Consider the following 72,089-nt stretch of genomic DNA (forward strand, 5'->3'; position numbering starts at 1 on the left):
GAGTGAGAGTATGTTTCTGAGAACTTAACGTGCCCAGAAATGTCTTGATTCTACCCCTACGCTGAGGTGTCGCTTGGGTACAGAATCTGCTGTGGACACCGCTTCCTTCAGGACTCCGAATGCATCCTCCACTCTTTAGAGCCCATATGTTGCTTTGGCAAAATGCGATGTTTTCCAATTGCCACGGCTTTGTTTCTTCTTTCTCTTTGAAAACCTTCAGAATCTTTAATGTTCTGTGATTTCAAGATTACTGCTCTGCTATGGCCCTTTCTTTTTGGTTCATTGAATCTGGAAATTCATGTTGTTTGGTTCTAGGAATTTTTCTTGCATTAATAAGATTTTCTTGGAGTTCCCATTGTGGCTCAGCAGGTTAAGAACCTGGCTAGTATCCTTGAGAATGCATGTTCGATCTCTGGCCTTGCTCAGTGGGTTAAGGATCCAGCATTTGCTGTGAGCTGTGGTGCACAGGTCACAGATTCAGCTCAGGTCTGGTGTTTCTCTGGCTGCGGCCTAGCCTGGCTGCTGCAGCTTAGATTCGACCTGGGAACTTCCCTGTGCTGCAGGTGTGGTCCTAAGAAGAAAAAAAAAATCAGATTTTCTTCCCTCTGATTTCTTCATTTTCTTTATCTGAAACCCCTGTGATTCACATGTTGGATTTCTTAGACTGTTTTTTCTCGCTCCCTTTTTGCTCTGCTTTCTGAGAGACTATCTCAACTTTATATTACAATGGTTCTTTTTTTTTGGCCACATCACAGCATGTAGAAGTTCCCAGGCCAGGGATCAAACTTTGTCACAGTAGTGACAACACTGGATCTCTAACCTGCTAGGCCAGCAGGGAACTCCCACAATGATTCTATTTAGTTAAAAATTTTTACTATTTTAATTTTTTTAAAAAATGGGAGTGCACCCTTATTTTATTTATTTTATATTTTGCTTTATAGGGCCACACCTGTGGCATATGGAGGTTGCCATGCTAGGGGTCTAATCAGAGATGCAGCTTCTGGCCTACACCACAGCCACAGCAACATGGGATCCATGACTTGTCTGTGACCTACACCACAGCTCATGGCAATAACGGATCCCTGACTCACTGAGTGAGGCCAGGGATTGAACCTGCATCCTCAAGGATACTAGTTGGATTCATTTCTGCTTTGCCATAACGGAAACTCTGCTATTTTAATTTCCGAAGATCTTTTTGTTCTATGAATAGCTTTTGTATAGTTTCCATTCTTATCTCAGGGCTGTATTATCTTCTATTATATCTCCCAAGACATTAGAGAGGGTTTGTTTTTTTTTTTTAATGAAGCCTTCTTTTGCTTGTTTTGTCTACTTTTTTTCCAGTTTATCTTGATATTTTTTATTATAGAGATTTTTCTCAAATAGCTCATGATCTGTGGGATTTTTTTTTTGTTCTTTTTGTTTTCTTCTACACCAGCATGGACGTTCCTGGGTCTGGGTTTGAATCCAACCCAGAGCTGTGGCCTATGCCACAGCTGCAGCCACACTCGGTCCTTAACTCACTGCACTGGGGTGGGTATCAAACTGGCGCCTCCACAGAGACGAGCTGACCATTAACCCACTGTGCCGCAGTGGGAACTCCTCATGATCTGTGTTGTTTATTAAAAGGATGACCGGAAACTCAGTATGCGTGAGTGAGGGCTATCACTGGGTGGGCTTCTCTGTAGGGTAATCCGGTGTAACGCTGGCCATTTCACTGGGGGATGCCCCACGATCTGCACGTCAGTATCTGCAGTTCTCGTTTCCTTGACCTGGTCGGTTTTCTTAGAGAGGAATCTAATCCCTGCCTGGGTGAGGCTGACCTTGGGTCGGCTCCTTACGCAGGATGCAGATTTTCACTTGGTCCATCTACTTTTTTTTTGCTTTTGTTGCTTTTTAAGACTGCACCTGCGGCATATGGAAATTCTCGGGCTAGGGCTTGAATCAGAGCTACAGCTGCTGGCCTACACCACAGCCCCAGCAACACAGGATCCGAGCCGCATCTGTGACCTACACCACAGCTCACGGCAACGCCGGATCCTTAACCCACTTGAGCAAGGCCAGGGATCAAACCCGCATCCTCATGGCTACTAGTCGGGTTCGTAACCCACTGGGCCACAACAGTGCCTGGTGTCTGAGTTTAGAATCTCTCAGGTCTATTGTCTTTAGATAATACAATGTATTATCCTTTGTCAGGGCTGAGGAGAGGACACAGTGTGGCTGTAAAAAGTGGGGAAGGGGTTCTACAGGTTACCTGTTCTTTTTAAAGACTTTACACCCAGTCTCTTCTTTCAGATCTGAACTGCTTTTAGAAGCACCACGTGCTCCATTTCAGATCCTTTCCAAGCTTCTGTGGCCTGGTCAGCTTGCATCTGAATGTCTTCTGCTACAAGCTTATGTTTTCAGGTTTTACTGCTCTATGGAGGCTGTTAAGTACTCACAACCCATTTTTCTAACTTCCAAAATTGTTGAAATTTCTTACCTGTTGTCTTTTTTTTAAAAAAAATCCTAGTGATTTATACATTAAAATCTCTAATTATTGTTTTACCTATCATTTTATTAGAATTTTGAGAGGATACTAAAATAAATATATATGTTTAATCTGCCGAGTTAAGATCCATGACCCATGCTTATCTCTACGCAGACTGACAGGTAGCTTACTGGCCTACTCTTTGTTAAATAAAAAAAAAAAAAAATCTGCTTTTTAACATTCAGTGGAGCCTTTTACAAAAAGACTGGAAGAGAGAAAATTATTTTAGTTATAGACAAAAACAGAGGGTTTAGTGAGAACAATTATGTGCTGTGTGAAAATAACCGGAGAAAAGTTGTAAAATACTTCAAATTTCATCTTTTCTTGAACTGTTCCTACTCAACTGGGTTCAAAGAGGAGGTCATTTTTCTCTATGTAATCATAAAATATAATTTATACATGCAAGTGAGATTTGTTTGGAAGAAAATGCAGTAAAGTACTTATTCTGTAACTTTCTAAAATTTAGATGCCTTAGATGTTTTAGATTTAGATGCCTCTTTTCCCATAAGAAAGACACATAGTCTAATAAAAAAGTTATAGGCCCAGTGATGCAGTGGATTATGTAACCCTATAACTCTGCCACTATTACTATTCAGAAATGCTAGATAAGATATAAGAAGCAAACTTATTATTAATACTTATTTATTTATTTTTTCTTTTTAGCCTGGAGGTTCCCAGGCTGGTGATTGAATTGGAGCTGCAGCCACCTACACCACAGCCACAGCAACTTGGGATCTGAGCCTTGTCTGCGACCTACACCACAGCTCCTGGCAACGCCCGATCCTTAACCCACTGAGTGAGGCCAGGGATCGAACCCACAGCCTCATGGATCTGGCTGGGTTTGTTACCACTGAGCCATAATGGGAACTCCAGGAAGCAACCTTTTAAATGCATAACTGAGCTTGGAAGAGAGTAAGAAAGAGGAAGGCCTAGTGCGGGAACCTAGGAAAGCAGAGAGAAACTGCAGGGATGGCGCAGCTCCCCCGGATTGAGGAAGGTGGCAGTGTTGGCCTCTGTCAGGCAGAGTTTCGGATTTAAGTGCTTCCAGGGACCTCGGGCTAAGACGGGCTCACGAGAGGAAAGCAGCGAAACGACTGAATTTCCATCCTCCTCGTAAACTAGGCTCAAAGCTTTGGAACCTCCCTGCCTCTCTCTCAGCCCCATCCGATCTGTCAGCAGCTCTTATTCGTCCCACCTTCCAAATCGGGCCAGAATCCAGCTCTCGCCACCTCTATTGCCGTCCACACGCGTGTAGTGTCGCTACACCTTCACCGCCTCCTATTCCTTTAGAATTTCCTTTGGTGAGAAGCGTGCAGATGTGATGAAGACAGCTGTCCACTGAAGGCTCTGGGCTCCCCCTGCCGTCATGGAGACGTTGCTGGCCAGAGGCTTTCCAATCAGGGGCCCCTTTTCCCGGGCCTCTCGCCCCCCCTGCCGTGCCCCCTCTCTCCTCCTTGCTACAAGACTAATTTCTTAAGATAGGTTGACTAGAAATGCTAGGTGGCACCTGGGGGCTGAAGCGGCAAAAGCAAATGCGTCTTTCCCTCCCTGTGTAAGCAGCTGCCAACCGAAACGGAAAGACTCGGGGGTCGAGGCGATGACAGGGTCACAAAACGCAGAGCTAAGTGGAGGTCTGTCTGTGCAAAAACCTGCCGTAGACGGTGGGGCAACCAAGAAACAGACCGGTGTTGTGTTAAAACACTGAAACTGGGCTCAACGTTGGTGTAGGTAGCTCGTGTTTCTCCAGTATTGAAACTGGTAGTAGGACAGGATGTTGTTCGGAAACTGAAAGCTGTGACATGGGCTCAACCATCAGGTGGTAGGCAGAGAAGCAGCTGATGTTAGGGGCGTGAAAGATAAAGACCGATGCTCGGCGGGGAAAGATAATTGCTAAATCCGTCACCCGCGATAATCTGGACGGCAGACAAAGCACGACTGGGTCGGTCATTGCAGAAGAAAGTGTTGGAAAATAGAAGGGTAGGGGTGTGAGCTCTTGTTACTGGTACAGTTAGCAGAGCAAAAAACTGGCTGGTTGGCAAGAAGAAACGGGAAGGAATAGACAGACTGCAGACATGTGGAACATTGGAAGCCTGGATGAGCTCACGGTTTGGGGGCCGAAACAGTAGGACACGATTGAAAAGGCAAGTATGCGTGATCAGAAAACTCTGCAGACCGTGGCCTTAGAAACATGTTTTGCAAATGTGCACCAAAAGACAGGTACCGGTATGGTATGGTTCATAAGAAGGAAGAAACTGGAATCTACATTAATGTTCATTAAAAGGGGGACGGATAAGTACACTCTGTTTCTTGGAACAGTAACGATACGCTGTAGGAAGCTAAGTGGATAAATTAGAGCTCGTTGTATCAAAACGAATACATTTCGCAAATATAGTGTTGAACTACAAACTCAGGTTGCAGAAGGATATGTTCATTATAATGTCATAAATACAAAGTTTCAAAAGTGCAAACCAATATTATACATCGATAGCTAAACATATATAGCGGAGGAATCAAAATACGCACACGGGTGATTCATAGCAAATTCACAACAGTGGTTCTTAGGGCGAGGGAGTGAGATGGGCTTGGAAGGTACACGGGGGACTTCAAGTGTGCGTGATTTTATTTCTTTAAAAAACAAGACCGGAATCAAATGCGGCAAAATACTAAGGCGAGAAAAGCTGGCTGATGATTGCAAGGGTATTAGATATATTATTTTCAAAACTTTCTCAGTACTTGAAATGAAAGTCAAACGAGGTCGTCTTGATTATGGAATTTTATGGCTGTAATTCCAAATCACACTGTAAGAACGTAGAAGTATCAGGTCCCCACTGTCGGGCCCTTGTGCTTTATCCGTCTGTTAAGACACTAACACGCACTCTGTGTTGCAGTTAGGTTTGTACAAATCTCTCCTGCGGTGGATAAAGCTGTGGCAGATATCTTATCGCATTCTTTTATCCCTGCAGATGACAAGCATAATATCCTGTGCATAAAGCCCCCGAAGAATGCTTATAAATTAACAATGAATGGATCTAAGTGGCTTGGACAGTTTTGTCTGAACTCTTGTGTTGGACCCCTCACAAAGTACAGCAGCAATCCTGGACAATGATTTCCTTTGTTACTTCTTTGTAGATTACATAACCAATGGGACCTCATCTCTTTCCTGCTATAAAAATAATGTAGAGGATTGCTTTAGGTTAGGTGGTATTTAATTTAACTAACATTGTGTGCCTGTTTATTGGGGTTGTAGCTGTCATGTTCATTCTGATTATTCTTGGTGCCTAGCATAGAGCCTGGTAGACAGTAGGTCTTCAAGAGATGTTTGTTGAACTGATCAGTAAGTGAAAGGGGCAGGGATGAGAGAGGCATAAACTCGGTCTGGGCAATAGATGAGGAGATACTTCTTGAGTTGGGTTTTGATGGATGAGTAGAAGTTTTTCCAGGGCAAGGAAACAGAGGAAATGGCACGTGGAAAGGTATGGAAAAAAATGCGGCATGTATTTTGGAGGAACTACAGGAATCTGATGTTTTGAGATTTGTAAACTACACGACTATGACCTCTGGTAACGGGATTGGCAGCACAGTCAGAAGAAAGTTCATTAAGTTAAGGAGGGTGGGCTCTACCCCGTGTGGACAAAGGTGCTTCACCGGAGGGGTTTTAAGAAGGTGCTAGAGAATGCTCGTAGCTGCATTTAAAGTAATGCTCTAGTGTCAGTGTGGAGGATGATGGGAGTGGAGCAGACCGGAAAGTAGGAAGAACGATTAAATCTGGGAATTACTGTAGTCAGACAAGAGATAACTGATCTTGGAGTGAGACAGGGAGGGACACCGTGATGGGCAGAAGGTGGGTTTCAAAGAGATTTAGCCGGGAGTTCCTGTTGTGGAGCAGTGGAAACGAATCTGGCTAGTGTCCGTGAGGATGCAGGTTTGATCCCTGGCCTCGCTCAGTGGGTCGGGGATCCAGCACTGCCGTGAGCTGTGGTGTATGTCACAGACGTGGCTCGAATCCCATGTTGCTTTGGCTGTGGCGTAGGAAGGCAGTTTCAGCTCCAGTGTGACCCCTAGCCTGGGAACTTCCATATGCTGCGGGTGCGGCCCTAAAAAGAAACAAAAACAAAAACAAAAAACATGAGACATTTAGCCATTCTGTGGAATACTACTTAGCTAGCAAGGATAAGGAGTAAAATAGTAGCACACAACAACATGAATATCAAAAACTCTCTTGAGAAATAAAACACAAAAAGTACGTGTTATATGTTTCTGTTTGTATGACGTTCCAGAAAAGACAACAGCATCGTGATAGCAGGTTAGTGGTTGGCCGGGGTCGGGGGTGGCAGGAGCGGCAGCTGCCAAGGCAGGCAAGAGGAGGATCCCAGGATGGGAGAGCCAGTCTGAGCTTCATTGTGGCCGCACAATTGTACACATCCACCAACTTATCAAACGCCACACTTAAAGTGGGCGCATACAGCACGTAAACCACACCTTGGTACAGTGTTTTGAAAGGTGTAAAAATGAGGCTTAGAATAAAAAAGACTGTGGAGGTTGAATCAATAGAACTTGGTGAGTAAAAAGTATGTGTATACTTTGCTTTACATGGCAGCTGTGTTTCTCTAGAAAAGACCTCTAAAAATAAAATATTAAAGGGGAGTTCTCTGGTGGCTTAGTGGATTAAGGGTCTGTTTTGTCACTGCTGTGGCTCAGGTTACTGCTGCAGTGTGCGCTAGATCTCTGGCTCCAGAATTTCTGCATGCCATGAGCATGGCCAATAAAATAATCAAATCAAATCAAATCAAATCCTCAAAGGGAACTACACCCTTGGTGATTGTTTTTAAACTGTTTTCTAACAGAGAATTTCAGACATATCCAAAGGTGACAGGATGGTATAATGAACCCCTAATATGCTGAACATCCAGATTTAAGCATTGCCAGTTTACGGGCAATTTTGTTTATATCCCATTCTTGGAGTTCCCATTGTGACACAGCGGAAACGAATCTGACTAGTATCCATGAGGATGCAGGTTCAATCCCTGGCCTTGCTAAGTGGGTTGGGAACCCGGTGTTGCTATGAGCTGTGGTGTAGGTCGCAGACGCAGCTTAGATCCCGAGTTGCTGGAGCTGTGGCAGAGGCTGGCTGGCAGCTGTAGCTCTGATTAGACCCCTTGCCTGGGAACTTCCATATGCCGCAGGTGCAGCCCTAAAACGCAAAAAAAAAAAAAAAAAAAATTAATACCCTTCTACTCCCCCACTTCTGAACTATTCTGAAGCAAGTATCAGCTGTTATGTGATTTCATTCGTATAGCCAGAGTTCAATAATTGTCTCATGAAGCTGTACATTTTCACTTTTAGAGTTTGTTTGAGTGAAAATCCACATGAGGACCACACGTTGCCAATGACACACCTTCCAACTCCTTTCTCCCCGGGTTTCCCTCCTTCTCATCCCTTGCAATTTATTTGTTGACTATGATTTTCTTAATGCAAGAAATCCTTCTTTTACACAAATAACCACCTCCTGCTCGAATGGGCTTCACAATTTGGATTGTCTTATAATTATTCTTTTAATATTTTAGTTGCATTCCAGTAATTTTCGATAAAGCCATATTTTGGAGAGAGAGGTTTATCTCACTGAGTATCCCTGGTATGTTTTTGCTTTTGGCAATTTGTCTCAAGGCAATGATCCCGTGGCTCAGAGCACTGTTTGGGGTTCAGGCGGCTGTGTGACACTCACAGTTATTTGCAGACTGTCTGTTCTAGCAGTGAAGATGTTCAGTCTTTCTTCGCTTTCCAAAATTTTATCGATATTTTGAGTCATGACATTTTTAACATCGGTTACTTGACTTCTCAGCGTGGATATCGAGCTGTCATCTTGACTTTTATTGTATTTCATCTACATAGAAGGGAAACATAATATACATTTTATGTTCTATAAATGAAATCTATTATATTGTACAAATCAGAACAAAGGTGTTGAAAACACATCTCATCTGTATTTCAGCATAAGGAGTCAACCAAGCCTCAAACTGTCCCACCTTAATCTTGTAGGAAAAATGGGGAGTGGTGGGAGAGGGAATATATCAATGTATTTATTCAATCCATTGGAAATATTTTTTAGCAATTTAAATTGTTTGTTATTTATTTGTGTAGACCTTTTAAAAGAGCAGTTTTAGGTTCACAGTAAAATTGAATGGAAAGTACAGAGTTCCTGCATGCTTCCGACGTCCCACATGTGCAACAGGCTGCCTCCCTGTCACCATCCTGCACCTGAGTGGTCCGTGTGTCCCAGGGGACCTACACTGATGTGTCATGATCACCCAAAGTCCGTGGTTTGCATTAGGCCTTGCTGTAAATATCGTCCGCTCAATGGATTTGGACCAATGTCAGATGACACGGACGTGTCTTTACAGTATTACGCAGAGCAGTTTCATGCTCCCTTCTCCTCAAGCCCCGGCAACAACTGGTCTTTTTATTGCCTCCATAGTTTTGCCAGAGTAACATATAGTTAGAATTATTTAGTATGCAATGTTTCAGATTGGCTTCTTCTTTTTTTTTTTTTCTTTTTAGAGCTGCGCCTGTGGAGGTTCCCAGGCTAGGGGTACAATCAGAGCTGCAGCCGCCGGCCTACCCCACAGCCACAGCAACGTGGGATCAGAGCCATGTCTTCGACCTACACCACAGCTCAGGGCAATGCCGGATCCTTAACCCATTGAGTGAGGCCAGGGATCAAACGTGCATCCTGTGGGTACTAGTCGTGTTCATTTCCGCTGTGCCATGACGGAAACTCCCTGGCCCATTTTTTAATCAGGTTTTTTGTTTTTTTTTTTAATGTTGAGTTTTAAGACTTTTTTGGTATATTTTATTTATTTATTTGTTTATTTATTTATTTATTTTTAGGGCCGCACCTGCAGCATATGAAGTTCCCAGGCTAGGGGTTGAATTGGAGCTGCAGCTGCCAGCCTCAGCTGCAGCCACAGCCATGTGGGATTCTTAACCCACTGAGCAAGGCCAGGGATTGGACCTGGATCCTCATGGATTCTAGTCGGGTTTGTATCCCAACGGGAGCTCCCATCGTACATTTTAGATTACAGTCCTCTATTAAATGTGTCTTTTGCAAATATTTTCTTCCAGCTGTGTCTTGTCTTCTCATTCTTGTGACAGTTTTTGGATTCAGTTTGACAATCTCTGTCTTTTAATTACAGTTAACTTTTAAAGTAATTATTGAATAACTGGATGAGTATCTTCCATATTTGTTAGCTGTCTTCTCACTGCTCTTGTTCTTTGCTCCTTTTTTGTCTTCCACTCTAAGGTACAGTGTTATATTTCAACAGTAAGCTGCAGAACTATATTAAATAATAACTTACTAAGCACTTAGAACGTGCCAGGTACTGTTTTAAGCACTTCACACATTTAAATTAGTTCATTTAATTACCAAACCACTATATAAAGTAGTACTCTTACTAACTTTTATTTTCTAAATAAGAAAACTCAGGCTGAGAGAAGCTCAGACTCAAGAAGCTGCAGATATTGAGCCTTTACCCATTGTATTAATAATCCTAAAATTATATATATATATATACACACACAGATACACACACACACATACATATACACATTGTGTGTGTGTGTGTGTATATATATATAAAATTCTGGACAGTTATGCACCAAACTGTTGATTGTGCTCACCTCAGCGGTGTTTGATGGAGATTACAGGAGATATGCATATTTTATATAATTTGTTTATCTCACTTTATTAATGAGCATTACTTTTTAAATTAAAAAGTAATATGGGAGTTCCCATGGTGGCGCAGCGGAAATGAATCCAGCTAGGAACCATGAGGTTGCAGGTACGATCCCTGGCCTTGCTCAGTGGGTTAAGGATCTGGCGTTGCCGTGTTTATTGGATGCCCCTATGGCTTGTGTGTTAAAGCTTTATTAAGATATGATCAAGTTAAGATGAGTAGTGAATGTTTGATTTTCATTTTCCTTTCCTCCTAAGAATGTTTAATCTTTCTTTTTGCTTTTTTTTAGGGCTGTACCCAAGGCATATGGAAGTTCCCAGGCTAGTGGTGGAGCTGGAGCTACAGCTGCCAGCCTGCACCACAGCCACAGCAATGCCAGATCCAAGCCTTGTCTTTGACCTACACCATAGCTCACAGCAATGCCGGTTCCCTGACCCATTGAGCAAGGCCAGGGATCGAACCTGCATCCTCATGGATACTAGTTGGATTTGTTTCCATTGCACCACAATGGGAACTCCTGCAAAATCTTTTTTAATCTAAGAGACTCATGTAAGTTTTCAGATAATGTGTTCATAATCCATTCAGTGGCATTTGGTACATTTATATATGGGTGTAAAACTCTCTAAAAACTATTCCCCCCCCACCCTCCCGTGTGCCTTTTGTTAATTATAGTATAAAAAAATTCAACAACTTTTGTAAAATTTTCTACGGATTGAAAGCTCACCAGGCTAGTTTATAAAATTTTTTTGCTTCTTAATTGTTTTTTGTCTTTTTGCCTTTTTTTTTCTAAGGCTGCTTCCGCGGCACACGGAGGTTCCCAGGCCAGGGGTCTGACGATATCCTATGGAGGCAACCACTGCGATGCGTTTGGTTTATTCTTCCCTTGTCCCCCATGTACCCCCTCTTTTTTTTTTTACTATAAGCAAACATATATTTGTATTTATTCCCTCTTTCTTAAATGGTAGCATATAAGGATGGTAAGTAAATAGCCGTATACCGTATATATATATATTTTTTTTTCTCTATCTTGCTTTATTTACTTACAAATATGTTATGGGTATCATTCCTTATTATATAGAAACAGAAGTTCCTAGTTCTTATTCATTTTAGCGGCTCTTACCTCAACACTCCCAACTGGCCTGGCGGATGGAATACTGATAATGTTTAAGAATACATTTGGAGCTTACGTACCATGTATTTTCCTAATACTTGTTGAAAATCTGCAGCAGCTGCATTTGAAGGAGAAAAATGTTCTTGTGACATCAAAGGATTTCTCAGAAGACTCTCACTAACCTGAGAAAATTAATGGAAATATTTATTTATTTATTTATGTCTTTTTTTTGCCTTTTCTAGGGCCGCTTCTGTGGCATGTGGAGGTTCCCAGGCTAGGGGTCCAATCGGAGCTGTAGCCGCAGCCTACACCACAGCCACAGCAACGCAGGATTCGAGCCGCGTCTGCGACCTACACCGCAGCTCATGGCAATGCTGGTTCCTTAACCCACTGAGCAAGGCCAGGGATGGAACCCGCAACCTCATGGTTCCTAGTCGGATTCGCTAACCACTGCGCCATGGCGGGAACGCCTAGAAATGTTTAAACTATATAGCTAATTTCAACTGAAGAATTAAAGAGCAAGTGTTTATTTGAAGAAAAGTCTGGCAGAAACGTGCAATGAAGCCAGAACAATTCTAGATTATTTATTTATTTATTTATTTACTTTTTCTTTTTAGGGCCTCACCTGTGGTATGTGGAAGTCCCCTGGCCAAGGGTTGAATCAGAGCTGCACCTGCCGGGCCCATGCCACAGCCACAGCCACAGCAATGCAGGATCTGAGCCGTGTCTGCGACCTACACCGCAGCTCATGGCAACGCCGGATCCTTTACCCACTGAGCAAGGGCAGAGATGGAACCTGCGACCTCATGGTTCCCAGTTGGGTTTGTTACTACCAAGCCACAAGGGGAACTCCTAATGTGTCTGTTTTTGAAGAATAAAATAAATAGAGATTCTAAGAGAGCTGGGTGGGTTGTCTTTGGAGATCTTGCTGTAGAGTCAGTGTGGAAGCAGGAGACGGGGATAATGTCGAGAAAGCGCTGAAGGTCACTGAGGACTCTGCCTGTTAGACTGAAGACGGAGCTGCTTTGTGCTAATGACATTCTTACTAATAAACTATAAAACAGACCTCAAAACTTAAGTAACTGAAAAAAACCTCTTAAAATAGTATAAGAAATTACTCACATTTTTAAGAAACGCAGCTGGTGTTACAGTATCTAAGGCATTGTCTGAGGCACATAGGTAAGTGATTCCATCAACAGAGAGAGTATGGTAGACAAAGCTTTGAAAAGAATATACTCATTTACATGATAATATTAAAGACATTAAGTACTGATGCAGAGGATTTAATTTTGTTTTCAAGCTCTCATGAATCGTATAAAAATTATGTAGACAATTTTTTACAATCAGAATTAGAAAATCTTTCATACATGTGAGAAGTTAAATTATGTTAAAAAACACTCTAAATGTGAATACACATTTGAAATTGCATCAATAAAAATAAATTACAATAAAGAGAAAACTTTAATAATCTAATTATATATAATGTGTATGACATGCCTTTGGTAGAAGTCACTCACATTCCAAAACTGAATCTAGATTCTGATCAAAGAGAACATGCTATGGAGTTCCCGGTGTGGCGCAGTGGTTAATGAATCCGACTAGGAACCATGAGGTTGCAGGTTTGATCCCTGGCCTCGCTCAGTGGGTTAAGGATCTGCCGTTGCCATGAGTTGTGGTGTGGGTTGCAGACGCGGCTCGGATCCCGCGTTGCTGTGGCTGTGGTGTAGGCCAGCAGCTACAGCTCCGATTGGACCCCTAGCATGGGAACCTCCATATGCCGCGGGAGCGGCCCAAGAAATGGCAAAAAGACAAAAAAAAAAAAAAAAGTTATGTTCACCGATTTTTACTATCCTTATATTTCTAGGTAGATGTATTTAATTTTGGTGCTTCTTGGCTTTCTATTATGATCTATTAGAATTTAAAACTAAATGCTGGCTTGTAAACTGCCAAGATCAAATATTCCGGAGAATAGGATGAGTTTGAGAGGGAAACTAAAGACCACTCCAACTGGTAGACCTTTTGTGTCTTCTCAGACCCACGTAGTAGGAGGCTAGAAGACTCTTGAAAAGTGCCTGCATCTTCACTGCCCTGCAGTCCAGAAAATTTAGGCCCATAGCAAACCAAAATAGTCGCTTGGTATCTAGGCTTTAATCTAGTCATTTTTGAACATGCTGTACCCAAATGGTTGACAGGCGACAGTTCTGCTCAAATGCTAAAGTGGATATATATGAGGATAAGGACTCTCAGAAACAGGGAGGAAATATAATCCCAGCGTCAGAAAATTTAAAATATGTGCCCTTTCAATATATATCTTTCATGTCATATCATGAATATAATGTGCTACAAAGATTTTTAGCAAGATTTTTAGATTTTTAGTGTTGACGTGCATAATCTCCATTAGGAAACTTTTTTATTTTTAAATTGGGAGGAGTCTTTACAGAAAAAGAGTTGCTGGTTCTATCATCTCTCCAAAAGTTAAACATGTGATTTGAAGTATATTGATACTGGATGTGATTTTAAATTTATGCTGAGTGTGTTATTGGTGAATAACATTCAGAAAGCATGCTTAAAAGTTAAAAAAAACCTGAATCCCTGATGTCTAGGCTATAGTTAACTGACAAATGCAGGGTGGAGAAACATGTGTATTATGTACTATCATCTATCTGTCATTCTCAGGTGCTACCATACGGGAAGTATGAACATACGTATATGTTTCTTATAGAAAAAAAAATGATAAGCTAAAACTTATTCAGAAAGATTACCTACATGGGGGAGAGAGTGTGGAGGAAGGAATGAGAATTAGACTCTTGAAGGAAACTCATTTGGTAGATTTGATTTTGGAGCCATATAAATGTTTTACATAGTTATGTTATTAAATCAGACTTAGAGAGTGCAATCCTTAAAAATAAAAAACGAACAAAAAAGAACCTAACTTTTTATCAAATAACCCAAGCAAGAGCTGATAGTGGTGTGCTTCCTATGATACCAGTGGAGGTGATCAGATTCTGGATATATCTGGAAGGTGAAGACAACGGGATTTGCTGACGTGTTGGATTTGAAAGTAAAAGAGACAAAAGTCAAGGACTGTCGAGATCTTGGCCCTGGAAAGGTGGTAACGTGGCAGACTGCGGGAGGGGCTTGGTGGTGGGCATCAGTTGGAGATGCCCAGCAGACATCCAACGGAGATGTGGAGTGAGCAGTTGGATGTACAGGTCTGGAGTTCAGAGACACATCCTCAAAAGATTCAAAATTTAGGGCTCAATATAAGTAAGAAAATAGTAGAGGAGGAAGTATCTCTTTTTGAAATCGTGCTAGCTAATAAGTGACAACAAAACTAGAATGTCATCCTTCTGCAAGCCCCCAATAAATTAATATCTCTAGGGCGCAGACAGTGAATATCAGTGACTATTATTGTGCTAAAAGGAGATAGAAGCAGATTATCATGTAGCATCTGATGAAAAAACACCTACAGTCTTGCCAAAGGGATCCAGCTGCTTGGGACATGGTGACCTGCATGCTGAGTATTCAGTCAGGAAAAACAGACTGTGGGAAACACTCTAGCTTCTTTAAGCATAAATTGTTAGGAAAGGGAAGGATGGAGGGGGAATATGTGGATTAAAGAGACTTAAAGGTACCAGATTCAAAACCAGACAGGATTGGGCTCTTGTGTCTGAGCATGCACACTAGGTGCTGAGGCAGTGAAGAAATAGGCTAAGTGACTGCTGCCGAGGAGGCTGGAATGGTGGCTGATTTGAGGGGAGGGAGGAAGCTGGATGGGATGGGATACAAGGTGGGGGAGTTTTGGGGGTACCTGGTGGCGTTCTACTTTTTGGCTTAAGTGGTAGTTGCGGTTGGTTGGGGGGGGGTCCTCTGAGAAACGTCATAAAACTATACATTTGCTTGACGTGGTGTTTGCATTTTATTTTACAACACAAAGGTTAAAACAAACCTCTTAAAAAAACAATGGTAAACCTAATGGTGAATAAAAGTTTTCCCATCCCCCACCGTTCTTTTGCCAGCAAATGTGTTCAAGGCTCGTTTAGGCCGTACCATGTCATGTCCCAAGTGAAGCAGAGTGATCTTAAAGCTATTTTCAGGGGGAAGTTTCCTTTTTTATTAGTGAAAATTTATTGTGGGTATACCCAAAAAGTATGGTAATTAAGACAACAAGAACCCTTGTAGGCCTACGGTCCAGGCAAACTGTGACAGATACAAGTAATGTCCCTTTATACTGTTCCTCAATTCTTCTCCCTTCTCTTCTCAGAGGTAACCACTCCCTCGATTTTAATGTTTGTCACCTGCAGTCACGATTTTATACTTTTCCATACAGAAGTTCTCCTCTCTGAGGATTCAATGAAGAGGCTGTGCAATAAATATTTGCCCCATGTCATCATTATTGGAATCATCAGCTGGTAATTATTAAAAAGCAGAGTTTTATTAGGATATATCTTACCTTCCCATTTGAATCATGGTCTTCGGTTCTGCTCTAAGAAGCACCAGTTTAAGCACTGTTGCTGCTGCTTCCTAGAAACAAATCATCTGTATTTACTTTGGAGAAGATGGTAGTGTCTTTCATAATTCATCTCCTAAATTTGCCAATGTCCTGTTTAGCTTATTAAGGAACAACTGTTCACTAGGAGCACTAATGGGTGGTTATTCACAACGCATGGTAAGAGGCAAGTTATGAAATATTCATGTGAATCTGAAGGAAAATATTAAAATCACATAAATATACTTTGTGTATATACATATAAACGCATAGATATAAGTTGTACTAATTAGTCCTTTTTTTTTTTTGTCTTTTTAAGGCTGCATCCTCGGCATATGGAGGTTCCCAGGTGAGGGGTCGAACTGGAGCTGTAGCCACCGGCCTATGCCACAGCCACAGCAACGCAGGATCCTTAACCTACTGAGCGAGGCTAGGGATTGAACCCAAGTCCTCGTGGATACTAGTGGGATTCGTTTCCACTGCGCCATGATGGGACCTACAGGAGTGTGAACTTTATTCTGAGAGTAATCAGGTCCCAGCCAGTGGCTTTGGGCATATCTGCTTTTAGGAACACTCTCCTGGGCAGCAGGGTGGAGGCAGGCTCTGAGAGGGACAAGGATGACGTCTGGGAGATCAGTTGGGAGGCATTCTCAGTCATCCTGGTGAGAAGTAACGAGGGCCTTGATGAAGATGTGGTTCAGACACAAGGAGATGGATTCAAGACACACTCAGGAGATGGGAGTTGATAGAGCCTGGTGGCAAAGGACAAATGTGAGGGTGAAGAAAAGGGAAAGATGGGAGGTGCCCCGTTTCCAGCTTGCATGGCTCGGCAGAACTATGCAGCAGGATTAGACACACACGGGGAGGCATCTGCTGGGAAAGAATTAAGTTAGTGCTGGACACGACATGCTTGAACGTCTATCAGGCAACCTAACCGTAGAGGGAGACTACTTTGGAAGGGGAGTGGGCAGTCATCAAAGTAAAGGGGTCCGTGGGTGTGAATGAATGTGTCAAGTTAAAAGAGGGCTGAAGACAGAACACTGAGAAACACAGCATTTAAGGGCCGGGCACAGAGGAGAGCCCCAGAGACCAGGTTCCAGGTCTATATCCACAACCCCTCTTTCCCCAAGAGAAAGACGCCTTCCTCTAATCCAAGACTCGCATCTCGACTGCCACCCACCCTGGATTCCTCTAACCCAAGGCGCACACCTCGACTGCCACCCTGGATTCCATTCTTTTGTGCTCCTTCAGGTCTTTCTCCACCCCTGAGCCTTTAGTCTTCAGCCTCTTCTCCCCTCCATTAGGCGATGCACGTGTTTTCTTGTATTAAAAAACGAAGCCCTTTCCCGGACTATGCTTCTTATTTTCACCCCATCTCATTCTCTTTCTAAACTCTGCAAAGAACTGCACGCTCTCTACTCCCTCATTTCCCACTCGCGTGGCCTAACGCAATCTGGCTTCTGCCTCTACCTCTCGTGTCACCTAACGGATGAGTCCAATGAACACCTTGTAGGTTTTCTTCAACCTCCCTGGGGCTTAGACATTCTTGCAATTTGCTTCTCTTGGCCTTCAGAACCTCATGGCTCTCATATGGGGACCCACTTCTCTTCGCCATTCCCAGCAGAGTTCTGCCTTTTGCTGCTCTTCTCTAGACTCTTCTCGGGCCGTCTCGCCGACCTCAAGCATCTTTAACTGTTAGCTCTGACCCTCTGAGGGCTACCTATTGGCCATTTTCATGACTTGTTTTGGAAGTAAGGTGGAGGAATAAATATACACGTACTGGCTATTTCTAACTGGCAACAAGCTGTACTCCCCTCCTCCTCCCCTGCATTTCCTCTGACTCCTTCCCTCACAATCCTGCTCCTCTGTATGTAGTTTCTATCATGTTTAATGTCGCCTAAGAAAAAAATTTTGACAAATCTTCACATTGTACACCTTATACAATGTTATATGTCAATTATATCTCAATAGAGCTGGGGGGGGGAAGATTAAAAAAAAAGAAAAAGTTGAGGCTCAGCCTCGGCATGGCCCTGATCCCTATCCCACATATTCGCCCAGTCATTAACTCCTGAAGGTTATTTTCCAAAGTCTCTTCAGGATCTGCCCCTGTCCCCCTTTCCTGCTGCAGGCCATTGCCTGAGCTCAGGCCCTGAGGTCCTAGATAAACAACAACGATATCCTTCTAGCTGGTTCTCTTCCCTCCAATCCACCTTCTCTATTGAAACTAGACCAAATCTCCCAGAAGATGGATCAGATTTTGCTGTTCTTCTACTGTAAATCTTTAATTGCTCCCTGGTTTCTCTAGGATAAGAAAACAAACTGCATATAAGACCCTTCATTAATTCTTGGTCCACTTTTCTGACCTCATCTTTAGTACCTACATACTGTGACTCTGCTCCAGCCACACTGTGTTTGGAGGTTCCCCAAACACACCATGCTGTTCCCTCTGCATAGAGTGCCCATTCCCCTTCCCCGTGCCAGGCTATAGCTAATGTGTAATGCTTCTAAGCCAAGCACCCGAACACCACCTCCTCTGTGGCTGGCAAGCAGTCACCTTTCCAGAATGCTAGAGTAGCAATCTTGATCCACCTACACGGAAATACTTTTTACACAGTAAGACATCTGAATGCAGCCTTTGGGTATAAATGGACAACGTGCTCCTGAAGTGACAACTCCAGGCGCCGCCTTCTCTTCATTGTTGCATCCCTCATACCTTTACTCCGGGATTGTGCGACTAACATGTATTCAATAAATGTGCGTTGAATCGCAGGCCATGTCTGGGGGGGGGAGAGAACATCTTGAAGGGTCTCTGGAATGAAACAGGAAGCGACCGCCAAACAGGTGGCGTGCAGCACCAACCCCAACCGCTGGGCGGCGCGCTGGCGGCTCTGCCGTTCGGAGCGGGAGCGGCTCGGGGCAGGGATTCCCCGTCTCACTGGACAGGCCGCTCTCGGGGGCGGGGCCTCGCGCCCCCACAGCCCGCTCAGGGCAGCCCCTCAGCGCCGAGGCCCGAGCGGCGGGTGGAACCGGCGAAGGCCGAAGTGCCGCCGCAGGGGTACCTGGTATGAGCCGCCGGTCAGGGCCAGCTCCGCTAGGACCGCTCGGCCACGTGCGATGCAGCTGTAGGTGATCGGCATCGCGGGCGGCCGGCGAAGGAAAGGCTCCGCGGTCCCAACCGCCCGCGACAGCCTCGGGGCGGTGACTGGGGCGGGGCTGCGCGAGAGGGTGGTGTCTGCGCAGGCGCGGGGAGCGAGTGATTGGCAGGGAGGGAGGCGGGGCCGGTGCGCGGGGCGGGGGAGCGAGTGATTGGCAGGGAGGGAGGCGGGGCCGGCGCGGGGTAGGGGGCTATGATGAGGCCCCGACGAGGTTTCTGGAACAAGTGGCTTCGGGTGAGTGACGCCTTTTTCGTGGTCGTCCTTAAAGTCACGTAGGAGCCAGTTACTTCACCGTGTTGACCTACATGGGATTCAGCCACAGTCTAGGACACGTAAAAGAGAGACCTCGACTTAAAATAAAACCCGTGCGTTAGCTCAGCGAGCATTTGCTGAAGCCCCCATGCGCTCGCCGGGCGCCTGGACGGACGCGTGTGCGGAGGCCGAGGCTGCAGACCCTGACGTGGGGGAGGGCATGGTCTGGTGGTGGTCACGGAGGCACGTGCAGACAAGTGCCAGCCTCGGGATGGGCGGTCGCCGCGAGGCCAAGGTGAAGGCGTCGCCCCAGCTGGCGCGGAGGCCGCTGACTCTCCCGGGAGCAGAAGCGGGGTTTCCGCAGTCAGGGCCGGGGTGGCGGACGGTGGCGCAGGGCAGGCAGAGGGAGCAGCTGTGGCGGCTTGGACGTGGGCACTGCGCTCCGGGTTGGCTGAGGGTGTGGGGCAGAGGCAGGGTGTGCGGCAGCGGGGGCAGGATTTGAGAGGCGGGGGAGTCCTAGACCTTGAGTTCCTGGACGAGAATGTTTTAAAGACTAAATTTCAGATAGGCTTAGATGTTTCCATTGGCAAGGGGTTGTGGCAGAGTGGAAAGAAGTCGGACCCTTGGATCCAAGATACAGGCACGGCCGTTTACTCTGTGCCTTTGCCGTAACTTAACCTTTCTAGACTCCATGTGCCAATCTGTAAAATGGGGATAGTCGTCCAGTTTAAATTAAATAATTATGCAGCATACTGTAGATGTGTGGTTGCAGTTTTTATGGTGATAAGGTTTTTATGGTGATGGGAATTACTGGTTTGTTCCTAATGGTATAAATTTAAAGGAAAAATAATTGATGGCCTTCTGGGGTGCCTGGCACGAGGTGAAGACAGGTAGTCGATTGAGTTTATTTTAACTCAGTGCAGTCAAATTGGATTTGACAAGCAAGCAGCAAAACTGGTCTAGACTATATAGCTCCTGGGAAAAATGCTTGGTTGAATCATTTATCCTTTTATGTAAAGGAAATCGTGAATCAACTTGGGGATAATATCTTGCGTTACAGGTGGGATGACTGAATTACGAGCACTGGTTACATTACTTAGATGTGGGAAAATGAAATACGTGGATTCTGAGGTCATGCGTTGGTATGTTCTTTCTTACAGTAAAACTAAGCTTAATGAACTTGGCCACACTTGTGTTGCTCCTTCTGTTTCGTAAATCGTGGGGCTGAAAGCCACTGGGCAGTGAAATCATGAGCTGCAGTAACGACAACAAGCAGCCAATAGTTGGAGAAGTGGATGTGGGGTCGTCCCCCTCTCAGTGTCACCTCGTCATGGGGAGACAGTCCTCTCAAGCGAGTGTGGTGGGTTAGCCTTGCACAGCCCACAAATTCAGGCGTACGGCAACAGAAAATGTAATTTGTAACACAACTCTTATCTTTTTTTTTTTTTTTTTTGTTCCCATGTCCTCAGCCTGCTGAAGTTCCTGGGTGAGGGGTCACACCTGAGCCACAGCAGTGACAACATCAGATCCTTAACTGTTAGGCCACCAGGGAACTCCTTAAAAATGAAAAAAAAAAAAGCTATCTTTTTTGTGAACCTCATATTATCTGATATTTGTTTTGAGCTTAGCCTTGTCAACGGGAGGTTTCCTCGGTGAACTCGGGATTCGCCCGTTCTCTCCTTTCTCCACGGGGTGCCGCCTGTGCGCGAGGACCTCGGTGGAGGGGGAGCGCTCCACATTCATAACCTTGGCCTCTTGAAGGTGGCATCTGCTGCTGATGTTTGTCTTCTGCCTGCCCCTGGCGGTCAGTTTGCATAGTCTACCAGGAGCCTCCATTCTAGTTCTCTGCCAGCCGCTTTTATGCCCTTGGTGCGGGCAGGGGAGACTTGCTGCTGCTCCCTCCGGCCAGTCTGAGGCTTTGGGAGGCTCAGGGGCTGTCTGGGGACTCTGGCCAACAAAGCATGCGGCCACCTCGCCTGTCATGCTGTCACTCTGTTGTCACGTGGGAGCAGCTCTTGGAGCTCACCTCCCCTGGAAAGTAGCTCTCGGTTCCCCAGTGACCGAGGGTCTTCTCACCACCGCACTGCATCACCCCTCGGCTCCTGGCAGGGGCTCTGGGGCTGGCTGGCTGGCTGGCTGGCTTACTGCGACCCCCTGCCCTCCCCCAGCCTGGGGCCACTCCAGCAAGCCCAGGTGGAGGGCTGCCCGCCCAGCAGGCCTTCTTCCCAATTTGTGGCATTACTGTTGGCTTCGGCTGTCCCCAGCCTTTTGTTACCATAGACTCTCTCTTCAGGGAGTGTCCACAACCTGTTTGGAAACATTTAGAGCTGGGAATCCTCTCCTTCTTTCCCAGTGCTTCCTCCTTTGTCCCTCCTCCTCTTCCATTTCCCTTGTTTTCTGGTTTTATGCAAAAGGAATAGCTGAGGAGTTCCTGTCGCGGCTCAGTGGCTAACGAATCTGACTAGGAACCATGAGGTTGCAGATTCGATCCCTGGCCTTGCTCAGTGGGTTAAGGATCCGGCGTTGCCGTGAGCTGTGGTGTAGGTTGCAGACGAGGCTCTGATCCTTCGTGGCTGTGGCTCTGGTGTAGGCTGGTGGCTACAGCTCCAATTTGACCCCTGGCCTGGGAACCTCCATATGCCGCGGGAGCGGCCCAAGAAATGGCAAAAAGACAAAAAAAAAAAAAAAAAAGGAATAGCTGAGAAGAAAAACCACAGCAGGTCATATAAGGTAGCACAAGGTATTTCCCTCTCTCCCTGGTAACTTGGCAGCATCTGGAGGGTGGAGCAGAAAGAGGGGTGAGAAGCTGGACTCTCGGGAAGGAGAAATGAGACTTTTCACTATGGCCCGTTTCTTTCTTTCTCTCTTCCTCCTCCCTCCCTCCTTCTCTGTCTTTCTGTCCTTTCCCTCCTGTGGCATGTGGAAGTTCCCAGGGATCGAAACTGAGCCACAGCAGTGACAATGCCAGATGCTTTACCCACTGAGCCACCAGGACAATCCAGGGCTTCCTTTTCTATCTCCATATAAAAACATTGCCTATTTTTCCTTCTGTTCCTTTTGTTTGTTTTAATGTTTAAACCTTTAATCTGCCTGGAATTTGTTCTCGTCTCTTACGAGGTAGGAATTTGCATTTTCCCAGATGTGCAGTCAGGTGTTTCATAGACTATTGACTACTTTCCTCAGTAGCTTGAAATGCCGCTTTTACCACAGAATAAATTCCCCCATATACATTGTTAATTGGATATTATTTTATTTTTTATTTTTTTGTCTTTTTAGGGCCACACCCGCGGCATACAGAGGTTCCCAGGCTAGGGGTCAAATCGGAGCTCTAGCTGCTGGCCTATACCACAGCCATTGCAACGCCTGATGTGAGCTGCATCTGCGACCTACCCCACAGCTCACGGCAACGCTGGGTCCTTAACCCACTGAGTGAGGCCAGGGATCGAACCTGCGTCTTCATGGCTGCTAGTCATATTCATTTCCGCTGAGCCATGACGGGTACGCCTGATAATTGGATTTGAAAGTTGATTTATGGGCCTCTTTCTGAGCCGATATCACAGTGGTTCAATAACGGATTCAATAAAGCAAATTTATTTTTTAAACTTAACAAACTGGAGAGATTTAATAGATTGTCAGTATTGACTCTTCCTATAGGAATATTTATTTCAAAAACCAGGAGGTTGACTTTCTATTTGTTCTATATTATATCTTCCTCTAAAATCTTTGAAACTTTCTTCATAAAGGCTGGACAGTTTCTTTTTTGTCTTTGTAGGGCCTCACCACGACGCATGGAAGTTCCCAGGCTAGGGGCCGAATCAGAGCTTTAGCTGCCAGCCTGCACCACAGGCTGGATCCTTAACCCACTGACTGGTATCCTCGTGGATACTGGTCAGGTTCCTTACCCCTGAGCCACGGCAGGAACTCCAAGGATTGACAAATTTTAAAATGTTTATTCTGGGGTACTTGGGGGTGCTCTCGTTAGTGGACCTTGTTTTCCGTTATGTGTTCCAACTGGCTGTTTCTGGCATGGGGAAAATCTGTTGGCTGTATTTAATTTATTTTGCCTATAGCCTCTACTGCATTGTGTTGTGAGCTCCCTAAGGCTCGCGCCCTCACGTGGGGCTTTGCTCAGTGTGGACGTGACTGGGATGTTAGGGCTTCCTTTTCTATCTCCATGTAAAATATTGCCTGGTTTTCCTTCTGTTCCTTTTGTTTGTTTTAATGTTTAAACCTTTAATCCGCCTGGAATTTGCCCCATTAGGCTTTTCCGGAATGGTCGTCGAGCAGGTGGAGGAAGACCTCAGGTAGCAATGGTATTTGTGGTAACCGGACAGGCGGGGCGAGGTTGAAGGGGCTTTGGAGTTGAACAGATCTGGATCTGAATGCTGACTTTGCCACTTGCTGGTTGTATAATCTTGGCGTCTCCGAGCCTCAGTTTCTTCCTCAGGCTCATCTCTGAACCTAATTCATAATGTGAACGAACACACATCGAGTGTTTTTGGTCTGGCCCCCAGCAGGTGTTCTACAATGAATGACTGTTGTGACCAGTATGAGTCTGTAATGTCATGTAACCAAACCTATCCAATAAGATGCATATTTAAGAAGGCGTAATGTGGTCTATTTGAGTTTGCTGCTGCTGCTGCTGCTTCTTGTTTTTTGGATTTTCTAGGGTTGCACCTGAGGCATATGGAGGTTCCCAGGCTAGGGGTTGAATCAGAGCTGTAGCCGCCGGCCTACACCACAGCTCACGGCAACGCTGGATCCTTAACCCACTGAGCAAGGCCAGGGATTCAACCTGCAAGCTCATGGTTCCTAGTTGGATTCGTTAACCACTGAGCCAGGATGGGAACTCCCCCTGAGTTTGCTTCTTTATAGTTTCAGTGAACATATTGGAATCATCATTCAAGGCACACGTTACAGAAATTTTCTAAAATTCTTCCTTTTGAGAAATGTGTTGGATCTCTTCTCTCTAACCTGGAAGTGTCCGGAGAGTAGAGGCCAAGTAGGACTGATTTTTAAATCTTCGGCACCTCACACAGTGGTGGAAGCAGTTTAGGGGGGCTGGATTTCACAGTTTGGGGTACAGCAGTTTTTTTTACCATTTCCTTTTTTACCAGCCCCCCTTTGGTGGTTGCTGGTACCAAAGAAGGTTAACCCTCGTCTTTGCTAGGAAGCGTAGCCAAGTTTAAGAAAGGATGAGTGGATGGTAGACATCTCTGCAGGCCACCCCGACTTCAACCATTAGGCTGTAGTTGGTTTGAAATCTAATCTGCGTTGAGGAGTTCCCTTCGTGGCTCAGCGGTAGCGGTTAACGAACCTGACTAGGATTCATGAGGTTGCGGGTTCGATCCCTGGCCTGGCTTGCTTGCTCAGTGGGTTAAGGATCCGGCACTGCTGTGAGCTGTGGTGTAGGTCACAGGTGTGGTTCGGATCTGGCGTTGCTGCGCCTGTGGTGTAGGCGCAGCTGTAGCTCCGGTTCAACCCCTAGCCTGGGAACCTCCAAGTGCCGCCGGTGCAGCCCTAAAAAGCAAAACGAAGCACAAATCCAATCTGCATTGGGACCAGCAGGGGGCGCCCGGAGCACAGCTTTGAAGGAGAAGGCCGCCTACAGCGGGGCTGGGGAAGCTGCGAAAAGGCCCGCTGGGGGCGTTTGCAGAGGAAGCAGAGGCGGGCGAGGAGGAGGGCCTCGGCTCCTCTTCCGTCTTCCTTCTCGGCTGCCCGTGTAACTCACTCAGGCCCAGACAGGCCTGTTCCCCTTTCTTCTTCTGCCCCTCGCTCAGCAGCTCTTCACAGCCCTTCCCGGTTCTGTGCTTCGTTACCCAGGAAGTCGCGTTGTCCGCGCTGGTTCCTCGCTGAGCGATGGGCGCTGGCGAGGGCCCCGAAACAGCCTGAGGAGCCGTGCTTCCCCAGCCCGGCTGAAGGAAGCCGCTTGGGTGGACTCGCCGGGAGGGTGAGGGCTGGGCTGGGGTTCTTCTCTGCGTGCGCAGCTGAAGAGGCTCCTGAGAGCGCCAGGCGGTGCAGTGGCAGCGGGCTTTCCGGCGAGCAGAGGACATGCCCCTTCCGGCCTGATGGTCTCGCACGAGAAGGTCCGCGGGGGCACAGAGCCACATGCCACTTGCCCCAACCGCACAGAACCTGTCGGCCAGCGTTTCCGACCCTTTCCTGCGGGACGCTAGGCTCTCCGTAGGTATAAGATCTCTGATCAGGAGGTCCGTGGTGGTGCGGCGGAAACGAATCCAGCTAGCAACCGCGCGCTTGTGGGTTCGGTCCCGGGCCTCGCTCAGTGGGCTAAGCAAGCATCCAGCGTTGTCCTGAGCTGTGGTTGCAGACGTGGCCCGGATCTGGCCTTGCTGTGGCTGTGGTGGAGGCCGGCAGCTGTCGCTCCGATTAGACCCCTTAGCCTGGGAACCTCCACGTGCCACTAGTGCGGCCCTAGAAAGCAAAAGCAAAAAAAAAAAAAAAAAGATACGTGATCAAATAAGTATGCAAATAAGTATGGGGGAACTCTGGGTTAAAAAAACTGGACAGGTTTCTCTACTGTGGGAGGTCTTAGATCCTTTAGTAGGCTGATTAATATGGTTTGTGCATCTCTGACAGAAAGGGATATGATGAGAGATTGCCCAGACCTACATGGACTGAACGTTTTTGACAGATGGCATCCATGGGATGGGTGTTCAGTGAATTAACTACTTTTAGAGAGTGCAAAAATAGACTGGTCTAGCGTTTAGGCAATTAGGCAATTACTCCATGAAATACTTTAAAAAGTAGCCATGAACACTTTTAAAAAGTCAGTGTTTTCTTTAAAAGTCTCCTGTGGCTTCTTGTTCCCATGGGTGCGGGGGGGGGGGGGGGGGGCGGAGTGGAGCAGGGAAGGAAGGTCAGAATTTCAAGTGGGCTTTTTGAAATACCTCACGTCTCTCACTACCCCTTCCTCTGATATCATTCATTTTGTTTGTTTGTTTGCTGTTTAGGGCCACACCTGCGGCATATGGAGTTCAGAGCTACAGGTGCGGGCCTACGTCACAGCCACAGCAACGTGGGATCTGAGCCATGTCTACGACCTACAGCACAGCTCACAGCAATGCTGGATCCTTAACCCACTGAGCGAGGCCAGGGATTAAACCCGCAACCTCATGGATACGAGTCAGACTCATTTCTGCTGTGCCACAGCGGGAGCTCCCTCTGACGTCATCGCCACTGACTCTTCCCCTCTTTCAGGATCTCTTGAATTGTGTGCCTTAGCTGATACGGGCGTGATTGCATCTCTCAAGCGGATTGGAAGCCAGAGAATGGTTGTGAACCATTGTCCTACAAGTGGAGTCCAAATTCTTTGCCTGTGGTTTAAGGGTTTCTATTGTTTTCTTAAGCCCCCAAATCTCCCTCAATTTAATCTCCATCTCCTTCCCACATTATTTCCCACTATGGCCAAAGAGTCTGCTCACTGATCCGAGGTCATAGTATGTGGATTCTGAGCTGGAAGCTTTTGGACATTTAATCTGTCCCCACATTCTCCTAATTCCTCTTCCATCCTTCAAAATCCAGCTTAAGTGTTGCTTCTTTCCGAGGTCTCCAGTCATCCACTAGCCTACCCCACTTAATTTTTACAGTCTTGACTTCAGCCATTAACAGCAGACAGCTAATTTTTTGTTAGCAAATCTTTTGGATTTTAAATGTTTATAAAATGATGGTTTGGAATGTAGAGCACATTTCTCTGCAGAAATATTGTAACCAAGTCAAGGTAAATTTGACCTAGAAATAGTAGAAAACAATTTCTAGTAGTTAAACAAAACAGTGATTCTAGTGATTAACCAAAAATGGGGAATCAATAAGATTGAATTAGTTTACTCTCATTTATCTTGATGCTGGTGTTTAAGGGAGAGCAGGTTTAATTAAAGGAGGATGAAGAGGTGTTGGAAACTAATGGATATTTGGCCTTATGGGGCAGTTTCACAGAAGCCATAGACTCTTTGTTATGTCTTTATTACTTCACAACTGCTAACTCTTCATTCCCATGATGCTGGCGACTGGCTACTAGTGCTTTTGTATTTAGTCATGGTTTGAATTATTTTTGGCTTAGAAAAGTTTATGGAAGGCTATCAGCAAAAGTGGCAGGAAAAAAGACCTCTAAAGATTTTCGCTTCCTTAAGAGCAATGAAGGGAGTTCCCACTGTGGCTCAGCGGGTTATCAACCTGACGAGTACCCAAGAGGATGCAGATTCGATCCCTGGGCTTGCTCAGTGGGTTGGGGATCTGGTGTTACTGTGGTGTAGTTGCAGATGTGCCTTGGATCCCACATTGCTGTGGCTGTGCTGCGTGCCAGCAGCTACAGCTCTGACTCCACCTCTAGCCTGGGAACTTCCATATGCTACAGGGGTGGTCCTAAAAAGCCCCCCCACCAACAAAAGGCAGAAAAAGGCAAAAAAATAGAGCAATGAGAAAACGTGCTAAAATTTTCAGAATCAACTTTTTTAGAACTTTGTAAATTAACCAAAGGCTTGAAGTAAACCAAGAGTTGTTTATTCAAGAAAAATGGCTGAAATCTTAGTATGAACAGTGAGCTCTGTGGCATTAAAATTTTTTTTTATTAAAGTTGATTTACAATGTTGTCCAATTTCTACTGTACATTTCTTCTATTCTTTTTAAAAATATTGTTTTCCATGATGGTCTATATAGGAGTCCTGTTGTGGCGCAGCAGAAACGAATCCGACTAGGAACCATGAGGTTGCGGGTTCAATCCCTGGCTTCGCTTAGTGCGTTAAGGAGATTAGATACAGTTCCCTGTGCTATACAGTAGGACCTTCTTGTTTATTCATTCTAAATGTAATAGTTTGCATCTCCTAATCTCAAACTCCCAGTCCATCACTCTCCCTTTCCCATTGGCAACCACAAGTCTGTTCTCTATGTCTTTGAGTCTATCACTGATTTTTTTTTTATGATTTTTATCTTCTCCATTATAGTTGATTTACAGTATGTGTGTGTGTGTGTGTGTGTGAACACATGTACATTATTTTTCTCGCATTATCCTCCATCATGCTCCATCACAAGTGACTGGATAGAGTTCCCTCTGCTGTACAGCAGGATCTCAGTGCTTATCCACCGCAAATGCAGTAGTTTGCATCTATTAACTCCAGACTCCCAGTCCACCCCTCTCTCCCTCTCCCGGCAACCACAACTCTGTTCTCCAAGTCCTTGAGTTTCTTTTCTGTGGAAGGGTTCGTTTGTGCCATATATTAACTTCCAGATATGTGATATCATATGGTGTTTGTCTTTCTCTTTGTGACTTACTTCACTTAGTATGAGAGTCTCTAGTTCCATCCATGTTGCTGCAAGTGGCATTATTTTGTTCTTTTTTATGTCTGAGTAGTATTCCATTGTGTGTATATATATACCACATCTGCTTAATCCATTTGTCTGTTGATGGACACTTAGGTTGTTTCCATTATTTCTGCTTTTTTTTTTGTCTTTTTGCCATTTCTTGGGCCACTCCCATGGCATATGGAGATTCCCAGGCTAGGGGTCAAATCGGAGCCATAGCTGCTGGCCTACGCCACAGCCACAGCAATGCAGGATCCGAGCCTCGTCTGCAACCTACACCACAGCTCATGGCAACGCCGGATCCTTAATTCACTGAGCAAGGCCAGGGATCGAACCCGAAACCTCATGGTTCCCAGTAGGATTCGTTAACCACTGCGCCACAACGGGAACTCCTATTTCTGTTTTTTAGATAGGTTCATTTGTGCCATAATTTAGATTCTACATATAAGTGATATCATATGGTATTTGTCTTTCTCTTTCTTACTTCACTTAGTATGAGAACCTCTAGTTGCATCCACGTTGCTGTAAATGGCATCATTTTGTTCTTTTTCATGGCTGAGTAGTCTATGATATGTATGTACCACATCTTTAAAATTTTTGTTAAATTATGGTTGATTTATAGTGTTCTGTCAATTTCTGCTGTGCAGTAAAGTGACCCAGTCACATCTATATCTTCCTTTTCTCATACTGTCTTCCATCATGTTCTGTCACAAGTGATTCTTTTTTATGGCTGAGTGGTGCGTGTGTGTACATATACATATGTGTGTGTGTATATATATATATATATATACACACATACATATACACACACAAACACATACATACCACATCTTCTTCTTTTTTTTTTTTGACTTTTTGTCTTTTCTAGGGCTGCTTCCCATGGCATATGGAGGTTCCCAGGCTAGGGGTCAAATCAGAGCTGTAGCCGCCGGCCTATACCAGAACCACAGCAACTCGGGATCTGAGCTGCATCTGTGACCTGCACCACAGCTCACAGCAATGCCGGATCCTTAACCCACTGAGCGAGGCCAGGGATGGAACCCACAACCTCATGGTTCCCAGCTGGATTCGTTAACCACTGGGCCATGATGGGAACTCCATACCACATCTTCTTAATCCATTCCTCTGTCAATGGACATTTAGATTATTTCCATGCCTTGGCTATTTTGAATAGTGCTGCTGTGAACATAGGGGCGCATGTATCTTTGTAAATTATAGTTTTGTCCAGATACATGCCCGGGAGTAGGATTGCTGGATCATATGGTAATTCTATTTTTAGTTTTCTTTTCTTTTCTTTTCTTTTTTTTTTTTTTTTTTCCGCTTTTTAGGGCCACACTTGCGGCATATGGATGTTCCCAGGCTATGGGGTCTAATCAGAGCTGCAGCTGCTGGCCTGTGCCACAGCCACAGCAACGTCAGATGTGAGCCGTGTCTGTGACTTACACCACAGCTCATGGCAACGCCAGATCCTTTTTTTTTATTACCCAATGAATTTATCACATCTGTAGTTGTATAATGATCATCACAATCCAGTTTCACAGGATTTCCATCCCACAGCCCCACTGCATCCCCCCACCCCCAAACTGTCTCCTTTGGAAACCATAAGTTTTTCAAAGTCTGTGAGTTAGTATCTGCTCTGCAAAGAAGTTCATTCTGTTCTTTTTTCAGATTCCACATGTCAGCGAAAGCATTTGATGTTGGTGTCTCATTATCTGACTGACTTCACTTAGCATGATAATTTCTAGGTCCATCCATGTTGCTAAGAATGCTGGTATTTCATTACTTTTAATAAATGCCAGATCCTTAATCCACTGAGCGAGGTCAGGGATCAAACGCTTGACCTAGTCAGATTCATTTCTGCTGCACCATGACAGGAACTCCTATTTTTAGTTTTTTAGGGAACCCCCATACTGTTCCCCATAGTGGTTCTACCAATTTATTCCCCCCAACAGTGTAAGAGGATTTTCTTTTCTGCAAACCCTCTCCAGCAATTGTTATTTGTAGGCTTATTAATGATGCCATTCTGACCGGTGTGAGGTGGTGTACCTTATTGTAGTTTTGATTTGCAGTCCCTAATAATTAGCAATATTGAGCTCTGTGGCATTTTTTCTTTTTTTTTTTTAAATTGATAAGTTTTTTTAACTTTTTAAAAATTACTCAATGAATTTCATTGCATTTATGGTTGTACAACGATCATCACAACCCAATTTTATAGCATTTCCATCCCAACCCCCCAGCACATCCCCCCACTCCCAACCTGTCTCATTTGGAAACTGTAAGTTTTTCAAAGTCTATGAGTCAGTATCTGTTCTGCAAAGAAGTTCATTGTGTCCTCTTTTAGATTCCACATGTCAGTGAAAGCATATGATGTTGGTGTCTCACTGTCTGGCTAACTTCACTTAGCATGGTAATTTCTAGGTCCATCCATGTTGCTGCAAATGCTGTTATTTCTTTCCTTTTAATGGCTGAGTAATATTCCATTGTGTATATATGCCACATCTTCTTTATCCACTCCTTTGTTGATGGACATTTAGGTTGTTTCCATGTCTTGGCTATTGCATAGAGTGCTGCAATGAACATTGGAGTACGTGAGTTGAGTCGTAGTTTTCTCTGGGTAGATGCCCAGGAGTGGGATTGCTGGATCAAATGGTAGTTCTGCTTTTAGGTTTCTGAGGAATCTCCATACTGTTTTCCACAGTGGTTGCACCCATTTACAATCCCACCAACAGCGTAAGAGGGTTCCCTTTTCTCCACACCCTCTCCAGCACTTATTGTTTGTAGACTTTTTGATGATGGCTATTCTGGCTGTTGTAAGGTGGTACCTCATAGTGGTTTTGAGTGATGAGTGATGTTGAACATCTTTTCATGTGTTTTTTTTGGCTGTATATATGTCTTCTTTGGAGAATTGTCTGTTTAGATCTTCTGCCCATTTTTTGATGGGGTTGGTTTTTTTTTGGTAGTGAGCGGTAGGAGGTGTTTATAAATTTTGGAGATTAATCCCTAAGACAGAGACTTTTGATCAATTATTTTAAATGTTCCAAAGAACTAAAGCAAACCAGATCTAAAGAATTAATGATTAAAATACAAAAAAAAAAGAATTAATGTGTGGTAGCAACATCTCACCAGATAAAGACTATCAATAAAGAAACAGAAATTATGAAAAGAAAAGAAATGCAAACTCTGGAGCTTAAAAGTACAAAAACTGAAATGAAAGAGGTCACTAGTGGGGAGTTCCTGTCGTGGTGCAGTGGTTAATGAATCTGACTAGGAACCATGAGGTTGTGGGTTCGATCCCTGCCCTTGCTCAACGGGTTAAGGATCTGGCATTGCCGTGAGCTGTGGTGTAGGTCACAGACGCGGCTCGGATCCCCCGTTGCTGTGGCTCTGGCATAGGCTGGCAGCTACAGCTACGATTTGACCCCTAGCCTGGGAACATCCATATGCCACGGGAGCGGCCCAAGAAATGGCAAAAAGACAAAAAAATAAAAATAAAAAAATAAGTAAAATACAATCTGTACAGTAAATTCTTTAAAAAAAAAAAAGAAGAAGAAGTCACTAGTGGAACCCAACAGCAGATGTGAACAGGTGGAAGAAAGAATCAGGGAACTTGAAGATGGATATTTGATATTATCCTGTATGGGGAACAGGAAAAAAAAAAAAGAAAAAAAAATGAACAAATTTTCTCAAACCAATGGGACACCAACAGTTGTACCAACATAACCATAACGGAAGTTCTAGAGGAAAGAAGAGTGGGAAACGGGCAGGAAAATCACCTAAAGTAATAATGGCTGAAAATTTCACAAATTTAATGGAAAACATTCATCTGTGCATCCAAGTTGTTCAGAAGCTCCACATAGGGTAAACTAATAGATATCCATACCTATGCACATCATAATCAAACTGTTGAAAGCCAAAGGCAAAGGGAGAATCTTGAAGATAGCAAGAGAGGAGGGACTCATCACATATATGGGAACCTCAATGACATTAGCAGCTGATTTCTCATCAAAAGCCGTGGAAGCCAGAAGACAGATGACATATTTAAAGTGCTAAAAAAGAAAAAACAACAAACCAAAAACAAACACCTGTCAACCAAGAATTCTATATCTGAGAAGGAGAAATTGAGACGTTGCCAGATAAATAGAAACTGAGAGAGTTCATTACCAGCAGATCAACTCTATGTGAAAACCAAACAGTTAGGACACTACACAGTAATTTAATCCACATGAAGACATAAAGAGCACTGGTAAACTAGGTAGTTATAGGTAAATATGAAAAATAATGTAAATTTATCTTTGGTTTGTTACTTATTTCTCCCATATCTGATTTAAGACAACTACATAAAGAGTAACTATAAAATATGCTGATCAGTACACAATGTATACAGATCTAACTTATGATAATAACAGCATAGAGGAGTGGTGGGTAATGGAGCTGTCTAGAGCAGTTTTTGTAGTATACTATTGAAATTAAGTTAAATATTAATCAGAACCAGATTTTTTATAAATTGAGATGTTAACTGTAATCACTAGGGCAACCAGTAAGAAAATAACTCAAAAATATATAATCAAAGAATTGATAAGGGAATTAAAATGGAACATTAGAAAATATCTGTTTAATACAAAAAAACCCCCAAAACCAGATAACTAGATGTGTAGAAAATAAATGGCAAAGTGGCAGATGTAAATCCTACCTTATTAGTAATGAAAGTAAATATAAATCGATTATATTGTCCAATTAAAAGGTAAAGATTGGTAGGATGAATTAAAAATATGATACAGTTGTGTTCTGTCTCTAAGGGACTCACATTAGATTAAAAGACAGAAATAGTTTAAAAGTAAAAGGATGGAAGAAGATATACTATGCAGATTGTAACCAAAGAGCTGGTGTAGCTTGGCCAATATGCGATGAATAGACTTTAAGACAAAAAAATGTTGCTAGAGACAAAGAGGACATTTTATAATGAATAAAAGGTCAGTTCATCAGGAAGACATAACTAATAAACCTCAATGCACCCAACAACAGAGTCACTCGTTACATGAACTAAAAACTCTGAGAATTGAAAGAAGAATAGAATATTAAAAAATAATAGTTGTGGACTTCCCTTATGGCATAGCAGGTTAAGGATCTAGTGTTGTCACTGCTCTGGCTCAGGTGGCTGCTGTGGCACGGGTTCCATACCTTGCCTGGGAATTTCTGTATGGTGGGTGCAGCCAAAAAAAATAGTTTGGATTTCAGTGCCCCATTCTCAATAATAGAACAAATAGGCAGAAAATCAACAAGGAATCTAAAGATTGTATAGCACTGTATACCAACTAGACTAACAGACAACTGTAGACCACTCCAGCCCCAAACAATAGAATATGCATCCTTCTCAAGTGCACAGGGAACATTCTGTAGGACTGACTATATATTGATAAAGCAAGCCTCAATAAATTTAAAAGGATTGAAGTAATTGCAAAGTGTATTCCCTGATCACAATTCAATAAAATTAGAAATCAGTAACTGAAGGAATTTTGTGAAACTCAAAATATGTAAAAATTAAATAACAGACTCTTAAAATAACCAACGGGTCCAAGAAGAAATCATGGGAGATATTCACTCATACTTTGACACGAATGAAAATGCAAACACAACATGGTAAAATATAGGATGCAGCTAAAACACTCCTTAGAGGGAAAATTAGAGAAATAAAAATTCTGAATACAAATTCTCTAAGCAAACAAAAATAAACACAGAAGGCATGCTCTCATGGTGATGCAGAGGAGCAGAAGCAAACAAACTCAGTCAAGCAAGCTCTTTCTAAGCCTCTGCTTGTGTTCCATTTACGGATATCCTGCTGCCAAAACAAACGACACAGCTGAGCTCGAGTGAGAGGGAGGGCACAGCACACTCCCCGTGGTGACAGGGTCCTGGTGCTCATGGCCCTGTTACACTTCTCTGTAATGTTGCTTGTTTCTGTCCCGGCTTTGAAGTAGGCGTAGACATATAAAAATGCAAGATAAAAGCAGTGAAAACCACGTTGCTTTCATTGCTAAGATCTGTGGTTGTGAATTTTCACTTAGCTGAGCTCCTATGTTGGAAAATTGCATTAACCCTGTTTTCTAATCATTGGAATCCATGGAGGAATTATTTCCCTGTCGTTTGTTACACATTCCCTGTTCAGCAGTGTCTGTTCTGTTCAGATGCCATTGTTTAAATGGTGCTGGAAAATCACTCTTTAATATGGCTTATCTTTTGGGGTTGTCCGTCTTCAAGGGGTGACTGCTCCTGGGGCTCCATTAATCGGCCCAGAATTCATAACCCTTCACTAACCTGTGAAGTTGGAGGATGGCATTGGAAAAAGTCTGAATATTGTGTCACATAAGCTGATTTTTTTGTTGTCCACTTGGTGGTAGAGTTGTTTTTAGAAAGCAGCTGGAAGAATAATGAGCCAAGTAAAAGAGAAATAGAATTTCATGAATTCCTAGCTGGGAGAAAAATGCAGCATACATTTTTAGTAGGTATTCTTCTAGGCAGCATCATTACTTTTACTAAACTATAAAAGATATAGTGTAACCCAGGGTAGGTTTGTTCATATCATAGTGTTTTTTTTTTTTTTTATTTTTTGCTAAAGAGGTGTGATAATTCCACTTCCCAGAACATCAGATGAAGCTAAAGCTACTTGTTTACTGGTTAGAGTTCAGTGCTCAGAAATGGAAATTTTAGAGGTTGTCTTAATTTGGGCCATCCTAAACACTGTCTAACCTTTATTATTATTATTTTAGAAAAGTTGTTGTGTAAAGTCCCCCTCCTCATACAATGTGGTCTTAAGTCCTCCTTCCTCAAAGGGTGGTTTTCTGATCAGCAATACTGGCATCACTTGGAAGCGTGTTAAAATGCAGAATCTGGGCCCTCACCCCAGACTTACTGAATCAGACTCCATGTGCCTCAGGTGCAACCCTAAAAAGCAAAAAAAAAAAAGAATAGGATAATTTATATGAAGAAACTGACAAATCATGGCTGCTCTAAAAATGTTAGTTTCCCCTCACTTGTGTATCTGTACTCAGAATAACTTGTACTTTTGTATGCCTTTGTTTCTGAAAACCTCTGTAATGTGATATACAGAATGAGCAGAGACACCATGTGTCTTAATAATTTAAAAAGATAACCAACTTTTAGGGCAATTCTGATCATTCTAATTGGGGAAGGGGTGTTATACATCCATCTAGGGCTCTTGCTAAAATCAAAGATGACTTTCTTCTTTAGGTCAGTGGCCTTTCAACATTTTTGCTTACAAACAAACAAATACAAATATGGAAAACAAACAAAGTCATATACTCCATATAACATTTTTAAGTTGACATCTAAAAATTTTCATCATAAGTTTATATAGTATCAAGGACGCAATTTCTGATGTAATGTAAATATTACCATTAAAAATAAAACTATTGGAGTTCCCGTCGTGGCACAGTGGAAACGATTCCGACTAGGAACCATGAGGTTGTGGGTTCAATCCCTCACCTCCCTCAGTGGGTTAAGGATCTGGTGTTGCCGTGGTTCTGGTGTAGGCCAGCAGCAACAGCTCTAATTGGACCCCTAGCCTGGGAACCTCCATATGCTGCAGGTATGGCCCTAAAAGGACAAAAAGGCAAAAAAAAAAACCCCTCAAAAAACCCAAAACAATTGTTTATCTTAGATTTAGAATAACTGAAGTTTGTAAAAAGCGTGCTGGGAAGGTTTGGCCGGCGAAGTGGACCGTTATGTATTTTTACAGTTCTCGCAGGGAACACACAGTCTGGTGAGGACTTGCTGTCACCAGTGTCTCATTCTGTGCCCTGGGTGCTTATTTCCGAGCTTCATTTCAAAGAAGAGAAGGTCAGAGTTACATGTTTAGTTCTGACAGCTCAAAACTGCGTCTTTGAGTCAGAGCAGAGGTCGGCCAGCTGTTCCTCAGAGGACTGGATGGCAGGCATTTTGGTCATGTGGGCTCTGCCACAGCTATTCGGCTCTCCCTCGCTGTGGGAAAGCAGCCGCAGACCATATAGGAGTGGGTGGGGTTGTGTTCCAATAAGATTTTTTACCCTATTATTTGTCATTCTCTATGCTCCGCTCTCCATCCCAGGCCTACGAAGCTATGTGCTTCTTTCTTTGTAGATTTGCCTAGGCTGGAGTTTTGGAGGCCTACTTAAGAGCTTATGAGGGTAATTTTGTAGGGACCCAATTCTCTGTATTAAATTCCTTTCTGCTTAAAATGCTTTGAGTGGTTTTTGTTTCTTGTACCGAACCTTGATTCAGTCAGAGTTAAAGGAGAAAGATGAATGATGTGGCATTTTCACCTCTGAAAGAGGAGGTTGCTTGTTCATGCGTGATAATGGGTATCAAATTGCTATGACATTTAGATTCAATTGTATACAAGATTTGCAGCATGCCAAAACTGTATCTTTTGAAAGTATTTCTATTTATGATGAAAAATTTAGTGCTTCACTTAAAATCATGCAAGATACATAGTTTTCCAAACTCTCACAGTTGAGATGCAAGCAAAAGCGTCTGATGTCTTGCTTTAGACTGGACATCATCGTCTCTGGAATGTCCTTTGAAACTAAGGACCACGTTTTTTGGCTTCGGACTTACAAATCATTTTTGTTTGATTCTTTAACAAAGCAGCATGTATTTTCATTTGAAACTTTCAGAACAATACAAATGTGATAGTTCTACCTAGAACCTCACTTTCTAGAAGTAACTTTTTTTTTTTTGGTTGAGCCTACAGCATGTGGAAATTCCCAGGCCAGAGATCGAACCTGTACCCTAGCTGTAACCAGAGCCATAACAGTGACAACACCAGATCTTAACCTGCTGAACCACCAGGGGACTCCTCGAGAGGTAACTGTACTGAACAGATGTTTATCCTGAGATCTTTCTCTAAAGCAGGAGCTGTAGGAGAGACTTACTGGGTCCATTAGATGACTTTTTTTTTTTCCGTCTTTTTGCCATTTCTAGGGCTGCTCCTATAGCATATGGAGGTTCCCAGGCGAGGGGTCGAATCGGAGCTGTAGCCACCAGCCTACACCAGGACCACAGCAACGCGGGATCCGAGCTGCATCTGCAACCTACACCACAGCTCACGGCAGCGCTGGATCCTTAATCCACTGAGCGAGGCCAGGGATTGAACCTGCGTCTTCATGGTTCCTAGTCGGATTCGTTTCCGCTGCCCCACGACGGGAACTCCTAGATGACCTCTTGAGGTGCCTCTTAGCATCCGAGATTTAAATATAAATTTTGTGCCTCTCACTGAACTCTCTTTGAACTCCTAGTGCAGTGCGCTGTCTCTGGTACTTAATGAATTTTTGTTGATGCTGACCTCTAATGAAAATGTTTCAGGAGTTCCCGTCGTGGCTCAATGGAAATGAATCTGATAAGCATCCTTGAGGATGCAAGTTCGATTCCTGGCCTGGCTCAGTGGGTTAAGGATCCGATGTTGCCGTGAGCTGTGGTATAGGTCACAGATGTGGCTCAGATCCAGCATGGCTGTGGCTGTGGTGTGGGTTGGCAGCTGCAGCTCCAATTCGACCCCTAACCTGGGAGTTTCCATATGCTGCGGGTGCGGCCCTAAAAAGCCAAAAAATAAAAAATAAAGAAGTGGATAACTATCACACAGAAATAACAAATGTCTTTTTAGTCAAGTATTGCCTTCTTGATCTTGCCAAAATGAAGTGATTCCTTATGCAATATATCATTTCAGGGAGATAATACTGATAGCACTTGGCATTTATAATTGCTTTCTCTGTTACAAAGTACTTTGCGATGTATCTTATTTGAGCCTCGGTGGGCAGACTTAGTGAGGGTTATACCCACCTTAGGGATGAGTAAGTGGAGGCCAGAAAGGTCCGTGGACTTTCTCAAGATCACAAGGTTAAAGCCAGGGCTGGAACTAAAACACTCTGACTTTAGTGTTCTTTTCCCCACCTACACATGAAACATTGCTCAACAGCTGCCTTTCCTAGATAATAATTTGGGTAAAATGACTTTGGGGGACAATTATGGGATGGCTGGCATATGCTTCTGCAATTTTCGCTTATTCTCGCACAACTTTCCCACCTTGGAAGCGAAAGGAGACTTTAGCGCTGTTAATATGACTCGTTAGCTGTGACCTGAGGAGGGAGCTCTCATTCGATGCATGGTTTGAAACCTTTCGTTAAATCTCATATAACACATATTGCTTAAATAAAAGACTGCAAGTGTTGAGGACATTTAGATTTATTATAATGGCTATTTTTTCACCTCTACAAAGAACTGGAACCTTGTCTTTCCATCTTACTTTGAATATCCCACAGGGTAGATTTAAAACAATAAAGAACCTTCAAAGGTTGGGTTGATTTCATGCTGACTCGGGAGGGAGGTGCGGAGGGAAAAGCTGGATCTGTCCAGCACTGAGAAGATAGCAACATGTGAAAGTTTTTAAGGAGCCCTTGACGCTCTTCCCCCCACCCACTCTGGGCAGTGCAGACATTGCATAAATAGGGTTTCCTGTTCATGTGCAGGTCCTTCGTTTTTGGATGAGCTTTCCAAAACTTCTGGTGACACCAGGAGTTCTGAAGTTTCCATTCGTGTTTGTTACTTTACTGATGGATGAGTTCACCGTAGCTTCCGCTTTTGGTTTTGAATTGCTTGTCGATGGACTGACCTGGGTACCACCTGCCTGACGGGGCGGCTCCCCTTCGCCCACCTGCCGCCGTCACAGACACACACACACTCAGGTCCATCTTGAGCAGGAGCTGCCCCACCCACCTAGGCCTGGGAGTCCCTGGACAGTACAGGGTCATCACGTGGTCTGTCAGCCCAACATCCCTCTCACTGGCTAGTCTGTGGACACTTCCTTAATCTACGGAAATCCATTTTACCATATGGTGCATTTCATTTCTTAAATAGTGTCAGCAGTGACTTTGCCACTTCCTAGCCTGGAAACCCTGGGCAAGTGACTGAACCTCTTTAGCTTTCATTTTCCTCATGTGGAGAGTGGGGCTGATGAGAGTACTACCTTAAAGTGTGCTTATGGGGAATTAAAGATCCTGTCGGAAAACCACTGAGCATATGGCCTGATAAATACTCAGCATTATTAACTCTCCTTGTAGGTCCCAACCTTAGCGGGTGGGGTTTTTTGGGGGAAGAGGGGTATAGGACTAGTAGGAATAATTTTAGGAACAATAGGGACCAAAGAAAAATTCCTCCAAACTCATAAGCAGAAACTTAATAAAAGGAACTTAAAGGGGAAAGAGATTCAGGGTCTGTACAGGAAATTAATGGTCATTTTGGGAGACAGCATCTTGGGTATGAGTGGCAGCGAAGGGGGCTCAGGCTAGGACCGGAGATGCCAGTGACTCCTTTCCCGGGGAGTCTGCCAGGAAGGATGACTTGGTGTGAAGCATCTCTAGGCTGAGAGCCGAAGCAGCTCACATGAGTTTAGTGCATGCGTTATACCCAGGGAGACAGAGGTAAAAAAATGTGCAGAATGGCTCCTGAAATGATGGGATCCAACAGCTTTCCATTGCACAGCTCCCCCTTTTCCCAAAACTCAGCGTTCTCAGCTTCCTAAATGCCTCAGAGAAGGGGTGAAAGAGAGTGGGTGTCAACAAGCCTTCCCTGAGAAAGGAGCATCTATTAGAGACATAGGGTGTGTTGCAGACATCAGAAAAGATAGCAGAGAGTCGTATGTGTTTCTCTGTGTGTTTAGGGGATGGGCCGAGCATAGTTCTGCAGAGGGAAGAATGTGCTCAACTTAGAAGAATTAAACCCTGGGAGTTCCCATTGTGGTGAAGCGGTAATGAACCGGACTAGTATCCACGAGGATGCTTTGTGTTCAGTCCCTGACGTCACCCCGGTGTTGGGTTAAGGACCTGGCGTTGCTGTGGCTGTGGTGTGGGCCGGCAGCTGTAGCTCCGTGTTGACCCCCAGCCTGGGAGCGTCCAGATGCTGCACGTGCGGCCCTATAAAAGCAAAAAAAAAAAAAAAAAAGAAAGCCAAGCAAAGAATTACACCTCAACCATCTTTTTAAATAACATTCTTGTCAGAAATAGATTGTCATTGTGAAAAAAACGTGTCTTGCTGCCTAGCATGACGAATACTGGAAGTGGCTTTACTTTGGCAGAGCGCATTCAGGGATTGTGACTTAGCCCTCAATGGTTTAATGACAGTCCTTATGCTTGCATGAACATGCATCAAAAATGACAATTTAAAAAATTTCCTTGTAGTTGATTTACAGTGTATCCCAATCTCTGCTGTGTAGCAAAGGGAAATGACACTTTTTTTTTGTCTTTTGTTGTTGTTGTTGCTATTTCTTGGGCCGCTCCCACGGCATATGGAGGTTCCCAGGCTAGGGGTCGAATCGGAGCTGTAGCCACCGGCCTACGCCAGAGCCACAGCAACGCGGGATCCGAGCCTCATCTGCAACCTACACCACAGCTCACGGCAACGCCGGATCGTTAACCCACTGAGCAAGGGCAGGGACCGAACCCGCAACCTCATGGTTCCTAGTCGGATTCGTTAACCACTGTGCCACGATGGGAACTCCGGGAAATGACACTTTTAAGGTCTTTTCTATTTGTTCATCATCACTAGAATATGATAATACAATTAATATTTGTATAGTCACTTGTTTATGCAATAATGCTATATTTCGTTACTGTTTCCTAGTGTTGGGATTCCTTGGGATTTTTTATATAAAGTATCATGTGGGCAAATAAAGACAATTTTACTTTTTACTTTCCAAAACAAACAAACAAAAAATTCTTGATTCCGAAATCTTAATGAAGCATTGTCAGGTCATTGCTGGAGAGATGGTGGTCAGGCAAGGCTGGCTGAAAATCTCAGTGGCTTAACATGACAAAGGTGTATTTCTTTCTTCCATCGTAGTCTGCTGCAGATTGGGTGGCTCCCCTGCTTGGTTCTCCTCCAGGCGTAACTCAGATCCAGGTTGCTTGAATCTTGCCATTGTGCCGTCTCGAGGTGCTTAGTTTCTAGCTGCGTGGACAGGAGAGAAAGAGAGTATGGATGAGGCACATCCTTTTTGGATTGGATGTGACACATCCCTTTAACTCATGTTCCGTTGTTAAAACTCAGTGACATGGGGTTTTCCGCGTGGTGGATCTGGTTAAGGATCCGCATTGTCATGGCGGTGGCTCAGGTTGCCACTGTGGTGCAGGCTTGATCTCTGGCCAGGAACTTCCACATGCCACGGGTGCTGCCTCTCCCTCTCCCCCCCAAAAAAATTAGTGACGTGATCCCAGCAGCCTTCATGAGCCCTGGGAAATGGAGAGGAGCACGTGGAAATTTAGGGGAGCATTAGAACCTTTGTGGTAGACGTAGTGCCACCATTATGTTATTGTGTCCTTTATTTATTTTAATGATTTTTATTTTTCCCATTATAGTTGGTTTACAGTGTTCTCTCAGTTTCTACTGTACAGAAAAATGACCCAGTTATTCATATATATATATATATATATATATATATATGTATATCCTCTTTTTTTCACATTATCCTCCATCGTGCTCCATCATAAGTGACTAGATGTGGTTCCCTGTGCTGTACAGCAGGATCTCATTGCTTATCCACTCCAAAGGCAAGAGTTTGCCTCTATTAACCTCAGACTCCCAGTCCATCCCACTCCCTCCCCCTCCCCTTGGCAATCTCAAATCTGTTCTCCAAGTCCATGAGTTTCTTTTCTGTGGAAAGGTTCATTTGTGCTATATATTAGATTTCAGATATAAGTGATATCAGTGTATTTGGCTTTCTCATCTTTTATTTATTTATTTTTTTATTTTGTGGTTTTATTTTTTCCATTATAGTTGATTTACTGTGTTCTGTCCATTTCTTCTGCTTTATTTTCTCATGGTAAATTTCTCATGGAATTAGTACCAGGAAAAGGTTTTCTTTTCTTTTTTTAAACCTCCAGTCTCTGTTAATAACCTGATACATTTTATTTTATGAAACAGCACCAAGCTCTTCCAGCATCTCCATCTCAATAAATAGCAATCCATTCCATCCATTGTTCAGACTAAAAACGAGCCGTTCTCAACATCTCTCTCATCTCTTACTCCTCGTATCCAGTTCATCAGCACATCCTTCTAACTGCATCCAGGAAGCACTACTCACCGTGTTTATTACTGTTACCTCCCCCAAGCCTGTCACCTCATACACCAGCGTGATTTCTTTATATGATTGCAAAGACTTTTTTCAACAGGTCAGCCGGATCTAACACCCAACTCCAGATACAGTTTCTTACCTGCCGTTGGTGAGAAGGGAGTCTGGACGGGGGCTGAGCTAGAGAGCTCAGATGCAGAGCTGAAATCAGAGCGCTGCCCCAGGTCCTAAGATCCAGACAGGTAGTATAGGTAGCTGGCAGGGCCAGGACTCCTGTATCATATGGTGTGTGATATCATATGGTATTTGGCTTTCTCTTCTTTTAATTTTTAGTTTTGGAGCTCCTTCCTCTTGTCCCAGGCCAGCACCCCTCCAGGCATGATTATCCGCAAGTGTTCATTTTACAAAGGGCCCTGATACCCATGAACCCACTCAGCCCTCAGGAGAGCCTGCAAGGTGGTGACTGCCCTTAGGGTGACCAAGACTGGAAAACAACCTCAGAAAAGTGGTCATGCATGGACTCACTTAACAAACGCTTAGTAAGTGCCGGCCATAGACCAGAAAATAAACCCCAGCTCTCTTGATTCAAGGCCAGTGTTCTTTGCACTTGTCTGCTACAGTATGTTGATTCCTGCTTCCCTCTCCTTCTAAAATTGCCTCCAAAATATTTCCCTGCTGTCGTGGTGCTGAAATGTCTACAAATTCATTAATGCTCCTCCTTTCAAGAAGGGGAGCCTAACTCCCTTCTCCATCAGTGTGGACTGGTTCACTTCTTATGAATTGGGAGAAAGCAGAAGTAATTTCAGAAACTCTGTCATGAGAGGGACTGCATGTTCCCTTGTCCTCTGCTTGCTCTCTTGTCCTCTCCTTGGATCGCTTGCTCTGGGAAGCCAGCTGCCGCCCTGTGAGCAGACCTATGAAGAGTCCAGAGAGAGAGGAATTGAGGCCTCTGGCCAAGGGGCATGTCAGTGACCCTGCGATCAGATCCTCTGGTGCCAGCCCACATCGTGACGGCAACCTCTGCAGAGACCTGGAGGGAGAACCACCTCAGTGAGCTAATCTTGGATTCCTAATTCTTAGAAACTATGAGATGGTAAATAATTGCCCCCCTTTTAATTAGGTTTTAAAAAAGTCCTGGAAAAGGAAGAGGAAAAAGAGACAATCCACCACCTCATGAAAGAGGAGTATGTCTTCCAACAGTACAGAAAGGAACAATTAAGACTCCCTCTCCCGTCTTCAATCTCTAGTCCCTCCCCAAGTTTTGTTTAGATGTAACTGATGCCTAACATTGTATCAGGGTGTGCAGCAAAAATGACTTGATGTGTGTGTCTGTTGTTTTATTTTATTTTATTTTAGTTGCTTTTTAGGGCCACGTGGCATGTGGAAGTTCCCAGGCAAGGGGTCCAATCAGAGCTGTAGCTGCCACCCTACGCTACAGCCACAACGATGCTGGGTCCTCAACCCACGGAGCAAGTCCAGGGATTGAACCTGCATCCTCATGGATACTAGTTGGGTTCCTTACCACTGAGCCACAAGAGGAACTCCTGTATCTGTTGTGAAATGATTGCCAAGACAAGTTCTGTTAGCATCAGTCACCCCTTGATCTCTAGCTCTTCACCCCAAGGGGACCAACCTGTTCTTCCATGAAGTTTTCATGCGTATGCAATGTTCGTCTTAAAATCCTTTAAGATGGTCATGAAAAACCGTATTATAATACTCCTGAGAAACTTAATATATCTTGAAGATGCCTTTCTAACAGTGCATACACATATATCTTATTCTTTTTAAGGGATTTTTCATTATTTGAATGTATCCTATTTCTTTACATTGGTCCCCTCATATGGATATTCAGGATATTTCTGATTTTTATTCCATTATACAAATGTTGTGATGGACAGTTTTATGCTTTGTGGGTACCGTCAGGTGCATTCCTAGTGGTGGAATTCTGACATCCGAGGGCATGTGCATTTATTTTTTTATTTTTTTTATTTTTTTGTCTTTTTGCTATTTCTTTGGGCCACTCCCGCAGCACATGGAGGTTCCCAGGCTAGGGGTTGAATCGGAGCTGTAGCCACCAGCCTACGCCAGAGCCACAGCAACTCTGGATCTGAGCCGCGTCTGCAACCTACACCACAGCTCACGGCAACGCCGGATCCCCCAACCCACTGAGCAAGGGCAGGGACCGAACCTGCAACCTCATGGTTCCTAGTCGGATTCGTCAACCACTGCGCCACGATGGGAACTCCGGCATGTGCATTTAAAGTTGATATTGTCCACCTGCTTCACAGTCTTTGCCAGCAAGTTACACTGTCAAAGTATAACAATGCCATTTCCCCACAAACCGGTGCATATCTTTTGCTATTATATAAGCATCTTTTTTTTTTTTTTTTTAAGGCCTCACCTGCAGCATATGGAGGTTCCCAGGCTAGGGGTCCAGCTGGAGCTGTTGCTGCCAGCCTACACCAGAACTGCAGCAACGCCAGATCCGAGCTGCATCTGCGACCTACACCACAGCTCACAGCAATGCTGGATCCTTAACCCACTGATTGAGGCCAGGGATTGAACCTGCAACCTCATGGTTCCTAGTCGGATTCATTAAGCACTGTGCCACAACGGGAACTCCTATAAGCATCTTTTGTTATTATTATGCCATTTATTTGTCTTCTTTTTAGAATTGCTAGTGCCTAGTGGAATGCTTATCTTATAATATGTAACATAATTCCAGTAAAATTTAGCATTCTCTGCGTTTTCTGGTACTTTATATATATTTTAATGCTTACAAAGTCCGTATGAAGTAGATGCTATTATCATCTGCCTGTGGCTGGTGGGAGAACTGAGTCATAGCAAGGTTAAATAAACTGCTCAAGGTCATACAACTAGAAAGGATGGAGCCTGGATGCAGATGATACTGAAACTAAAAAAGGAAAAAAAAAAGTAATTGTTGAATGAATGAATGGATGATCTGTTTGCTTTCTTTGCTTATTTTTCTATTGACCTTTTTTTTTTCTATTTTATTGGTAGGAGTTTTTTCTAATGTATTATGAATATTCACTTTTTTCTGTTTTATGTGTTGACAGCTATCCCCGTAGTCTGTTACTTGTCTTTAACTTATTTGCCGTATTTCTTGTTCATATTAGAAAACCCCAGATATTGTTGTTAAAATTTGTCCTGGCCATTTGAGAAAAGGTGTAATCATAGTTTAGGTGTCCAGGGGACCTACGATGTGGGTAATATACGGCCCCACTATGTTAATCTAAATATGAGAAATAACCACAAGACAATTAGTTGCTTTGTTCACATTGAGGTCCTTTAAAATTACAGTTCCCCTTTAGGCATGTTTATAATTGAAAAAGAAGGAGTTGGGGTTTTTCATATGTATTAGATTGACATTTGGGGAAATGAATTTTTACTTCATCTGCAACAAATGAATCCCAATCAGTTAAGTGGCTCTGGGCTGAGGGAACGATAGTGACTCCTTTCTCGCATTTTGTTTCCTGTTCTTGAAATGCCCTTTCTGGTCCTTCCATCATGCTGGCCGAGTCACACATCACTTCCCTTGAGGCCTCTTGCTCTCCTCTGATCCCTGAATCATGTCACACGGAGAGTCCGGCAGACGTCTTTCTAGCTATCAGAGCCCCAGATTTGTTCAGGCGTTCACTTTCCATCCTGGGTCCTCAAGGAGTGTGCTCATGGTGCAGCTTCAGAGGTCGAATTAGAATTGGTCCAGCCGAAGCCCGTGTTTTTCCGGCTTTAGCGTGTGTCACTGCCCCCTGGGGGTCTTGCTGAAACACTGATTGCTAAGCTCCGCCCTCAGAGCATCTGATTCCCTGGGTCTGGGGTGGGGCGTCCCTAACAAGTTTTGAGGTGGTGCTGATGCTGAGGGTCCAGGGACCGTACTTTGAGAATCGCTGATCTAAGCCCGTCATGATGACCCATTGTCCTCTGCCCATGACTGGTTTAGTTGTGTTATTTTTGATCTGCTCTGTGGTGCCATGCAGACTATCACACGTGATGACGCAAAAATAATTTCTCAGGTGATAGCTCTTACTGTGTGCTGGGTGAAATATGCTCACCATTTCTATATGATTTCTGTGTTTTTGTTTCCAAAGATTTGTGTACATAACAAAATCAAGTATTTATTTATTTATTTATTTGTCTTTTTGCCATTTCTTGGGCTGCTCCCGTGGCATATGGAGGTTCCCAGGCTAGGGGTCTAATCGGAGCTGTAGCCACAGCAACGAGGGATCCGAGCTGCATCTGCAACCTACACCACAGGTCACGGCAACGCCAGATCCTTAACCCACTGAGCGAGGCCAGGGATTGAACCTGCGTCTTCATGGTTCCTAGTCGGATTCGTTAACCGCTGCACCATGACGGCAACTCCCAAAATCAAGTATTTAAATACCCAGAGTGCCTAAGGCTGTGTTTGCAGCTCTGCAATTCTGGCTGACTGGCTTTGTGAGGAAGTCTGGCACATGAAGTCAGAGCAGCCTGCGTTGGAACTGTATGCTTTATCTGCCTGCACTAACTATGTGAACTTGGGCAAATGACTTAATGTTTTGACCTTTGATTTTCTCATCTGTGAAGTGGGAATACTCATTCTGATTTGATGGAGTTGCTGTGAATATTGATAGTAATGCCTCACGGTGTCTGTCATATAGTAGACACTCAAGAAAAGGGTGGTAAGTGTTACTGTTGTTATTTGGCCATTTTTCGAGGGCTTCTAGGCTAGTAGCAAGTTGATTCTTGGGTATCAGAGCCCTGTCACATTGTTAGTTAAGACTGTCTGTGGGCTCACTGGGCTACTCTGGTCCTGTCTGCCATTCCTGTGGCACCTACCTATTTTGTGAGCCAGCGTCGTAACTGGGATTAGAAGCAAAATGGAAACTGCAGCAGGTATAGCTTTGTCCCTCTCCGGGACTCTGTGTCTTGGTGGCTGCAGCTGCTTCTAAATGCTGGAAGTATCATTAAAGTGGCAGGAAATCCCTGGATCCTTTTTAAATGATCTAAAGAAGGATATTCTTTGGATTACTAATGGAGAATAAACCATTCAATATTACTACTCGTTGCTTGTGAACCCTTTTTTTAAGAAGATAGGGAGATGTTGCCTACAGGTGGCTTTCATAGGCTTTTCTTGTTTTCTCTATGCAGACTCAGTGAGGACTGCTGAGAATAACCTGGAAGCCAAAGCCACTTAGACCTTAACCAAAAGTTGAGAAAATTAAAAAGTCAAAATAAGCCCTGATGAGGTCACCATTTTCCGAGTGTACCTCTCTAGTTGGTGCATAGAGTGAATAATGTTTGATTATCTTCGTGTAACTAGTTCGTGCATCATTACTAGCTATCCATCTAAAGTCTGATTCACCTGTAGGACAAGCGTTTACTCTAATGACTTCACAAGCCATTAGAACTTTTCAAATGTAGATTTTCACTGTGCTTTCAACTACTTCGAGGTTGGCCTCCAGATCTGTTCTAGCGGTATTATGGAAACCTTTTGGACTTGTGTGTGGGTGATGTAATTCTAAATTATACATCTCACTCACTTTGATGCTTTTAATGTTCTTTACAAAACTTTAAAGTCTAGGAAAAATGCTTTCCAGGGGAAAACCAACATGGTAATTTTATTTTCTCTTTATCGGATCAATGCAATTTATCTTCTAAAGTGTAAATTGTTCAAATTGCCAACCAAAAAAAAAAAAAAACCACTCTTGAAATAGACAACAGTTCTGAAATTGGCCTTTGCTCTAGTTTTTCTAAGGATAATCAGATTGTAAATATAGTTTCCAGTCAATTTACACATCATTAGAAGCCACACATATTAAACCAGCTTGGATTTTCCGTGATTATCCCTCAAACTTACTGACTAATTATTTTTCTAAATAGCAAGATAAATTTCTACTCAGTTTCCCCCCTCGGATGGTCCTGTAAGAAATCATTTTGCTGTTAGCCTGGAACTGTTCCAGACCAGAGCAGTGAGGTGGCAGGCTCAGCATGGCCTCAAGGGGGACATCAGATGTTGGTTCAAATGTGACTTTTATGCTCTTGATCCCACGTCTGAACGTAAAGATGCAGCGCATCCCTGTAAAGGGGGTGCTGAATGGTAGTGTTCCATCTCTGTCAGCTCCTCAGCCTCTGGGGACGTGCAATCTAAAAGCCATCAGTGGGCTCCTGGGCATTGTCTTTCATCTGGGTCTTTTTTTTGGGGGGGGGGTCTTGAAATATGGTGGCAGTAACCCATTTAAAGCCAGCAAATGCTCATCACGCAGCAGCCAGCTGGATGATCCCTTCTCATCTGGGGATTTAAAAGCACTTTGCACAACGTTAAGTCATTAATCTTCACAGTGGCCCTCGGAGTGATAAACATCCATCACCACCCATCTTCACCACCAGGAAATCGGGGTTTCAAAGGCGCAGGGCAGGGCTATAGCCAGGGTCCGGGGGGCCCTGTAACACTAACTGCGGTCTGACGGCCAAGCTCTGGAAGTAATCTCATGAGCAAGGCGCAGGGGGCCTCTGGGGAGATGTGGCTGGCGTGTCGGGGCCACATGTGGGTCTTTGGAAGTGCTGGTTCTGTCTGGACCCCACCTAAGTGCTGCGTGTAGTCTGAGGACACGTTAATGGGAAAAGACTGAACGGTTATGTCCGGCTCGGCTTTGGTCTTTTCACTGATGATTTCTCTCTCTAAAGGCCCTTTTTTCTCATAATCACTCTCTTAATTTGATTTCTCATGTCTGAAGTCATAGATCACAGTCTTTCAGAACCAAAGAAACTTTAGACCTTGACCACTTGTAATCTTTCCATAAAATTTTATTTTTTTAAAAAAAAGTTCAATGATTTTTGTTTTTTCCATTATAGTTGGTTTAGAGTGTTCTGTCAGTTTTCTACTGTACAGCAGCGTGACCCAGTCACACATACATGTATGCATTCTCTTTCTCCCATTACCCTCCATCATGCTCTGTTACAAGTGACTAGATAGAGTTCCCAGTGCTATACAGCAGGACTTCATTGCTTATCCACTGCAGAGGCAATAATTTGCATCTGTTAACCCCAGATTCCCAGTAAAATTTAATTTTTAATTTTAATTTAATTTAATTTTATTTTTTGTCTTCTTTTTTGCTATTTCTTTGGGCTGCTCCCGCGGCATATGGAGGTTCCCAGGCTAGGGGTCGAATCGGAGTTGTAGCCCCTGGCCTATGCCAGAGCCACAGCAACGCGGGATCCGATCCGCATCTGCAACCTACACCACAGCTCACGGCAGCGCCGGATCGTTAACCCACTGAGCAAGGCCAGGGACCGAACCCGCAACCTCATGGTTCCTAGTCGGATTCGTTAACCACTGCGCCACAACGGGAACTCCTAATTTTTAATTTTTAAAGAAAGTTTGCTGAAGTGTAGTTGATTGTAATGTGTGAATTTTGGCTGTACAGCAGAGTGATTCAGTTATCCACGTGTATGTGCTTTTTCGTATTCTTTTCCAGGATGGCTTATCTCAGGATATTGAGTATGGTTCCCTGTGCTGTACAGCCCATACGATTCTGGTAATCTGGGCAGGGGTATGATGTTATTGACAGTGAAAATCCAGGTGCATTAGGGAAGAACTCTGTTTGTGTTGCTTTATCCTTTTGCTTGAACATTTCTGGCCCGTGACAGTTGCTTCGTAAGTGTTTCCTAAATAAATGTGCGAAGCCGTAACACCGTGTTGGGGATAAGGGCTTGGGGCAGTGGTAATTATTCAGATATCACCCAATCAGGGCTCAGAGGTTTGCTAGACCATCTTTTCTGGTTGCTACACTGGTGTTTGGGAACCTTTAATCTATTCAAGGCCCTAACTTTCTAGAGGGAGATGCTAAGGACGACAGTTTAAGTGGCGTGCCTGTAGTCTCACAACGCTTGTATAGTTGTATAGTCAAACGTGAGAAATCACTGGATTCTTTCCTACTTGGGTAGTACTTAAAAGTAATTGGTATCACTCGGTACGTGAGTTCAAGTCCTGGTCTGTCACTTAGTGTCTGTGACTGGCCAGGAGATCACTTAATTTCTTTTTTCTTTTTTCTTTTTAGGGCCATACCTGCAGCGTATGGAGGTTCCCAGGCTAGGGGTCGGATTGGAGCTACAGCTGCTGGCCTACACCACAGCCACGGCAAAGCCAGATCTAAACCACTGAGCAAGGCCAGGGGTCGAACCCTCAACCTCATGGTTCCTAGTCGGATTCGTTCCCGCTTTGCCACCACGGGAACTCCCAAAGACTCCTTAACTCTAATGAGCAGTTGTGTCTTCCTCTGTAAAATGCTTGTAATGGTATTAACCTTACGGGCTCACAGTGAGGATTAAGAAGGTAATGAATATGAGAGTGTTTAGTAGATGGTGGAGTGTTATGTATTAATAAACAGGTATTTTATAATTCTGTCTGGATATAAAGTTCTCGGAGTGTTTTCCCCTAAATTCCCGAATTACGAGTCGTCACTTACTCGCAGTGACGCCTTAGCTTTCCCGGCAGGTTTGGTAGTTCCTAAGCAGAAGAGTGCGTCCCCGGAGAGCAGGTGTTGTCCGTATGTCTGGCTAATGGCAACCACTGCATCACTGACAATGTTGAAATGAACTTACTAGGAGATGTGGTGCAGGAGGCTTGTTGGAGGCTTCTTGTGTGTGAGAGAGAGGGGACTGAGCAGCGCCAGGGGGTCAGTGTGTGGGAGTGTCCTGAGCTGTGTGTTGTGATATGGAGAGAGAGAGCTTGAGGGCAAGAATTGGGGCTCAAAGTTGGAAAAACAGGCCTTATCTTTGTGCAGGTGCGTGAACATGTACCCACCCCTCCTCACCGCCAGCTCCAGCCCTGTGTCCTGTGTCTACAGCCGTCGCTCGATGGCTGCACAGTACCTGTTCTCTACTACCTCGTCCCTTCTAGAAAGGCCCACCTCTCTTGGATGAAGCTAACAGCGCCAGGTTCTCGTTTTCTTAATGTATTTTCAGGTAATGGTGCGAGTATGACCCAGTTCCGGTCAGTGAGGGAGAAGCCTGCTGGGGTGCAGTCAGAGAGGCTTGGATGAGGAGACATCGCTTCCTCTCCCGTGTTCTGCGCTGCGGTGCCAGGGCGTGACGTTTGGGCTTGTTGTAGTCAACTTAATACCAGGAGACCACCAGCCGGAGGATGAAAATCCAAGGTGTTGAGAATATCAGAGCAAAAGGATGGAAAGAGCCTGGGACCTGGGGGCCATCACTGAACTGCTGCACCAAGTCTTGGACGGTATGTCCTCAGACTTACTACTTGAGAGCATTATGTGTATGCCTTGATTGTTTAAAATACTCTAAGGTGGGGATTCTGTTAACTGCACTCATATGTATACAGATACACTCTTTGTTGCTGTTGTTGTCTTTTTTAGGGCCGCACCCACGGCATATGGAGGTTCCCAGGCCAGGTGGGGGTCAAATTGGAGCTTCAGCTGCTGAGCCGTGTCTTGGACCTACACCACAACTCACGGCAATACTCGATACTTAACCCACTGAGGGAGGCCAGGGATCAAACCTGCATCCTCATGGATGCTAGTAGGGTTTCTTACTGCTGAGCCACCACGGGAACTCCTGTATAGCTATATTCATAATTCACTTTTTCCTTCTTTGTCCCAGGAAGAATTTACATACTATACAGTATGATCAGGAGTTCCTATTGTGGCTCTGTGGGTTAAGAATCCAGCTAGTATCCATGGGGATGTGGGTTCGATCCCTGGCCTTGCTCAGTGGGTTAAGGATCTGGTGTTGCTGTGAGCTGTGGTGTAGGTTGCAGATGTGGCTCGGATCTGGCATTGCTGTGGCTGTGGTGTAGGCTGGCAGCTGCAGATTCGACCTCTAGCCTGGTAACTTTCATATGTTCTAAAAAAGGAAAAAAAAAAGAAAATAAACTTGCTCTAGGTAAAAAATGATGAAGCGCAAAAAAAAAGTAGTAGTAGAGTAAGACAGGACGAGGACTGATGTTAACATGCAAAAGGTGTGTTGTGAAATCCTTTGTATTTTCTAGAAAAGCACTAAAGTTTTATCTTGTCAAAGAAACACTGTTAGGGCACCATATTCAGTAGTTTCCTTTAAAAGTTTGTTGAATGAATAAATAAGATAAACACCCCCACCCCTCCTGGGAAGGAGCTCCGTCCTTCTCTCTCCCCTCTACTGAGTGTGGAGATTTTAGTCTGGAGAGTCAGAGAATCCATGACCAGACAGAAAGACTGAGGCATGAAGGGGGCCACTCTGCCAGAAAGAGGGGGGAGCTCTCCCACAGAGCTGTCAAAGCTGAAAAGATCAGACACAAGTCCTTAGATCCCGATTCTGTGACTGAAAAAATGATAAAACATGGAAAAGTGTTATCACTACGTATTTGAATATAATAAGTGGGAACAAGTTAAATTCCAACTCAAAAGGTGGGAGAATGGTACAGTAAATTGTAGTTTATCTGTTTAATGGAAGGTTATATGGCTAGCTTTCATTTATACACTTCTACCCATATTTAAATTTTCAAACCGCAGCAGTAACATACTCCTGCCAAGGTGACACAGCTGTCTCTCAGTCCAGCGGAAACACACTCTGCCCGGGAAAGGGAGACCTAGCATCCTTTCAGTCCATGCACCTGCCTCTGTGGGATGTTGTCTCCCCCACCCCTGCCCTGCCTTATTGGATCAAGCTTAAAGAACTGTATTAATCCTAATCCTTGGTCAGGACACACTTTCATCTTTGGTTCTGAGTGATGTCCAAACCTCTTTAAATTTAGTCAGGATCCCAACTTGATATCCTGCAACTGAAAACTACATGATGAAGTTCATTAATCCAACATACCTTATAAAATAAGGAAAAGGTGGATGGAAAAGGTATAGATAAAAAAGTAAGGGGAGGAGTTCCCTGATGGCTCAGCAGGTTAAGGATCTGGTGTCATCACTGCTGAGGCTCGGGTTGCTGCTGTGGTGCAGGTTTGATTCCTGGCCTGGGAACTTCCATGTGCCTTGGGCATAGTGAAAAAGAAAAAAAGTAAGGAAAAAATATATGTGTAGCTACTGCAATCCTTATTTATGTACCTGAGTACAAGATTCAAATTGGTGTTTATAGATTACTTCTTTTTTTCCACTGTCCATTCCGAGTTTTCTTTGCTCTCAGCTGGCACCTCAGCGGCTGTGATTTTTTTACCTTGGGGAGGGGGTGACCCAAACGTCCTCTCTTGTTGAGGGTGGGCTTCGGCTGACCTGAGCTAAGTCATCTATTGATTTTTATCATTGGACAGGGCAGCACTAGGAGCGACCCTTTCCTGCATTCCAGACCTTGTCCTCCGTAGCCCCGTGTGTGGCCAGCATTGCCTGTTTCTGATTCCTGAGCCCAGTAGGTCTGTGTCTTCAGCCCTGGCTTGTCACTGGATTTCCTTTTTCTGGCTCACGATGTGTTTATTTTTGAAATATTAAAACTTTACGATTACTCTGCTTTTGGAAAGGAGGCGAGCTTGGCTCTGCTCTGTGACGCTGATGTACTGGGGTGCCCAGCCTGGTCCCCTCTCCAGGGCTGGCACACTGGGCTGCCAAAGGCTCACGGCTCTGTCCATCACTGTGAATGAGTCTCTGCTGCAGAGATCTGCCTGGCATCCCAGGGTGTGCCTCCTCTGGGTCACGGCGGGCGTGCAGAAGCCTACCCTCTTGCCTCAACCGAGGGCAACTCTGAAGGGCCTTCCCAGCTCCAGAGCCGTCCCCTCTGCCTAGTCCTGCCTTCTTCACCTCCTCGAAGGTGAAGTGTCTCCCAAGGACACTCCCCAACAGCCCCTGCGCACAGCTTTCCACCTGAGGCCCGTCAGGGAACCCCATCTAGAGAAACTGCAAGTTCCCCAGAGCCATCAGTCACTGACCTGCTAAAGGCATCGGTGCTTTTCCTGTGAGGTGGAGGTACAGTAATTTTTTCCTGGCAAGCCTTCTCTTTTCTGGACTTCTTTCTTTTGGAAACTGTCATTCCCTGTGACTCTAGCCACATTGTTTGTTACAGGATCTGCTAGATTCTTATGTGACCTTACTTTTTCTAACTCTTCTTTCGGCTCGATCTAGTCCACTCTGGCATTTCTGCTTCTTGCAATCAAGTGTTCTCAACTAGTTCACAGGGTTAAAGCATTCTGTCACAAACTGGCAAATTAGTAGGTCTGGTTTATTAGATTAACCTATGGCAGCCATACACACGGCAGGTTTTAAGACAAGATAGATGAACTAAAATATAAAATACTTTTTTTTTTTTCTTTAACATGAAAAGTAATACATAATCATTGTAGAAAACTTTGAAAGTAGGGGGGAGAAAAAAATCTCTTAATCCCTCTTCCTAGAAATAATGACAATTAATGTTTATTATTAATTTTTGTATATTCTTCTAGTCTTTTACCTAGGGTTACATATATGTTTCATATTTTCTTTGAGAACAGTGGATCATACTGTTGGTAAGTTGTTTTAAAATAGTTTAAATATATTATGAATGTATTTCATGTTGTTAAATGAATGTACTTTTGTTTTATTTATTTTTAAAATTAAAAGATGGTTGATTTACAGTATTTTGTTGGTTTCAGGTGTACAGCGAAGTGATTCAGTTATTTTTTTTTTTTCAGGTTATATTTCACTATAGAATTGCAGGATATTGAATATAGTTCCTTGTTGCTACACAGTGGGTCCCTGTTGCTTATTTATTTTATGTGTAGAGTTTGCCTCTGTTAATCCTGTACCCCGAATTTGTCCCTCCCTCCCTGCTCCCTGCTTTTAAATAACTACAGAGTACCATATGGATGTATCCTAATTTATTGACTTAAACCTAAATTTAGGTTGTTTCCAAATTACTGCTGTCATTAATAATATAGTGAATGAAATCTTAAGGTAAATTTTTAAGGACAGTCCCCAGAAGTGAAATTGCTGTTTCAGAACATTGGCGTATTTTAAGGCTTTTGACATGAATTACTAAATTGAGTTCTAAAATGATTGTATTACCACATGTGGTTGCCAGTGGAGTGTGAGAGTGCACTTTTCCACTTTTCTAATATCAGACTGTTTTCTTTAAAGGATTTTGACAACTTGGCAGGCAAAATGGTGCTTTCTTTCAATCCTAATTCTTTAATTACCAGCGGATGCATGTATTTTCATATGTTTATTATCTCCATGTGTGCATACATATGTGTATGTAGACAGACACATGTACCTATAGCAGGTGTGAGCGTGTAAGTGTGTAAACTGCCTGTTAGGTTCTTTGCCCACATTTTGCTTGGCATGTTGAAAATTTTCTGCATTGCACGATGCAACTGTCTTTTCCAGTCTTTGTCATTTGCCTTTTTTGTTCACAGAGTCTTTTGATGTATTCAGTCAAATTTAATAATTGTTTCTTTTGTCGTTTCTGTGATGCATGGGAAGGCCCTCCCCAACCCAAGGGAGGAGGAATTTTGATGGGAGGCGGGGCCATCAATGGGGGATGGGTCACAGCGGAGGGGTGGGGGGGGGTGGGGGGCGGGAGGGGGAGGGCAGGCAAAAGGGAGTAGACAGAAGGGCTGGTTAGGCCTGCGGCTAACTCCAGGATCCTGACAAAGTCTCCGGAACTGTGTATTCTACCGCCTTAATTTTACAGATGAAGAAGCAGAGGTCCAGGGAGAATAAGAAATAAGATTGAAGTAGCAGATTACAAAGTCTTCTAATAACAGCATTATCCATAAAGGGATATATTACATTTTTATAAAAAATAATTAATTTAGTGTGGGTGAAAAGCAAGAAAAAACATTGCCTTTTATGTTCTTTTCTGTCTCCTTATGTTGGCCACACCATTGAAATAAAGAATTGATAATGCCCCTGCAAGCTGATTACATCTTTACATGTAGAATTGATGGTTCTAATTTCTTTTTATTGATTGTGGGGTGTTTTATAAAAGCTGTATGGATGCCATGGTGCTTACCCAAAGCAAACTCACTGCAGAATCGTCCGCCATCCATAATTGCTAACAGTGTCTACAAATGAGACGGGAGCTACTTGAAACCGAAGAGGAAGAACAGGCTATGTAGTATGCAGTGTATGCTAGTTTGTCTCATTGGCTCAAAGAGGAGAAACAAAGAACAAATGATGGAATATTCCAGAAGCACGCCTTGAGTCTGTGATGTGGAATGTTAACTAATCTGTAAGGCTGCCAGATTTAACAAATACAGATATAGGACACTCACTTAAATGTGAATTTCAGGTGAACATGAGTAATTTTATAGTAAAATTATATGCATAGGACCTGCTTCACTAAAATGTATAGGACATACTTAACTAAAAAGTTATTCATTGTTTATCTGAAATTCAGATTCAATGAAGCTTCCTGCATTTTGTCTGGCAGCCCTAGCAAGTGGGACCTTTTGTTACACATGTTGAAGTTCGAAACCCCTTTTTGCCTGCGTGGTATGGAGCTAGGTTGTCCCCCCACCCCATCCGTGCTCCCAGGCCAGAGAGCAAACCCACATCACAGCAGTAACCAGAGCCACAGCAGTGACAATGCTGGATTCTCAACCTTCGGGGCCACCAGGGAACTCCTGGAGCTGGTTCTTTATCATTCAGTTTACACAGTTGAATGAACAAGGTACTTTCAAGGGAAAGTCTGCCAAGAATCTCACACTGATGTGAAAATTAGCCATAAGAAGCAAAGACATTGTATTAGTTTCCAAGGGCTCCCATAACAAAATACCACAAACTGGTGGCTTAGAATAGCAGCAATGTGTTGTCTCACTGTTCTGGAGGCTGCAAGTCTGAGATCAAGCTGTCGGCAGGGTCGTGCTCCCTGTTGTCAGTGTGGGAATCCTTTCTTGCCTCTTCCTAGCTTCTGGGAGTTTGCCAGGAATCCTTGGTGTCCTGGTCTGCAGTTCTAGCCCTTACTCTCTGTCGTCACATGGTGTCCCCTGTGTGTCTCTGTCTTCATCTGGCCTTTTCCTTTTATGAGGACACCAGTCATACTGCTTTAGGACCCACCTAATGACCTCAGCTTAATTCGATTATATCTGTAAAGACTCTGTTTCCAAATAAGGCTATATTCAGAGGTCCTGGGGGCTAGGGCATCAACATACCTCTGGGGGGACACAATTCAACCTATAACAAATATGATCCTCTAATATCTTTGATGGTGTATAAAAAATTGGAAGATAACTCTGTCGTCATTTTATTATTTGCTAATTCCAAGCACAGATACTGATTGGCCAGTAAGCTGCTAATCAATCATTTGCCATTGGAGAGATTTTCATTTTTCAAAGAACAGGTAGAAATTTTTATGTGGAACCCTTGAATTTATTTTTTTATCTTATTTTTATTTTTTGTCTTTAGGGGTACATTGTGGCATGTGGAGGTTCCCAGGCTAGGGGTCAAATTGGAGCTGTAGCTGCCAGACTTCGTCACAGCTACAGCAACACCGGATCTGACCCATATCTCTGTCATATGCAGCTCATGGCAATGCCGGATCCTTAACCCACTGAGCGAGGCCAGGGACTGAACCCGCATCCTCATGAATTACCACTTAGTTACCACTGAGCCACAATGGGAACTCCCTTTTTAATCATATTTTTAAAACAATTTTGTTGGGGTATAGTTGATTTACAATGTTGTATTAGTTTCAGGTGTACAGCAAAGTGAATCATATATATAAATATATCCATTCTTTTTTTCCCCACATAGGTTATTATAAACTATGGAGTAGATTTTACTTGTTATACAGTAGGTTATTGTTAATCATCTGTTTTATTTAATAGTGTGTGTATGTTATTGCCACCCTCCCAATTCCTCCCTTCCCCCAACTATTTCACCTTTGGTGACCAGAAACTTGCTTTTGAAATTTGTGAGTTTGTTTGTTTTATAAGTAAGTTCTTTTGTATCATTTTTTATTAGATTCCTCATAAAAGTGATATATGATATTTGTCTTTCTCTGTCTAACTTATGGTAATTTCTAGGTCCATCCATGTTGCTGCAAATGTCATTATTTCATTCTTTTTAATGGCTGTGTAATTTTCCATTGTGTATATGTACCACATCTTCTTTATTCATTCCTCTGTTGATGGATATTCAGAATTTAGACTTATGCTTTTGACCTGGAACCCAAACTTGCTGTTAGAAGGAGTAAGTTCTGGGGACTAGTTTTTATTTCCCTGAACATAAGGTGAAATGTTCTTTTAAAGGAACATAAGACTTATTGCCATGGACTCTCAGGTGTGAGAGTGAAATGAAGACTCCTGCAGTCCCAGAGGGGACCCTCCTAGCTCCTTCAGTGACTTCTAGTACAGTTGTCCCAACAAGGAAGGGGAGAGATGTTATAAAGCCTTCAGGACCTTTCCTCCTCCTCCTCCTTCTCTTCCCCCTCTTTCTTCTCTTCCTCCTCGTCGTCCTCCTCCTCTTCCTCCTTCTCACCCCCACTTCTTCTCATTCTCCTTCTTTCTCTTCCTCTTCTTCTTTCCTCCGGATATAGATGTTCTCAGGCTAGGGGTCGAATTGCCTGTGCCACAGCCACAGAAACACAAGATCTGAGCCACGTCTGTGACCTACACCGTAGCTTGTGGCAATGCTGGATCCTAACCCACTGATCGAGCTAGGGATGGAACCCCCATCCTCATGGACACTGTGTTAGGTTCGTAACCTGCTGAGCTGCAACGGGAACCCCGCCTATGGGAATTTTTGCTTTCAAAACTTACAGAGTATTTTTATCTTAAAGTGCTTTGAAGGAGTCTTTCGACACCAGTAAAATTGGAGCACTTCTTTAGTGGCAGACTCATTGTAAAGGAGAGACTGAACCAGCCGCAGAGGTGGCCAGGTAACACTTAGATTTAAGTTATGATATTAGTGACATGGGATAGTTAATCAAAGGCTAGGCTAGTTCACTTTTCTAGTTCAGAGTAAGTCAAAGACAGGAGGGCCTTTGAATATACTTATTTTTGGAAAGATGGTATGAGCCTTATGTCAATATGGTCATTTCTGTGCTTTTCCACTCCTTTTGTAATATAGGGACATATCATTTGAAGGTGTTTCCCTATGACAAAGTAAAGCATATTTTTGTAAATTAAAACTATGTCCTCCTTTGAAAATGAAGACCAACCAACTTGAAAAGATATCTCTTACCTGTTAACTTGTTCTTGCCAAGCCTTCTCCCCAAAGGCAGCCCTATATCTGCTGCTAGGATAGGTAACGTAAGCTCTGCTTTCCCCTGGACAAATGTTTTCATGTCATTTTGGAATCTTTCTTGACTCTGGACTTACAGCTTCTGTTCTCCACCCATGTGCTGAGTAGCCTCATGTAATCTTCTCTTGAATGACCTTTGTTTTAGCCACTGATTGTCTTCCCGTCGTGCCTGGCCCCATGTTCCTTTGCTGACTGGGTCTGCTTCAGACAACAGTCCTAACCTGGTTCTGAGGCATATCTCCTTCCTTCTTACCTGGCCTGTGCTGCTGGGAGACTCTGTCTGATTCTGAGTTCTAAGACATAAGAAGATGAGCCCACTATGTCTGAACCATTTATGGATTTTTATTTTGAGATATTGGGTCTCCCCAGGTTCCTTCCATTTCTGCATTACCTGTTCAGAACCATGGTAGAGATAGCTCTTAGCACATGCTCAAAGTGCATTTGTTGATTAATGAATGCATGAATGATTGATTGAATGAGTGAATGAATGAATGAGCAGCCTTTTGAGGTTCGTTCTGGTCAAAAATCCAAGGTTCAGGTAGGGGATTAGCCAGCGGTCACTCACGGTTGACGGTTAAAGAGCTGGGACTCAAAACCAGTTCTGTTTGGCTTCAGCACCCATCGGAAAACACCAAAAGTGACAGCTAATTGATGTAGTGGAAGAAATATTCATAATTTTCTCCTTAGCTCGAGAGTGTTTTGACAGTTAAAGAGGAAACATTGATAGGTTTTAACCTTTTGCGTGGCTTCTTGTTTTACTGATTGCGTTTTGGAATGTCGACTGGGAGCGGTGGTCCTGCTGCAGCGTGTGTGGTTATGTTGGGGAAATGGCAGGTGCTTCTCGTGTGAGTGACCCCGGCAGAGTGTGATGCTCCACCATGGCGGTGACAGTGGGGGGTTCTCTTGAGAGACCTCTGGGAGGAGAAGAGCACCCCGTGGGGATTTGAGGCTTGATTTGTCCTGTAGTTATACTGTAACACGAGGCAAACATGTACCCCAAACAATGGGACAGGATGCTTTTTCTTATGCTGGGAAGGTTTTCGGACAGTGTTGGGCGGTGCCTGCGTTTGCCCCTTTACCGCCGTTCTTAATCGGTTCTGTGCGTGTGGTTTTGTTGTGCCTTGTTTTGTTTGGTACCGTGGATGCTTTTGGCTGTCAGAAGAATGTTTCTGCCTGCATAAAATGCATATATCGGATTACATATATATGTAACAATTATTATTGAAATCCACTTAATGCGCTGTAGTAGGTCTATACCGCTGTACTTTTGAAGAAGCGGTGGGTATAAATGACACGGCAACAAGTCAGCAACAATGTGATGTGATGGGAGAATGCCTGGGATTCTGGTGGTGACAGATGTCCTGGTGTCGCTAATGTTGCTGTGGTTTGTGCTCTTTACTGTAATGGGAGGAAACCCAAACAGAGGTGTGTGGGGGGAAAGGTAATTGTTTCCAACCCAAGTTGGAACCCCTTCTGGTGAAGAACCCCTTCCCTTTGGGTGGAAGGACAAACTGACTGTAAAGCAGCCTCTAAAAATCCTGTCACCTGGGCCTCCTCATAGGTGGCCGAGGGATCCATAAAGCAATTACTATGTGACAGTGGAGCCCAGATGCATCACTGCATCCCTTTATGCGTCACCTTCCTCTGTGTCACCGAACGAGATGTGCTGGCTCCATCTTTACCCCAAGGTTACACGTAGTGATCTCTGTCAAATAAAATATGTCACATTCCCTTCAGGTCCTTGGAAGCAAAGTCAGTATTTAGGAGGTGTAATTTCATCTAGACAGATGCAGGGAAAATTAAATGGGAGAGATTCGTTTTCATTATTCATGATTCTGTCGTCACCCAGCTTTCTTCTCTGCTGCCCTTCCTGATAAATGTTGCTTCATGATGATAACTCCCAGGGTCACACTGAAAACAAACTGGCTTAGCCCCATTTCCTCTCTCAGCACAGTGAGGCTCGTTATCGTATTACTATTGATAATTAAAAAATGTCTTTGTTGGCTGAAAGATACCAGGAAAAAAAACCCAAAACAAACCCACCCCCAAACGCACCACCACCACCAAAAGCCAAAAAAAGGGAAAAATCACCTTTAATTCCTCAGCTGTTTTGGAGAGCTACATAAATTAAGCAGTGAAAGTCCTCCTGTTCTCTGCATCCCTGCTCCGTGGGGTAAACACAGTTAATGGGTGGGTTTAATTTTTTTTCAGGTATCTGTGTGCGCGCGTGTGCTTGTGCTTTTGTGTATGTGTGCCGATGTGTGTGCTTGTATGTGCACTTGTGTTTGTATATATGTATGTGTGTGCATTTTATTGATCATTATGACTGTTGCCGTAACTGTGGTCGCTACTACTTTCTCCACGGGATGCTTTTTCATACCCTTTCTTTGGCAAGATCCATGTTTTCAAAGGAAGCAGCTCATCTATTCCATGTAGTCCTTGGGGTAGGTTCCCGGGGCTCTGCTCCCCCTTGACGCAGGGATGAAAACTGAGGCCTGAGGCTGGCTGGCTGGCGGTAGAGATGGAGCAGTCAGGAGATTAGTCTAGGCTGGTTCACTCGCCAGTCTTTGAACGCTTGCTTCTCTTGCTCTCCCCTGCTGTTGAGTGTGCCTAACCCAGACTTTCCCAAGGTCCTTTGCAGTGGGTGTGGGCAGTCGGAAGTAAGCCAGAAGTCTGCAGAGGGTTTGGGGGGAAGGCTTTGCTTTGCTGAGGCAGATGCTGCTGCTTCTTAGCCTGTCCCCAGAGATGTGTTGGCTGGAGCTTGGGACCAGCAGGAAGACGGAGAGACCTGCAAGGCTGTGAACAAAGGGTAACCGAAGCGTTTGTGAAAAGCCGCCTCCCCTGGACACTTATTGTGGCATCAGGGAAAACGCCCAAAGTCTTACATGTTGAAACTAATGTTAATTGGGTCTCCTGTCACTTTGCCTTGAAATGCAAACCTGACGAAGTCAACGTGCGCCCTGGGCTGGAGCGGTCACTTCCCCCTTGGGCTTTTTTGTGGGAGTCGAAGAGGAAGACGGCTTCTTTCTCGGCGTCATTCCGTTGGCTGCAGGGTAGTCTGGGCTTCCAGGGGCTGCTTCAGTTACGCTGGGGAAAGGGTTTGCCTGGCGAACAAAACAAAGGCGTGATAAGCCTAGGAGTGTAGGGCAGGCCGGATGCAGTCTTGTCTAAAGCCAGGCGCTCCAGATACATGACACCATGGTTCTTGCCCTGTGCGGTTTTTAGTTCTATTTCTCTCACTTGCAGTCAGCAGACCTCTGACTAATTGGATCTCTGAGTGCCTCATTCTCCTGTACTCGGTACACATGCCTTCATTCTACAGAGATGCCCCCGGTTGGCATATGTGTTTTCCAAGGTATTTATGAAGTACACCCATGCATATGTACACATAGGTAGTTTTTACTAAATGCCATTGTACTTTACATAGTTTATGCGTCTTAATAACACATTCTGAATATCTTTCCATTTTAGCACATATAGATCTACGTAGTTCTTTTTAACAAATGCTTAATGTTTCATTGAATGACTTTACCCAGAATTTGTTCAATCATATTTATCTTGATGGACATTTAGATTACTCTCATGTTCCTCTGACTGTGGACAATACTGCAGTGAACTTTCTTTCTCTCTTTTTGGCCGTGCCTGCAGCATGTGGAAGTTCCTGGGCTGGGGATTGAACCTGGCTCATTTTACTTAGCGTTGTGTCTTTAAGGTTCATTGCTGCTGTGTCATGTGTCAGCACTTCCTTCCAAGGCCAAATAATATCCTATGGTTTCACCACAAAGACCAGAACGTAACTGTGTGAGGCGATGGATGTGTTAATTAGCTTAATTGTGGTGGTCATTTCCCGATGTGTATACCTATATCAAACCATCACACTGTCCACTTTTACTGTGTGCAATTTATTTGTCAGTAATACCTCAGTAACCCAGAAAAAAGAAAAAACTGATTAAAGACACATGTATAAAAATATTCCATTGTTTGTATATACCATATTTTGTTTATCCATTCATCTATTGATGGGCAGTTGGGTTGCTTCTGCCTTTTGGCTCCTGGGACTAATGCTGCTATGAACATGGGTGTACAGATATCTGTTTTGAGTCCCTGCCCCCAGTTCTCTTGGGTATGTACCTAGAGGTGGGATTGCTGGATCATACAGTGTTTCGAGGAAGTGCCCTACTGTCTTCCACAAGAGCTGCACCATGTTGCATTCCTACCAGCAATGCACAGGAGTCCTCCTCTTTCCAGCATCTTCACCAACACATGTTATTATTTTCTAAAATAATAGCCATCCTAATGAGTGCGAAGTAGAATTTGGTAGTATCTTGATCAGCGTTTCTACATATAAGCTGTAGTGACCAGTTCTGAAATAAATTACAAGTATAGGTAAACTCAGAGGTACTAAAGTTTGCAAATGGTTTACTTAAAAAAACTAGAGTGGATTTAACATAGTTTCTATAATAACAGCAGCTTTGTCTATTTGCATTTTAGTATGCTTTCCTGAGTGGAAAAGTAAAGGGTGGAAGTATACTTTGAGTGCCAGGAATTAAGTACATAACCCATACACTCAGTGATCTGAGCGTGTCGCGTCAATGGACCTGTGACTGTTTTGCCAGATGTGCATGCAGTGGAGGAATAACACAAGGTCCCTTGTAGTCTATTGTCTACATTTGTCTATTGTCTATATTTGTAGATATGGGGGAGGGGTTTTTTTTGTTACCAATGCTGTTAGTGGAATGTGTTGTAATAAAGCAGATAATTATTTCTAAGATATCACAAGACGTGTATTGGACATGAGTCTTTATATCCCTCCTCAGAGTCCTTGAATCACCTCCTTCTTCTGAAGGAGCCACCTTCTTTCTGATGCTGCCCTCTTTGCTGGTTCCTTTGCTTTCTGGGGTCTGAGTTGAGACCCTGGATCTGTCTGGTATTCACAACCCAAATGCTGAGCCCCACCTGTATGAAACTGGTCCTCTGTTTTTGCCCTTTGGGCATTCCAGGCATGGGGCGCCGCCTGCTGAGCCGCACTGAGGGCCTGGATGTGGGCTCAGAGGTGCTCTGATCAACGGGGACTTAACAGAGTAGGGAACTGGGCAAGCAAGTTCTCCTCCTTCCCCCTGCCCCGAACTGCTCCAGGGTGGTTCCTTCTTGGATTCAGTTACGGAGAAGACCTGTGTGCTCAGTGAACGCCTGACTGAGTGACCCACTGTGTCTCTGCGGGTTGCAGTGAGGTGGGAGGTGGCTTGCAGTTTCCATGTAAAATATCAGCTCTTTAACTCTTACTGAAAGTTCTGCTTCCTAGAGGGTTTGAGTTAAGACCTCACTCAATGTGTATTTTGTACTGAATTATTCTGAACCAGCAGAACTTCTAACCATAAATAATAAGACTTAGTGAATTATTTTATTTCTAAAAACACCTTTTCTAAAAGCAGTTCAAGCTAAGGTCCCCATTTCTCCTTGCTGCCAAGCAGTGATTTTTTTTTTTTTTAATTTACTAACAACTTCTTATTTAAAACACAGGTCACCTTCCTTTCATCACATGTGATTATCTTTCCCTGATCATACATGTGATACATATTCATCGCAGGATATTAGCAAGTAAAGTAAACGTGAGAAAAGATCGTCATCAGGGCGCGGAGACCGCCGCTGGCCGATGTCTTTCCAGCCTCCTCTCCATGTACATGGATGTACAGAAGGAGATAGTAGAGCTTTTTTTTTTTTTTTTAAAAAAAAACAGGACCAAACAATCCATTCTGTTTTGAAACCAGCATTAAAAATTTTTTTGAAGTATAGTTTATTTACAGTGCTGTTATTTCTGCTGCACAGCAAAGTGACTGCCTTTTACATATGTGTACATTTTCCATGTTCTTTTCCCGTATGGTTTATCACAGGATATTGAATATAGTGCTTTGTGTTCTACAGTAGGACCTTATTGTTTCTCCATCCTAAATCCACTCGTTTGCATCTGCGAATCCCAAACTCCCAATACTTCCATCCCCCCCAGCCTCTCCCCTTTGGCAACCACAATTCTGTTCTCTTTGTCTGTGAGTCTGTGAAGCTAGCATTTAGTACTCAATATTTTCATCTTATTGGTTCTACAACATTGTTCTTTTGCCTTGCTGCATAATAGTCCATTGCTGTTGTAGTATGCATTAATATTATTTTAAATAGGCCATTGTGAGAATCACATATAGAATAATATTTTTAAAAGCTCCTGGGAAACTGTAAACCAGTATCCTAAATTATAACAATTATTCTTATTTGCTGAACTAGAAGGCTGAAAACTTTTGGTTGTGGTTATATTTTTCTGCCTAATCTATCATTTTAGTCTTTGTCTTTCCTGAGTCATTTATTCAGAAGAGGTTAAAATAACAACTGAGGTAGGGAAACTTTTCCTGCTCCAGGACAGGGGATTTGAATGTTGCCGCCCTAAGGAAAACTCAGGTAGGGTGTTTTGTGAGTTTAAGTCGTCTTATCTCTTTGGAGGGTTGGTGAATCTGATTCAGGAATGAGTTCACCATATGTAACTTCTTTATGCGTGCTCAGCATTTTACATTTCTGATAAGAACCGTGTGGCTCTCCCTATGATTAGTGGGCAGATAGACGGTGTAACTTCAGATGTGTCAGCCCTTTCTGACCCTGCCTAACGATTTTCCCTGTGCAAAGAATAATGTTACCTGGAGGGGCTGTAATAACGAGCCGTTTCTTTATCAATAATAGATAGAATTCGTCAGTTCCAAGATCCAAACTGTGGGGTAAATTGGGCCCAAGTCCCTAGTGGTCACTGGTGTTTTGCCATCATTATCTGAGGATAGTTGCACTCACTGGATGAATGAAAGCTGAGTCGGTCACTTAGGAAGGCCTCCTAAGGGGTGTCCTTTGCTTGGTAACGAATGCCTGGATTTGGATAGGAATTGCTAGAACATTGTGACTTGTGAGTTGAAGCAGTCTTCAGCTGGAGAAATTGTCAAACATTTGCATCTTTTTATTCCTCAGAAGGAAGCTTAGGCACACACGCAAGTCAAGTAACCCCAGAAGCTATTCCGGTTGGCAGCTGAAGACAAGGTTTATTTTGCTCACGTCTCCGACTGTGAGGGTCATGAGATTCAAAGTATTTCCCGACCTTGAAGGTCCTTTGGGGGTTTACCCGAGTTGGAAAAATCTCAGTAAAAAGAACAAACCGTTTTTCTCAAGAGTAAACACTTCTGAATTTGGCCCAGAAAAATGTGGATTGGTCTCTAGCAGAACCTTCTTTTTTTCAGGCAGGGTTAATCATGATTAATGTTGTATTTACAATATTAGCTAGAGAAAGTGCAGAGATTTCCGAAGAATCAGAGAGGATCCGTCGCTTTTCTGGGACCTACACGCTTCATGGTCGGAGCCTGAGGAGGCTGAGGACACCCTTGGGGGCCGCTTTCCCGCCCCGCCTCGATTCCCACTGGAGATGTTCATATGCAAGTGCGGTGGAAAAGCTGGAAGGTTGCTGTCGAAAGCAGACGAGCGGCCTCCGTCGCCTTGCAGTGTGGGACGGAAGCAGGGGAGTCAGGAAAGTGACACACAGTGTTCAGGTATTTTTAGTAAAATCCTAATTAGAGTTTTGGATTCTGTTCCCATCGTCTGTCAAAACACAAATCTACCTCCTGCGGTGCTTAGCATACTGTTTGCTTTTCTTATTGATCACGTATTTAAGCACTTTTTTATTTACCTTGTTAGATTTTTTTCTGAAGACGGGTGGTAGCTGTTCATTTCCTGGCGGCAAAGATGGTGAGCTTCACTCTAGATCTGCTTCCTCCCGGAAAATAGATCCTAGCTAGGATTTGTGTTTATTCTTCTGTGATATTTGATGTAGTTTTCATTAGCCAAGCTGTCCTTTGTTTGGTCCCAGTAGCTGTTTTTTTTTTGGTCTTTTTTTTTGCTCTTTCTTGGGCCGCTCCCACGGCATATGGAGGTTCCCAGGCTAGGGGTCGAATCGGAGCTGTAGCCACCGGCCCACGCCAGAGCCACAGCAACGAGGGATCCGAGCCGCGTCTGCAACCTACACCACAGCTCACGGCAACGCCGGATCGTTAACCCACTGAGCAAGGGCAGGGACCGAACCCGCAACCTCATGGTTCCCAGTCGGATTCGTTAACCACTGCGCCACGACGGGAACTCCCCAGTAGCTGTTTTGAAGAGATTTATCTGTTTATTTGGGGGCTGCATCTGCAGCATGGGGGAGCTCCCTGGCGAGGGAGCAGACCTCTCTGTGCCGCAGCTGCAGCAGTGCCAGATCCTGAGCCCAGGGCGCCACACGGGAACTTCCATGAGTGATTTCTTTACACTCCCTTTCTTCTGTGAGTCTGGGAGAATGCCACGTCTTACTGTGAGATGTCACTCAGCCATTAGCATGTGTCACTGAGGGGACAGTCCTGGAGGAGAGGTCAACAGGGGATTTAAACAGGGGAGGGTCCATGCAGACGCTGTCATCATCGTCTCGTATGTTCCTCAAAGCAACGCCTCGTGTTATTTCCAGAGATTTCACCATCCTGCTCTGTTGCCACCTTGGCTCTTATATGTTTATTACCGTGTTACTATTTTTTGCTGCAATTGTGGACCCTTCCAAGAATCTCTTCCTTCCAGGAGATAAAAAGCAAAGATGTTCTTCCCCTATTTTTTTTCCTCAAGGAGATAAGGGTAATTATTTGTCAGAGCACAGAATTATAAATAATGTCAATTATTTATAACAATACATCTGTTGGGGAACAATTAAATAAACCAATTTATTCACACCTGGAACTACTATGTGTGAGATCTTCAAGAAAGAATGGAGTAAATCTGTGTGTACAACCATGATCACCTACAGTTTTTCTTGAGTGAAAATATCAGGTTTCAGAATGTAACTTAAAAGATGGTGACATTTAGGTAAAAATAACATCATCATAAGATTCATTTTCCATAATGCACTTTTTAAGTTGCGTGTGATTTGATATTTTGCTTAATTTTTGCGTGTGTATTTGTAAATAGACTTGGTCTTGTACCAGTTAGTTTTTGCTGTGAAACAAGCAACTCCAAAACACCTCTAAATGCACAATAGCACAAAACAGGTTGGCTGGTTGGTTCTCATTCTGCCCCTATGCTGGACATTCTCTCCTCATTTTGTTCTTCATCAGAGAGGTCTGATGTGAGCCAAGAAAGATGCTGATGGGAAAAGCATTGCCTTACTTCAGAGCTGTTCTTCAGTGATGTATATGTGCTCTATTTAATTATGCGTAGTATCAGGCCAGGCACATAGTGGTTGCTCAAAAATATTTGTTAAATTATTAAAAATAATATTTAACTTTAGTGGAATGCATGTTGAACACTATTTTAAGTGGTTTATATGCATTCACTCTTTGAATTTTTCTATTTTCGGCCATGCCTATGGCATGTGGAAGTTCCCAGGCCAGAGACTGAACCTGAGCCACAGTAGTGACAATGCCAAATCTTTAACCACTAGGCCACCAGGGAACTCCTCACTCATTTAACTTAATAAATAAATGAATATTATGAAAGGTAACAGAAGTAAATGCCTCTGAGTTGGATAAACATTAATCTAGTCCATATTCTATTGAAATCTCTGGACATGTTCAAACTCACTTTTGAAGTGAAATATTGACTAAATTCATCTGCTTAGCATTATAAAATGTTCACTCTCAGTTTCTGTGTTTGAACTAGGTGTTCAAGTGTTCCCATTGTGGCTCAGTGGTAATGAATCTGACTAGTATCCATGAGGACTTGGGTTCGATCCCTGGCCTCGCAGTGGGTTAAAGAACCAGCGTTGTCATGAGCTGTGGTGTGGGTTGCAGATGCAGCTCTGATTTGACCCTTAGCCTGGGAACTTCCATATGTCATGGGTGCAGTCCTAAAAAGACAAAAAAAAAAAAAAGACGTAGGTGTTTAAATAATCTCAGGGACCTGAAGAATCAGAAAACAAATGTCCGTATCTCTTTTTTCGTGTTTGATAAAGTGGTTGGATGTTTGGAAATTTGGAAGTTGTTATTGGAAACCCAAATTATTAAGTTGGTTACTATTTTCCTACACATGTTTGAAATGGGATCATGTAGTTTTATGTGATAAAAACTTGTGTAATAGTAAACTCTGAGTGAATTGTTTTGTGATGGATCAATCTATTTTCCCTGAGAACTCTTTTGCAGGGAGAAAATGACTGTCTTGAATATTATAAAAATAACTCCTGTGCATTAATAAACAACATGGCGGTGCCTCAAACATCCTCGTCCAAGTTCAGGGCCTTTAACTTAGGATCTCAACAAATGATTATTGAATTCAGTAACTTGGAACACGGGCAAAAACTCATCCATATTCTCATCAATAAACACATCCACTATTAGCAGTTATGGATACTTTATTCTGAATCTTTTTTCCCCAAGGATAATGAAAATGTTTCCAGGTTATTATTATAATCTTTGTAACTATCATTTCAACTTTTTTTCCAGCATGGAAATAATGCCCTATCTTTTTCTCATTATAACAGGAAAGGAGTAACAAATTCAAACTGTTAGAAATGCATTAAGTGCAAAATGAAAATTCTTTATAACTTCACTTCTAGAGATAACATGTTTAACAGTTTTATGTCATTTGAAATACCTACTTATTATTCCATTCAGTGGGTTTACTTACCTAAGTAGTTTACTTAGGTTTTTCATTATTATTGGATATTTAAGATTTTTCTTCCAATTTTTGCTATTATAAATAATACCTTAATGAATATCTTTACACATAAAGTTTTTCCTGTATTTATTTCTTTAAGATAAATTTAAGAAATAGAATTATTGAGTCAGAAGCTACAAATGAACTTAAGGCCTTTGTAAAATATTTCCAAATTACTTTCAAAACGGTTGTGCCAATTTACATTTTCTTCTTTTTTTTTTGTTTCTTTTAAATTTTATTTTATTTTATTTTTGCTTTGTAGGGCTGCACCCACGGCATATGGAGGTTTCCAGGCTAGGGATCTAATCGGAGTCACAGCTGCCGGCCTACACCACAGCCACAGCAACGCCAGATCCAAGCCACACCTTCGACCTACAGCACAGCTCACGGCAACGCTGGATCCTTAACCCACTGAGCAAGGGCAGGAATCAAACCCGCAACCTCATGGTTCCTAGTCGGATTCCTTTCCTCTGCGCCATGACGGGAACTTCCCCAATTTGCATTTTCAGTGATGTCAAAGAGTTGAAACCTGGCATAAAATTACCAGGTTCACAATGCGATGTGCATATAGAATATTCTTCAACAAAATACCAGCTTATTTCATGAGAAAAACGGCATTTTCCTGTCGTTTTATTTTGTATTTCTTTAATTTCTATTGGAACATTTCTCCATATTTGTTTTTTAGCTGTGTTTTCTTTGTAGGTTGTCTCTTTATATTATTAAGTTGTCAGGGTTGCAAGTGTCCCTTGTATACATGGACCGTACCAGTGGTCACAGAAACAATAATTTGTCTACTGCGTAAGTTAAATGTGTTCAGTTTATGCCTTTTAATTTTGATTTTTTTTTTAATTGAAGACATTTCCAAGTTCTAGGTAGTAAGGCTGCTGCTTTTTGTTTCTTCTGTTGCTTTTGAGCTTAGGAATTCCTTACCCTCTAGAGGTTTTATAGTTTCTGTATGCTGTGAGTTTAACTTCTTAGCGTTTTGATCTGTCTGGAGTTTATTTTAGTTATGGCAAGGAAGGCAGTTCTCTATTGGTTTGTTTTTCAAATTTTGATCTCATTTTCTTAACATCATTTATTAAATAATTCTTCCCTTCTCTGCTGATTTATGATGACTCCAGTATCATACTTTCAATTATTAGGTACCAGTAATTGGTACCAAAATTAGACAGGGTCTAATTCTGTGTTATTTATTTGAATCTAGGTATGTATGCCTTTTATTTATTTACTTATGTATTATATGATTTTAACTACCTTAATTTTATAGTTGATTCAGGACGTATCTATTGAGAGCTCACATATGTCAAGCTCAGTACCTTACTGAATAACACCTCTTTTATACATTTTTTTTTGTCTTTTTGTCTTTTTAGGCCTGCACCTGTGACACATGGAGGTTCCCAGGCTAGGGGTCTAATTGGAGCTGTAGCTGCCGACCTACACCACAGCCGCAGCAATGCCAGATCCGAGCCACATCTGCGACCTACACCACAAGCTCACGGCAACGCCAGATCCTTAACCCACTGAGCGAGACCAGGGATCGAACCCGAAACATCAT

Source organism: Phacochoerus africanus, chromosome 10, assembly GCF_016906955.1.
Source record: "Phacochoerus africanus isolate WHEZ1 chromosome 10, ROS_Pafr_v1, whole genome shotgun sequence".
In the NCBI taxonomy this organism is placed as follows: Eukaryota; Metazoa; Chordata; class Mammalia; order Artiodactyla; family Suidae; genus Phacochoerus; species Phacochoerus africanus.